The sequence below is a fragment of the Scleropages formosus genome, chromosome 13, assembly GCF_900964775.1.
Source record: "Scleropages formosus chromosome 13, fSclFor1.1, whole genome shotgun sequence".
Classification (NCBI taxonomy): domain Eukaryota; kingdom Metazoa; phylum Chordata; class Actinopteri; order Osteoglossiformes; family Osteoglossidae; genus Scleropages; species Scleropages formosus.
In genome coordinates this window covers 21,013,392-21,080,831 of record NC_041818.1, presented here as the reverse complement: position 1 = coordinate 21,080,831, position 67,440 = coordinate 21,013,392, and the positions used below count along the sequence as shown (strand labels likewise).

The 67,440-nt window shown below is 48.5% G+C and overlaps 5 protein-coding genes across 8 annotated transcripts in view; 2 read left to right on the top strand and 3 right to left on the bottom strand.

Annotated features, from left to right (window-relative positions):
- LOC108923214 (CXXC-type zinc finger protein 5-like) overlaps positions 1-1,700 on the bottom strand; it is a 14,121-nt gene extending 12,421 nt beyond the window's left edge. Inside the window, exon 1 of one of the 2 annotated variants that reach the window (XM_018733861.2) lies at positions 1,176-1,700. In XM_018733861.2, the coding sequence (XP_018589377.2) occupies positions 1,176-1,431 (256 nt within the window). In that variant the 5' untranslated portion in view covers positions 1,432-1,700. Of the gene's footprint in view, positions 1-944; positions 1,129-1,175 lie in introns of those variants that run through there. The other variant, XM_029257622.1, reaches the window with a different exon arrangement.
- Positions 1,701-10,635: 8,935 nt separating this feature from the next.
- LOC108922876 (CDGSH iron-sulfur domain-containing protein 1) lies at positions 10,636-15,225 on the bottom strand. Its single transcript, XM_018733284.2, has 3 exons — positions 15,065-15,225; positions 11,836-12,038; positions 10,636-11,314 (listed from the first exon to the last, which is right to left on the bottom strand). Exons 1-3 carry the CDS (start codon positions 15,123-15,125, stop codon positions 11,225-11,227), a joined length of 354 nt encoding a protein of 117 aa, XP_018588800.1. The 5' UTR covers positions 15,126-15,225; the 3' UTR covers positions 10,636-11,224.
- A 434-nt stretch (positions 15,226-15,659) lies between these two features.
- ube2d2 (ubiquitin-conjugating enzyme E2D 2 (UBC4/5 homolog, yeast)) lies at positions 15,660-21,456 on the bottom strand. Its single transcript, XM_018733793.2, has 7 exons — positions 21,118-21,456; positions 19,266-19,329; positions 17,960-17,991; positions 17,792-17,869; positions 17,306-17,411; positions 17,078-17,171; positions 15,660-16,976 (listed from the first exon to the last, which is right to left on the bottom strand). Exons 1-7 carry the CDS (start codon positions 21,139-21,141, stop codon positions 16,931-16,933), a joined length of 444 nt encoding a protein of 147 aa, XP_018589309.1. The 5' UTR covers positions 21,142-21,456; the 3' UTR covers positions 15,660-16,930.
- A 3,482-nt stretch (positions 21,457-24,938) lies between these two features.
- ppp3cb (protein phosphatase 3, catalytic subunit, beta isozyme) lies at positions 24,939-60,017 on the top strand. Of its 3 annotated transcripts, none has more exons than XM_018733189.2 (14): positions 24,939-25,177; positions 38,594-38,794; positions 43,708-43,832; positions 44,727-44,838; positions 46,794-46,939; positions 47,535-47,674; positions 51,259-51,336; positions 51,945-52,039; positions 54,762-54,887; positions 55,613-55,690; positions 56,029-56,113; positions 56,440-56,537; positions 56,773-56,820; positions 59,299-60,017. In XM_018733189.2, exons 1-14 carry the CDS (start codon positions 25,123-25,125, stop codon positions 59,475-59,477), a joined length of 1,566 nt encoding a protein of 521 aa, XP_018588705.1. In that variant the 5' UTR covers positions 24,939-25,122; the 3' UTR covers positions 59,478-60,017. The 3 variants fall into 3 exon arrangements, with proteins under 3 accessions (XP_018588705.1, XP_018588707.1, XP_018588706.1); XM_018733190.2 differs by lacking the exon at positions 24,939-25,177 and adding an exon at positions 25,759-25,862 and having other exon boundaries at positions 59,299-60,016; XM_018733191.2 differs by lacking the exon at positions 56,773-56,820 and having other exon boundaries at positions 59,299-60,016.
- A 2,937-nt stretch (positions 60,018-62,954) lies between these two features.
- The window catches only part of sting1 (stimulator of interferon response cGAMP interactor 1), a 12,601-nt gene continuing 8,115 nt past the window's right edge, over positions 62,955-67,440 (top strand). The window contains exon 1 of the mRNA XM_018733388.2: positions 62,955-63,103. The gene's annotated coding sequence lies outside the window, so the exon portion shown is untranslated. The remainder of the gene's footprint in view (positions 63,104-67,440) is intronic.

Below are 67,440 nucleotides of genomic sequence, written 5' to 3'. Positions count from 1 at the left end.
GCGCACAGACACACGTACTGCATACTGGTTTCATTGGACCCAGTTCAGCCCCGGCCATTAATAACGACTTTAACTACCTCAGCAATAAGTGTCACGCTTCAGCCAGAGTTCATCCTTTATATATCCTTAAAGAGCCGCGCGAGTTGACAAAGAGCACGGTAAATGTGTGTAAAATGTGTGTTTCGCGACGTTGCGCCGTCCGTCTCGAGTTGTGACACCGGGTAGGTTGCGCGCGAGCGCCGCGACCGGACGCGGATTGCTGCAGCGCTGAGGGGCTCGCGCCGAGGGCTCGCGGCGGTGAGTCGTCGGCACGCGGCGGTGGCGGCGGCTCGCGGTCCGGGGCGCGCGAGGCTTGGCTGCTCGCTTCTTTAGCAAAAGAGAGCTGCTGCTCAAGCTCGAAAATAAGAGTAGATAATAATTATCTTTAAAAACAGCGTTTAAATCCGCTAGGAAACACAATACGGACGTGTCGACTGAAAGACCGACCGGGTACATAACACATTTCTGTATTTTAAAACGCGTACTTCGAATGTTCTCACGAATATTAAGTGCTTCTCAAAAAGTTCTTTCGAGACTGACGAGAAAAGGGTCTTAAAAAAGAATTCTCTACCAATGAAACGCTTCACACAGTCATAAATATAATCGCTCAATGCCGACCGTGAAACACTTCAGCCTCTTGCGCTGTCATAACGAAAAACGAACACTTAGTATTTTAAATTTTTCCTTTAAGTGTTCAACACGAGAAATGAAAGCAGCGGTGCTACCGGTGCTCCGCTGGAATAACTCATTCCGAATAACAGAATATTGAAATACTCATACTGGAAATATTATATACGAGGAAGGCAGAATCCCCCCAAAAGTTACGCCGTGTAACACCTCGCGACGCAAGCATCAGGTACGACCGCGCGTGAAATAAAATTAACGTTAAAGTGACACAGAAATACCTTTTGTGTGGACGCGCTGATGTGAGAGCGGCGTGTGTGCGCTGCCTGCGCTCGCGCTGCTGCTCCCGCACCTTTCCGGGGGACACGGAACACGCATCCTCCCGGTGCGCGCGGTCGCCAGGAAGATCACGTCCCAACTTTGAATAGACTTCAACAAAGTATGATTCCCCCACCACATCCTTCAATGTATCTGCATATTTGCAAACACAGGCCCTTTTCATTCGCACCTACCAAAGCGGGTCCGAGCGGAGGGGCGCGATCCCGCAGTCCGAGGGGGTCCTTGTGCGCGCCTGCTGCGGGGACGGAGGACGAAAAAATATGGGGGGAAAAAATCAGAGCGGAACCCAGGAGAAAGAGCAGAAGCCCCCGGCGAACGGAGGGCGAGGGAGCCCGAGCGAGGAGCCGCTGTGAGACGCACTTTGTCGGAGGCGAGCGTGCGGGAGCGCGGCTGTCCCACCTCTACATCCCCGCTCGTGGAGGAGAACATGCAAACACAGCGCGTGGATCTCGGGAGCTCCACGCAAAAACCGAACTGGACTTTCCGAGCGACACGCTCACACGCAGAAAGAGAGAGGGAAAAAGAATAACGGGGGGGAGAAAACTAGGAAAACATCGCGTGCGCAGTATCCATTTTTCCAATATTTGTACTTTTTATTTCCTTGAGCAGATGTGCGTTATTATAAGTGCAATATCGTTCGTTTCGGGGAGGGTGTGCAGAAGAGGAGCGCCTCCTCCTCCCCTGCGCTGCGCTCTCTCTCCGTGATCCTCAGTGAAACCGCGCGGACTCCTTCCTCGTGCCTCTTTAAGAACCAACTTTGATTTAACACATTCATGCTTCCCAGGAACTTTACCTCGCCTGTCCTGCATAATAAATACGGTACCGCCGATAGGAAAAAAATATATTTTTTTTACAGAAAGAAAAAGGGGATGAATGAACGGCGCGTCGTTACGAAAACGCTCAGTTGCGCGCGTCACTGCGAGGATTAAATCCAATTTAATAACAAAGCAAACTGCACATTTCATTCGTGTACAGTGTCATAGACAGCAGGAATGCTAATATGAACATAAGGAGCGTCTGCAGTAATAAGAATTTAATAAGTGCTGTCAATATTACCGTGCTTTTTTTATTATTAGTCTATTGTTGCCGTTTTCATGGATACTTACTCTGCATTATTTAATATTGGTGATGTAATATGTATTGTCAACATGACGCGGAACATTTACCCAAATGTAGGCACGCTGATGAGGTTCTATACGTGATCTAAACAGTGTATGAGCTCAAAACTGGGCTGGAGGCCAGTACATCAACTTGAACACAAATATCCAGGGGCTGTCTTACACACTGTTATGCACTATTATACACTGGATTATGCACTGTGTTATCCTCTATATATTTTTTAATGTATACCGCGCTATATCCTGTATTATATGATGTAATTTATACTTTGTTATACACTGTGTTATAAACTGTTTTCCACACTGTGTACCCCAGAGAACATTTCCACTGTGTAATTCCCACTACCCCCCTAAATGACAGTTATCAGATTTTAATAGCACAATCCCTTCTTGGAATGCAGTCGCGCTGCTAATAATTAGCCAGTTTATTTAAACTTAATGTGTTTATGTAACTGCATCGGATGGGTTTTTTTTTTGCCGTTTTCACACCTCTAAAAATATTCTTCTGTTGTCATACAAAACAGAGCGCGTTGTAGCAAAGCACAAAAGTAATTTTAAGAGTGCACGTTTGCATTTCACAAGTGATTATAATGATTTTTGAAATGTATCGCTCTGTGTAAACAAAAACACCACTGTATCGGATCTTTAATGAATTAATCGGCTACGTATCCTTCTAATTATTTCAAATGAGAGAAGAGAGCAGGGTTAGGGTTAGAGCATTCCAAATTAATTAATCGCAGAGAAATAACGGCTCTCTAATGAATAACGAATGGTAAAAGCCGTAAATGCTGCGCATCAGAGGACATTATACAGTATAAATAGGGAGCAGGTAGTGAAGAAGACGCAGCGGGTCGTCAGTCAGATGTGTTATTTCGCACCTTGTGTGCGGTGCGGTGTGTGGTGTGTGTCGTTTGCAGCATTGCGCGCTGCATTGTTGAATGCAGTATTGTCGAGCGCGTTGTCACTGTGGTCAGCCGTGGTCAGTCCTGGTCCGTCCTGGTCAGTCCTGGTCAGTCCTGGTCAGCTCGGGGGTCTAGGCTCCTCTCCACTCCACTCCGCCTCTTGTGAGCGTCCTGTCTGCTGGCGGGCGGCCAGCCCGAGTGTGTGGAAATGACACCGCCAGGGCGGCAGAGATTTTCCTTCATTTCTCTCCTTCCCGATCGCAGACGGGCTGACATTGGCTGGAAAGTGGAGCAGCTCGTCAGGGACGATCAATGCGAATCGATCGAGCCACGCGGGCTGGGGCTCCGGGCTGGAAAATAACACAGCAGTCGGAGCGCGAGGAGGGAGGGGGCAGTGTGGCGGGTGTGTGTGTGTGTATGTGTGTGTGTGTGTGTGTGTGCGTGGTGGTGGTGGTGGTCGGGGGGGTGCTCCAACGCCACCCCCGGCAGTAGCCCAGCTCTCTCACTCCCGCAGATCCACGCACGCACGCACGCACGCACGCGCGCGCGCATTCGCGCGCTCACAAACTGGACCCCACTCTCCCCCTTATGGCCACCTCGGCGCGCACTGCTGCTAAGGACATTCATAAGAGCGGTTTCAAAAGCCTTTGAAACATTTTTGATTATTGCTCACGTTTTTTTCTATAATTTAATACGTAATTGTAATACAGTGCCGTGTAACAGTTACATTGAAATCACCGGGTTCATTTAAAATTTGAAAAGGTCAGCAGCGCACAACTGAGTTTGGACTTTGGATTTTTTCCCGAAAAAGTTAACGTTTAAAAGTTAACCACTTTAAATAGTGCCGGTTAGGCATATCTCGAAATGCCTTGAAATAGCCCCATACATCGAGGCTTCCGCTTCGCTAGATCTCGCCACAGGACCATGATGGGGCAGCTGGACCGGCGTCCCTAAACCTTCAGTACCTGTCACCTGCTGGCACGTGTTGCATATGTCAGCTCTTCACACTTTTATGTGATGAAGATAATATAAAAAGCCGAGAACAAATGTTCACACCGACAAGAATGAATGTGCGCGCATACAGTACGTACAGTGTATATATATATATATATATATATATATATAGAGAGAGAGAGAGAGAGAGAGAGAGATGGATTATGAATCTATTCTATGTGTGATGGTTTTTTTTAAGGGCAGAGAAAGACACTCCACACGAATTACACCTCTAATTTTTCCATCATATATTTAAACCGCTATACGGTACCCATTACATAATGGTGGCGGCGTGGCGTTCCGTGGAACACGCAATGAAATGACTGTATGTCCTAATAAATAAATATTAACCGGGCCTGTTAATGGTCACCCTCCGCTGCCTGTGGAGCGACGCGCTGGGGGGCACTGGAGCTCCGCGCAGCAGATAGCGCCTTATCTCCGGCCGTGAACTAAAGAAGTCACCTTTCTTTTCCTGGCCCGCTCCTTTTGTCTTCTTTTTTTATTTTATCTCTGACGTGCTCCGTGGCGGTGGGCGAGCAAACACGGGAGGAGGCTGGTGGGGGGTGGGCAGCGGGACAGATAAGCGGGACAATGGCGTGTTGAGGGCGGCAGACAGCGCGCCGCTGAGCGCGGGTTCGACACGCATCGCTCCCTAATCCCTCCGAGGGAAGAGCGCCTCTTTGGTCCTGGCCAAGTGCCTGGCTTCACCCTATCTTATGTTATCCAGACTGCATTCCCCCCCACCCCAGCCCCACCGCTCTCCGGTTTGGAAATGGCCCCCACGCCACCGTGCTGACCGCCTTCCTCCCGGTGACCCGCTCCTGCCAACCAGCTGGCAGCTCTAGGCACCAGGAGCAAATATATATATACGTTAAATAACATGCAAAAATACATAATATTCCAGCTCATATACAAACGTAAGCAAGATCTACAAACATGCATAAACATCTCAAATAATATCTCAACATTTTATATATACACACACATATCTGGTGCAGTACAATAATCAGTCTGACCGGGTGTATAGGGTTTATCTCCAGGCCGAAATATAACTGGCGAAATGATTTATGTAATTAGAGAGAAAAAAAGCAATTTTGGATGTCTCCTTAGTGTCGGCGTTCTTCACAGTGGCTGCCGGTATCTTTTTACACAGTCCAGACTGACCACATTCTTCCTGTGCCTGCGCAGCTTGTCTGCATTCCTGTTTTTTTACACAGTGACCCCCCAGCAACCTGACTGCTCCCCCCCCCCCTTCTCTCGTACCCTCACACACAGTCACACACAGCCCACCCACTCAACAACAGCTGAGGGTGTGAAGAGGAGGTTCTCTTCCTTTCTCCTTTGAATCTTGTCACTGATGACCCTGACTTCCTCTCCCGGGGATATTATAGAGGAAATAGGGTAAGGCAGTACACTTACCACAGGGCAGGGGTTTCGAACACTTGATGTCCCATGGAAGATCTCCATCCTATATCCCTTACGTTGTAAGTGAACTTCACTCTTATATGTCATGTGGTCTTAATGAATGTGGCTGTAAGTTAAGGGATATTTATATCTTATTCATGTTGTCCTTAGTTACACATGTTATACAATAATAAAGTTATCATTCATTCATTCATTCAAAAATTGGGTCTACTCACATTCCATGCCCCAGTCCTGTTTCATAGGTGGAATGTCCCCAACATCTGTGCATCTCTCAACCCAGCAACACCAAGGCCTACTTGTCCCGTCGCACCGCCTAACCGGCCATCTGTTTCCTATTTCTCTCTTGTCCAGGAACTGGACATTTCCCACCCACCACTAACTCATTAGCCAAGTCCACTCCATTTCTCCAGAACGCTGTTCCTGATATCCTCCTGTCCACTGAGCTGCTCTCCAAAATTTCCCTGTCCACTGGTGGTTTCCTGGATCCCCATCGCAAGACTCCACAGCTGAATTAGGAAATTCTCATCACTTCCAACTCCTGGGCTGTTCTTTGTCGTTCCGTGTCCCTTTCAATGTCTTTGTCATGTGTCACCAGCGCTCTACATTTCTACTACAGCGGAACCTTCTTGACCGTGAAACAGGGAAATAGCCAGTGTCTGTGATACACTGTCACCGGTCCAATAATTGAAACACTTATGTCCAATTAAATCATTTCTATCTCTTTGGGACCAGGGTTGCGGGTTCCCACTCTATCCCTGCGGATCAAAAAACACTATACGTGCTTTATCTTTAGCACCACTACAAAATCTCTCCCATAGTAATTTCAGAAAGGTGGTCAATCATCGACAGCTTCATCGTGCTTAATCGATTTCAACTGGAACAAAAATCTGCGTGCAGAGAGGTCCATCAGGGCCAGGCTGGGGAACCACTGGTCTGTGCAGGGTGGATTTCAGACTGAAGTGTTTATGACAGGGTGTGAAACTGCAGTCCTTGTGGGCCCCATGCTATTCCACCTCACCTCCTAGCAGCTTTACTGAAGTAATTACATGGATAGGAAGCCACATCATTTGTTGTTTTGGGTGTAAATCCAACGCTAATTTAAACTAATTCTGAGATATAGTCAAAAGATGAAGCCTCAAATCCAAAGGAATTGAAACCTGCTGGTGAAGAGCGGAATGTGAGTGCATCACATGTTGATGGTTTAAGATTTAGGTGAGATGGACCACTTGACCAGAGAGGAATTGTCTCATGACTGCAGTGTGGTAATTTTGGCAGTGAAGTTTGATGTCACACCGACTGCAGTGTCTCGAGGCGACACCGTAGAACCTCACTACTCCAAGCTGTCCTCACTCAAGACTCTCTCACTGAACTTGTAGACATTTTAATGGCATGAAATTCCTCCCTGTAACCTCTCCACACTCGAAACTCTTATATCATCTACTCCTGTGCTTTACTTTCTACAGCCAAGCCTTTCTAAACTGACCTCTACTTTCCATATCCAGACCTTTCTACAGCAAACTCTACTTTCAACATCCTGGCCTTCTGATACCAACCTCAACTACCAACATCACAGCCTTTCTACACCAAATTCTGCCTTCCGCATCCCAGCCTTTCTACACCAACCTCTACTTTCCATATCCAGACCTTTCTACACCAACCTCTTCTTTCTACATCTTGGCGTTTTGATACCAACTCCAACTATTGACATCCCAGTCTTTCTTCACCAGATTCTACCTTCTGCATCCCAGCCTTTCTAAACCGACCTCTACGATCCACATGCAGCCCTTTCTACACCAACCTCTACTTTCCATATCCAGACCTTTCTACACAACCTCTAGCTTCTGCATCCTGGCCTTTTGGTACCAACCTCAACTATTGACATCCCAGCCATTCTCCATCAAATTCTGCCTTCAACGTTCCAGCCTTTCTACATCATTTGTGTCTTCAGCTTTCTACTGGCTACCCAGTCTCCCTGTTGTCCCATCACAAACCCTGCCCTTTAATGCCCTTCTCCTTTATCACTCTGCACCACCAGGTCCTAAAAATCTCCGCCCCTCTGTGGTGTACCATCCATGCCCCGCCCCTCCATAATGCCCCCATACATTCAAAAGTGCACATAAAGCACCTCCACGCATAACCTGTCATTTCACACTCGCGTGCGCAGGTATGCACGGTAAAAGATGCTGAGAAGGCAGCGTTTGAACCTTCCGCGCCGCGGGGACGAGATGAAAGAGTCGCAGGACGGCAAACGCTCAGGTGGGCGTGCGGCAGCTCTGCGCCACAGCCACACTCGCGCCTTTGTTGTCCTCCCCCATGCGTGAGGCGAGCCAGCGAACAAGCGGGCCAGCGCCGCTCTTGGCCCTTGTGGGGGGGGGGGAGGGGCGGTTGGGGGGGGTGGATTAGTGTCACATGGCCTCACGCTCCAGCCAGACGCATGACCAGCACTGCAGGAGTGCCCAGAGCCAGACTGTACAAAAAGGCAGAGAGGGAGAGGGGATAGGAGCGAACGTCCGGTTTCTCAGACGCCGAGGAATGCTGTCATCCAGCTTCCCAAGCGAACGCAGCGTGTGACTCGTCCGTGACGGAGTCCTTCTCCTCCTTCCTCCACCCGTGCTCTTCCCAGATGTGCTGTCTGCCGTCCTCCTCACGTCGTGATAATCGGCTCTGGCGCAGGATGCCCAGCACGACTTCCTCACCGCTCCCCATCCTCTCGCGTCTCGTTTTTGAGGCCGCGGTCTTCAAAATGTCATCCCTTCGGTTTTCCATCACCATATTCCTTCGAAGAAAATGCCATGAGGTCATCAGCTCCTAAACCGCGCTGATTTCACTACTGCGTCACCTACCCATCGACGGGTGCGACCCCCCCCCCCTTCAGGCCCGGGTGTCAGAACCAGACTTTTGGACAGGGTGCAAGCGTACCTCTCTTACGATTCGAAAGGTACGCGACCGTTCTTTTAAAAGGTGTCGTGCGGCTGACCACCGACACCCTACTTCCACCTAAACGTTGTTATTTGTGCGAACACACTGCGACAAACGGGGGTATATTATCCCAGAGATCAATTATTCCGGCTGAAGGGGATGCAAAAATCCATGCAAGTGAAAGAAATCATTCGAGGAAATGGACATTTTTTCTCAGCACGATGCCCATACAAGTGCACCACTCATTCCGGGTGGGTTTTCATGGAAATTCCCTCATCTGCACTTTTTACCCAGGCCAAACTCAGGGCACAGAGCTCCATCTAGTGGCAGAGGCAGAGACATCATTGAGCTGTACAGCCTCTCTGTTGGGGGGGGCTCATCAGAGGAGCTGCGCTTTTTATCAGCAGCTCATTATACAATGTAACAAGTTTTATTAGGGCAGTTTTTTTTGCATTTCCCTTTTGTTTCGTTACATTAAACACACTTTTGCCATTAGTCTGTACTGTAGGTCACTTTTTAGAAGAATACTCCACATTTTTGAGATCAGCAAGTTTTGGCACCGGGTTCCAAGCACTGAATATTCCAGTACCTTTTAGGATCTGATGCTTTCTAGAATCTTCCAATGGCTGTAAAGTACCAAACTAAAACTGACAGTCTAGAAAAATTAGTGGTATTTTTGTAATCAGTAAACTTCAACAAATCAAAATCAACCCGAAAATCGACATAACTAAGAACTTTGAACAATTTTATTACATTGTGTTATTAGCAGGCGGCTGCCTTTAGCTCCGAAGGTTGCCGGTTCGATCTCCCCTCCGGCTGTAGTGCCCTCAAGCAAGGTGCTTGTGCTGCAATTGTTCCAGTACCTTCACCTACCTACGTGACTAGTTGTGGCCCTGTGAAGGGCTGGGGCCCCCCCACCCTTTAGCCTTGTGCCCACTGTCTCCAGAATAGGCTCCCCGCAACCCCCACTTGGGACAAGTGATTGTTGAAATTGGTTGGTTATATACCTAGCTCATTTTTTATTACAAATTCTAAGCTGGCAATGAATCTCAATATGTGATTTTTTTTTTTAAATTTTTTTGGTTGGATGAATGCTTCTCTTTGAAGCAGGAAATGCAGTAACTTTGTTAAAACTTCCTTCTGTAACTTCATAGTGGCTTTTCTAGTGCCACGGCGGCTCAGTGGGTAGATCTAGTGCTGCACAGGGCCTGACCTTTCTACTCGGACCTGGATTTGAATAAAGCTCTTGTGTGGAGAGTTTGCATGATCGCCGTGTTCACGAGGGTTTCCTCCCCCAGACTAAAGATAGGGGTTTAACGGCAGCACGGTATTGCAGCGAGTAGCGCCACCACCTCACAGAGCCCGGGTGACATGAAAGAGTGTGGGTTCAAACGGGGTAAAGCTGACAATGAAAAGTCGAGGTTGTTGCAATGAACAAACTGACCTGAGACCAATGCCTGGAGAGCCACCTGAACAAGCTGGCACATGCTGCGAGTGTGGCCATGTTTCGCCCAGTGAAGGCCCCACTGTCGGTGGCACAGTGAGTAGCGCTGATGCCTCCCAGTGCCTGGGTGGTGTGAGAGGACGTAGGTTCCATACCCACTCACTCTGTGTGGAGTTTGCATGTTCTCCCTGTGTCTGTGTGGGTTTCTTTCTGGGTGCTCTGGTTTCCTCCCACAGTCCAAAGACATGCTGTTCAGGTTCCCCCATAGTGTGAGTGACAGGGAGAGTGTGTTCTGCTGATGTATGGATGAGTGACCCAGTGTATGTAGTGTACCTAGCAGTGTAAATCACCTTGGTGAATAAGGTATGTGGGCTCATAACACTATATAGAGTTCATTGGAAGCTGCTTTGGAGAAAAGTGTCTCCTAAATAAATAAATGTAAGTGGTTAAGGTTGATGTCTATAAAGCCATCTGGTAGTAAAAAAATCTCTCCTCCAACCACACATCCCGGTGCTGTGGAACTTGAAGGTAAAACAAAAGCCAAATGTTGGTTCGCCTGGAAAACATGCTGGGGGGGGGGCGGAATATACCTAATAATAGCAGTACACCAAAGACAAGTGTTTCAGGTTGAATCTGTGACTCCAAATTACCCCTGATGTGGGTGTGTGTTACATTGCTTGATCATATTAATTTAAAAAAAAAAAAAAATTTAAAAGCATCTGCTAGATGAATAAACACAAGTTAAACACCTTGATGCACTTTGCGTGCGTTGAAGTGTCTACGTAGACACGTGTCACCCGTACGGCTGTAAACACCAACATTCACACATGAGGAGCTCAAACGCAGTTTATTCAAAATACATATATTCTGCTCGAACGTGAAAACACACAACACCGTGAACGCGGCCGCACTGGGTCGGAATTACAGACACGCAGCAGCGGTCTCAAGTTAGGTACAGCACCTCCCGTCTCACCGTGGCGGGGCACTTCACGAAGAGAACTGACGTCACGCAACACTAATAGCGTAAAGCGATTCTTAAATTACAGCGAGCGACTGCGGGGCACCAGATATTCCTCGTGGATTTGGATGGCTGGAGCTACAGAGCTGAAGCATAAATACGGACGACCTTAAGGTCTCGGAGGGCTCATGTATATGGAGGGCTTCCAGATCCCTTTAAACCCCTAACACTCTAAAGGTGGGGGGGGGGGGTGGTTAAAAAAGTTCAATAAGGGAAATATTTACTTCATCTGAGTACTTAAGTGCTTTGGCCGAGAGCGAAAGTGCTCACGCGGCCCTGGCGGGACCGCAGATGGGGAATCCTGCCCAAAACATTTCAGATGCAGTCAGCGGAGAGCGTGCGCGACCGTGTTGCGTCGCGAGTTTGAGTCGGCGACAGATGATGCTCTTCATCGCCGCGGCGATCAGGGACCCTTCCTCTTGATGATGAGCGGGCCCACGTTGTCTCCCGTCTCCTCGTTGTGCTTGGTGTGCGCCCCGTCACAGTAAGGGAACTGGCAGCGAGGGAACACACAAGCGCGACACCGAGTTACGCTCCGCTATGCGAACGCACCGGCAGTTCCGGACGCACGCTTTTGAAGCGAAAGATGCCGGTTCGTGTCCCAGAAGGACCCCACCGTCGCACCTTTGCCAGGGACACCTGAACTGGCCCGGCAAAATATCCAAAGCAATGCACGATTTAACGGATTGGAACCGCAACAGGCCAACAAGTACGTGTGCAGTGCTGAAAGTGGAGCGGTTAGATCTGCTGCTTTTGAACCCAATGGTTGCAGGTTCGAATCCCAGCCTCGAGCAAGGTATTTGCCCTAAATTGCTACAGCAAAATTGCCCAGCTGTATAAGTAGGTACATAACTGTAAGAAGCTTAATACTGCAAGTCTCTGGTGAAAAACATCAGCTACATGAATAAATGTAAAATGTCATCGCTAGCAGCTCCTACGCATTCCTTTCCTCGAACAGCTTCAATACATCACATGCGTCACGTTGCGCGCGCTGCGTGTTGGCGGGTCCCGCACCTTTTTGGATCTCCAGCACCTGCAGAAGACCGCCTTGGTGCCGATGTCCTCCATGTCGAAGCTGTGCGCCACCTTGGCGCTGTCCTTGCTGATCGCATGGTTCACCTTGCTTTTACCGCAGCTCTTCCCGCTGAAGAAGCGGCAGAGGACATAGGTTCCCACACCGGCGGCCAGCGCCAGAGGCCCGAGGGCGGTCAGGTGACCTGCAAGGCAAACACATCGCCGGGGGCCATTCGGCATTCTTTATTTGAGAGTCATTCGCTGTTATCAAAGGCGGTCCAGATACAACGGTAGCTCCGGGGTCTCACGGGGCCTGAACGGTGACGCTGGACATGGGTTCGATCCCCACCCATTCCGTGCGGAGCCTGTATGCTCTCCTCATGTTTCCTCCTAAAGACGTGCGTTTCGGGTGAACTGGTCCTTCTAAACTGTCTAATTGTGTGTGTGTGATACTGCTCTGCTGAGTTCAGAGCACTGTACATTAAGTTGCATAAAAGGTACCAGTACCACAGTAAATGTTGTACGTTGCTTTGGAACCAAGTGTAAATGGTAACCAAGAAGGATCTGGAAATGAGCCACATGTCCTTGCAGCTCCCAGAGATGTAGGATACGTGTGCGTTCCTTCGCCTTCGCTCTTCTCTCCAGTTTGTCTCATACAGCTGTTGTCCAGGTGCGGTCGTACTTCTCACAGGTGCCGCGTACACCGCGAGGCTCGCAGTAACCGCCTTCGGTTTCGCGCGTCAGTCAGCGGGATGCCGAGCTGCGCGTTCAGACCTTTCGCGCCGAACTCCTCTCAAAGACCTTCTCCCCCGGGTGGCTATGTCACGGGACAGATCACACACAGCTATGTGGCAGCAGAGAGAAGCAGTGATAAGAGGAGGAGAAAAACCCGCACCCCTCCAAAGCCCTTGAAAACACCACCTGAGAGATTTATTTCTTTAAAAACCGGCCTTTACGCAGCGGTGCGTTAAACGTCCGGATGGAATCACAGCGCCTCCGCGAACAGCGTCAAAATGCGAGCTCGGGCTGGTTTCTGCGTCGACGTGTGTGACACGAGAGGAAAAGCAGCGGCGAGGTCAAAATGCTGCCTTGCAACGCCGGCGATCGCACGCCTCGTTCCTCGCAGCTGGGCTTTTCGGCGTTCCACGAAGCGGAGTGGCGGAAACCACCATATCGCGCGCAGCCACGTCTGGAGAAGTTTCACTCCGTTCAGTTGTTTTGCCGATGCCTTAACCGCTGACTTGCACGGCATAAAAGCGTAGAAACTGCCACTGTGTATGGACTCTATACAGGCGCACTGGTGCCGCAGAGCTACTCAGCTCTGGGTTCAAATCCTGCTTACCAAATTGTCTAGCGTGCGTGTTTGCCCTGCAATGGAGTAGCAACTTCCCCAGGGTCTTCCCTGCCTTCTTCCTTCGTATTGCAACTGATTCTGCACCATAACTCTACATGACTGGATAAGCAGTAGGTGCTCCGAAATGTCTAATATAAAGCGGAAACACATCTTCGCATTTAACCTGTTTTTTTTTTTTTTTTTTTAAAAAAGTAAAGTATATTAATTAATGGTTCACGTACAGCCGAGCCAGAAGACACACTCGTAACATGCAGCGTTAACACCGCAAATGTTACAGAGGCGTATCGTTATCTGATCGGCTCAAACACACAAAAAGCAGACTTTGGTCTTAGCAGACATGTATGAAACCTTGTATTCTGACTGGCTAAAAATGTTTACGTTTTTTAATAAACATGTAGAGTAACCAACGTATAGTCAACAACCGGCGGTTTCCAGGGAGACGGCCAATAGTGACCTTCTACAATATGATTATTTTTCTGTGCACATCAGGTGGTTACATGATGCTGCAGGTCAATCAATTATAAAAACTAACATAAGCCACTGCTAATCTTTAAGAGTAAATTAAGATGATTGATGCTTCATGTGTCATTTTTTAAAGAGTCACATCTTTTCGGGCAGGATCTCCAGAGTATGTGGGACCCAACAAATACTGTACGTTCATTGCACCTGTAGTGTAACAGTGGAGACAAATTCTCAGATTCTTTCATCTTCAGTACTTTAAGTGCCATACTGCTCAGGTACGGGCAGCACAGCGAGTAGCGCTGCTGCCGCCTCACAGTGCCTGGGTGGTGCGAAAGAACGTGGGTTCGATCCCCGCTCAGTCCGTGTGGAGTTTGCTTGTTCTCCCTGCGTCTGCGTGGGTTTCCTCTGGATGCTCTGGTTTCCTCCCACAGTCCAAAGACGTGAATGTTCACGTTCCCCCATAGTGTGTGAGTGACAGAGAGCGTGTTCCACTGATGTATGGATGAGTGACCCAGTGTAAGTAGTGTATCTAGCAGTGTACGTCACCATGGTGAATAAGGTGTGTGGGCTGATAACACTACATAGAGTTCGTTGGAAGTTGCTTCGGAGAAAAGCACCTAAAATAAATAAATGTAAATATTGATGACTGAACGCTGGGCCAGGCAGCACAAGGGATAGAGCTGTTCCCTTGTCATCTGAACGTTGCTGGTTTGAATCCCACTTGTGCCCTAATATGTGGATCAGGATACTTAGAGCTAGAATACACCGCGGTATAAACGAGCAATGTCATTCACGGATTTCACACTTGGTGTTCTGGTACCGACACGTGAGGCTGAGCACCAAGTGTGAAACGCGTGAACTGTGACTGAGCGGTCACGTGGTGCTGCGCTCGCTCTCGCGGACCACCGACGAGCCCCGGGTTCTGCCGTGTTCTTACGTTATGGTTCAGGTACTGGAACGGGGTTCGAGTGGGCCATAGCAGAACCTGTCAGAGCCTGCTAAAACTGAGAGATCGGTCGGAACCGGAGAGCACGGCAGCCGCGCCCCGAACCTGGGCTGGGTCACTGACTGGGCTCCTTCCGTCCAGCGTATAAGACTTCTTTTATATAATAAGTTACACAGATCCGTGTAAGTCCGGAACCAGATTACGGCTCCGCGTGATGCAGCATGATCGTTGTCCTAAATCCCTGTTACTGCACGATCGTAAATAAAGTCGAGATGCAGCCGGAGTCTGCGTGCGTGTGACTGACTCACTCACTCACTCGCGCCGCGGTGCTACATCATGATGATCATCATGATGATTTTGCAGCTCGACGTTTCCAGATGAACGCATGATAATGCCATAACTAAGGAAGGCGGCGCCCAGCGACGCCCGCCCCGGACGCACTGCGCACAGAAACGCGGAGCCTGTACCTCTGGAGAGAGAGAAGCCGCCTCGGAGGCCCGGCTTCGGCAGCAGCCCCCGCGAAGACATGTCCCGGTGTTCCCGCGGACGAGCGCCGCACCTGCGCGGACGCGAGACAAGGTCACGCGCCGAGTGCAGGAAGCTCGCGCCTGCGAAGGAAACGAGCGAATGTCCAGGCCCCCTTTGCGTCACCAATGCAGCGACCAATTAGAAGGCGAAGGCGAAGCCCCTCCCCCGAGGCGCTGACGTCTTTTATTCATTCTAAATCGATGCCCTGAACTGTTCGAAGTCGATGGACTTAAAGTTCGTGAGCGAAACACGTTCTGAATGGGGCGAGTTAATCTCTAATCGCTCAACGAAAGAGATGTAGCTCTTAGTACTTCATTGGTATTTTACACTGATAAATCTCCGTATAATGAGGTCATATATTCACGTCAAACATGGAAGCGCAAATGAACCGGCTGTTAACACCTCTTTGGTTGGTGCCAATGTTCAGCGGACAAAAATGAAGGTCACTTAAGTTACTCCGATGTGTAACACGAAAAAATAATATCCCTTCAACGCACGTGATAATGCATTACAACTGTGACCTAGAAGCAGTAACACATCCTGGTTTTATTCAATTCAAAGGGCTGTGTTCATACAATGTAACTGCAACCGAAACAGTAATACTTCCAGTTATTCGAGGCAAGTTACTTAAAATTCTGCCATTATCTCATAATGTATACAATTACCTGGAATTATCATAAAACATGTAGAGGGCCATTTTCTCCTCAAAAATCAACATTTGCTACATTGCTTATAACATACTGCTTCCACATGCTTTGCAACATTTTATAGGAATTTACTTTGCAACAGTTCCACAAATCAGTAACATCTTTACTGTGAATTGAACTATAACGATCACCTTTAAATGCAAAATACTTAAATCTGCACATAATGTGGGGGGAAAGCTAAACATGGTTTCATTTCTTATAACAAAAACTTCTAAACATCAATTTGATCCTGTCCACAGAAGCCCACAGTTTCAATTATTTCAGTCATGCTTAAGTTCAGAATTCAGACTTTAGTAATTATTTTATTACAGTTTAATCAACACACAAGCTCCACGAGCTTTCAGGTAATTAAATATACAGAAGTTGTCTGTCAAATTTATATCCCTCGCACAACCCAAGATAGCACAAGTTGACTGGAGCTGTTAGCCTCTAATTCAAGGATGGCCAAATGCAACCTACAGGTGTTATGGTTGGGGGGTGGGCACTTATTAAATGAATGTTTAAATAACTGGTGCAAAATCTTCAAATCCTAATGTATATAGAAAGACAGAATCTTGGTCATGACAATGAAAAGACTGGCAGGGGGTGGAGTCCTTTACAATTTTCCAGCAGAACAAAAAAAAAGAAAAAAGATCCAAAAGGCCTTTCGTTTCCATTCATAACTTAGGGTTTGTTATGAATTTAAAAGAATTCCTTAGAGATATATTGAAAAAAATAGCCTCCAGCTCATATTACAGTTGGAAGCACAAGAGGAAGGGAGGGAAAAAAAAATAAAATCCTTTAATCTGTAACTAATACCCCAGTTCTTAAAATGGCAAGGAATGCTTTTAGAATCATAAGCAGGTCCAATATGGGCTCATCCTGTAACCAAACAGAAAGCAAGATGGGGAAGGAGGTGGACTACGATTGCTGTTTCAAATATGTACAACGGCCGCCGGGCAGGCTCATGGAACAGGTGCGGAGGTTAGGGGAGGCGTGGCTCAAAGAAAGCACTCCAATGGAAACCAACAAGATTTGTTTTTCTATTTTTTCATTTTCTTTCAAAGCTCCCCTAGCCATAGACGTAGAGGTTTTTTCCTCCGTAATTCTGCACCCGGACTACATTGCATACTTTTGCGTCCATTCCCGAGCTATTCTGTTGTACCTGAAAATAAGGGAAGAGAAGAATACCTTTGCTGAGCAAACATGTACACTAAACTGAAATAACTGTAGAAGATATTCATTACATTCAGCCACTTTACTTACTTTTCCCTATCTGTCTTGTAGATGCGGGCAATCTCAGGCACTAATGGATCATCTGGGTTTGGGTCACATAGCAGCGAGCAGATGGACAACAGAACTAAAGAAGAATACATTAAGACCTACTTTTAAACAAAATAAACACTGAGAAATTTCACACACAACAAACTATTCACTGAGAACACAGTGAAAAGGGGTGTCTGGATACTGGTATCTTTTTCAGTTCTAACATACCTTTGGAGATGGTAAGTGCTGGGGACCACTGTGACCTCAGGATGTCAAGGCAAATGCTGCCATTGCTGTTGATGTTCGGGTGGTAGATTCTCGTGGTAAATGCTACCTGAAGGTGGAAGTCAGGGCGATGCACATATTCAGAGAGGAGAATACAGAGAGCAGCCAAAAAACAAAAAAAGGTCTTTGTAGTTACAGCCAGAAGTTCTTCCTTCTCAGAGAGCTTCCCAATTTTCACTTTATCCCTGACAAGTTCTAAAAATAACTCAAAAAGAACAAAGGTGCCTGCAAAATAGACTACATTTACAAACGGAGGGAAAATGAGGATAGTTTTCTGAGATGGTGTCATTTCTAAAAGGAAAACATGGTGAACTCATGAATAGGTCCACTGCTGTGCTTTACATTTCTTTTCTCACGAAAACCTTACGACGCCTTAATGAATATATTGTTTCCTGAACAAGCTGAAGCATACGAGGAGAGGAAGCTCACCTTTGGCGGTTTGAAGGGGTAATCTGTGGGGAAGTGAATAGTCAAGAAGAAGACACCACCCTGGTAAGGACTGTCATTCTGTCAAACAAAACCAGAACCACATCTCAAATCAGCAAAGCACCACAGCATGGCTCTGTAACTGAAAGCTAGTGTAGAAGTTTTACTTACAGGTCCCATAATTGTGGCTTGCCAGTGAAACACTGCAAAATAAGGGGGAAACAAACAAATGAAGACCGAAGAAGAAATCAAAGCAGCTGTCACCAAAGTATGAATTAACAGCAAGTTTCAAAAGTGTATCATTTCAAGCCAAAGACAACAAATCAATTAGAATAAAAATGGATGTAAGGGTTTACACCTAGACTAAACATCCCACCAGGTGAACACATAAGAATCAAAGTTAAGCTATCACTACCATGACACACCAGCATCCGCCAACTTTCCCTCAACCATGTGAATCAATGCACCAAAAGGAGTGCTTTTGCAGTCAGCCTGGGAGGAATGCAATGAGGTGGACCTTTCAAGAATAGTGTCAGGAATACCAGACTGGAATTATCTTTCTCACTCTACAGTGATGCATTCAATGCAGGGCATAATATGCTCTATAGTGACAAATTCATTGATACTATGTGGTGCATCTGGATATTATGAGCAGCCAAATCCAACAGCTACCTGGTGTAGCATGATGGTTAGGGACATGGACTCAACTTTAAAGATTGTTGATTTCAATCTGAGAGGGGAGGAGCTTCTGTATTTTACTTGTTAAAGGAACATAACCTGAATTGTGTTGCATAACCATAAAATACCAAGCAGCAGGACTGAAGCTTTGGCTAAGCATAACAGTTATGTTATCGCTGCTTGTTATCAAAAAGCATGCATCCTTCAGTTTCGCCATGTGACATTACTTCTGTGTGGACTTTGCCATCCTGGATAGGATTTCAGAACCACCAAGTGGGGTGTCTAGCGCTCCAACCAGTTCCTACACACTACTGCTCCTGTCTATTGGATTCACAACAAGGAGGTGCCATGATTCATTCAAAGCTCTACTCTCCAGATGTCACAGTGCTGAAGCTGGCATGAACAGGCAGATCAGACTGTGGTGCCAAGTAACATGCCACCAGGCCTGCAGAAAACCAGCAGCACAGAACTGTCCAGCACTCCCTGCATGCATTTCTCAAAACCTTCAACAGCATCTCACCACTACTTATGCAAATGGAATTTCTTTGATCTTCAGGCCATTTCTACATTTAGCTTCCAGAGATTCAACTTCAGAGATCTGTATCTGTGACTACCACATGTACAACATCTAATTGATTTATCTAATAATAATGTAGCCAAAGCTATGAAGCAGTTCTTGAAATACAATACTTGCCTTTAATGTTGACAAAATTTTTTACATCTGCTTTTCTGCTAAAGTATACAAAGAAAAAAAAAGCATCTCATGTCAAAAGACTTTGTGAATGCAAAGCATACTTACTGTCATCACCGACTGGTCCGGCAGAGCACTGAGCTGGAGGGTCACGTGCCAAGTCATTCAACTCCTGAATATGGAAAGCACAGTAAAATACTGTCATATTGAAATACGATATTGTATAAACTAAATTAGTTACATTTAATTTTACATTCCACATAACTTGCAGGTTATAGCAATGCCACATACAGCATGAAAGGGAAAACAGGGCAAAGATAACTATTCATTCCTATACTTAGTGATCGCAGTTCAAATACTAGAAGGAAACCAATTTCTTAAGCCCTCCAACTGCATTAAAATAATTAAAAAAAAAAAAAAACCACTCATGAAAATTTTCTGTACTTATCAGAACACTCATGCCAAGACCACCACATGCATTTGGCTTTTCCAAGAGCAACTAATGAGGAAATGTGTTTTAATTGTATTTAAATCACAAAACACACATTTACTGGCATTCAGGTATTACACAGAACAGCTCCCATACCTGGAAATAACGTTGGTTAAACGCAAACGGCCTGTGAGAAGTAACTACATAGCTCTGAAATTCCGAGAACCACGACAAGAGCTTCACGGGACGACAGAGGACTGGAGCATCAACTCATACTGACACGCTAGGATGAAGACACCTGGACTGGTGGCCTAAGGCTCAACTATGTTCCGCAGCTTGTAAAACATGTGGGGGGGGAGGGGGAAAACACACACACACACACACACACACACACACACACACACACACACTCCACTCAATAACATAAACTATCACCAAGTGATGGTAGCTTGTAGTTTTGGGTTTAGATCCAAGTCATCTACTTTAGCAGAAAAGGACAGAGAAATGATTGATTCTGTGTGTGTGTGTGTGTGTGAGAGGAGCGTGTTAGGAAGGCATCGACCCGTCCATTTCGGAAAAGGCACCTGGACGGGGGACGGTGGCTGTGCTCCCGTTTACACTGGTACACGGAGAGATTACCTTGCCTGGATCATGCCATGGGTGTCACTTCCCACTTCACCTTAAGCGTCACACAGAGGAACGTGACAGGTATCTGACAGACAGATCACCGCTCCACCCGAGGCGGAAGACAAAAGCAGTTTCATCGCCAGCAGCCCATGATCGTGATGATGAGGGTGGAGGAACGGAACAGAAGCGACCCCGTTTCTGGGTGTCGGGCCACACTGTCCATCACACTTCCCAGCCAGGCCAGTGGTGGCAGATCAGGCCCATGATCTACTATCTAGCCGCTCCGTCCGTGCTGCAGGCTGGGGTGTGGGCCGGCCGGGGAATCATGGACGAGGGTGCGAATATTAAAATTTAAATTTCCGTGTCTCTTTCTTAAAAGCTCACCTTACCGACCGACTCCTTCAACGAGGACTCCCGGCGTTACCTCCGCTTCGGCCCCACCGCTAGCTAACTTTAGCTAAGCGGCTACTCTCTCTCTGCTGCTTTCGGCACAGCCTGGTCGACGCTACAAAAGGGCTATGGTGGTGTTAGACACAGCTAGGCGCGAAAAGAGGCCGAGTGTCGATAATGTGAGGAATGAAGGCACCGTAGATTGACGTGCGCCGCGGACTTTCTTCGTGGAGATGTCACGCAGCTAGCTAGCGAGTTAGCCGCCGAAGCGGAGCCGAAGGGCCCGGGCCGAAGCCCGGAGCGGAGGAGGCGCGCGCTGCCCGCACGCTCACTCTGTCACCGGCCGCACTGGCTGCTCGCGACACGGAAGCCCCGGCTTCCGAAAATAAGCCCTCGCTCACCTGTTAATATCCCCCCAGAGATTATGTAACAGGGAAGAAACGGGGCTTTGCGGAGGGTAGAGCGCGGCGGCGGAGTATTTCCGACGCGGAGGCCCGCCGTTCACTTCCTTACCTTGTGAATTCTTTTCAGAGCCATTGTTGTGCTCGTGCCGCTGTCACTGGAAACGTGTTTTATTCGGCTAAAATGGCGGTTTACTTCCCCCCTCGCCGCTTAGCGCTGCGCTCTCTGGCCTCGAGACAGAAAAGCAAGCCCCTCTCTCACGGGAACGTCGCCGCTAACTCGCTGAAACGAGACGGGGCCGGTCGACGTATAAAAAAAAATGTAAAGGCGAAACTGAAAGACACCGGAGTTGGAACCGCGGTCCTTCCTTCCTCCCGCAGCAGCCGCTACCGCATCACTCCCTTCGGTGGCGCTCTAATAGAAGCCTTCCGCAGAGGCTCGCGCGACCGCCAACGCGTCGGACGCATGAGCACTCGCCCAACGTGCTCTGCGCGCGCCGACTCAGAAAGGGTTTTGTGTTGGGAACCCACTGTAGTCAGCGCCATTTTGAATCTCCAACACAGAAGGAGCCTAGCAGCAGCGAAATAGCCCTTTGAGCCAAAATGGTTTACCCTCATGCTATAGTTTACGCGAGCATAACAATGCAGAGGATTAAGACTTTTCGTCGTAGTATAGAATTGCATGATTTGGCTAAAAATGATTCTACAACGAATGTATTTAGTTGTAGCAACTTTTCAACATTGTTCGAGAGCGGGATTATATTTTTTAGCAGGTTCGCTGACGTCACAAGCCTCATCGAGGAGAGGAAGTTTTAAACGTGAAAATAAGCGGAGGGATATACCGCAAATTCACCTCCGTCGCAGTTTGAAGTTATCGCGAGAGTTGAGATGTTACGCAAAGTGTGATACAAAGTATCAAGGAAGTTTGACTTGTTCAAAGGACAAGTAGAATAATTACATTTTTTTTCCATTAGCTCACGCTTTTCTTCAAAAAGGACAGTGTTAAGGTACATACAACTACTGATAGAACTGGGTAATTTTTTTTACTGGAACATTTGGGGTAAGTACCTGGCTCGAGTCAAGGTAGTGGATTGGAACGGCTTACGTCCCGAGGCAGCAGCAGCTGTCCCTAGAAAACACATCATAAACGTTTTAGTTATTATTATGATTATTAACATGTACTGTCAGAATAAAACGCAAAAAACGAATAGCAGTCGGCAGTGGTTTTTGATTAGAAACGAACATGAAGTAAAGGCATCGGCTGCTGTCAGTCAGTTGCGTTGCTAATATAATAATAATATTGAAAATCCTGAACAGTTCAGTTTATCATCCGGATATCGCTTTTATTCATGTATGTACCAGAAAGGTAGGGGGATCGATGATCATGGCAAAAAGCATCCATTTCTTCTTGTATGTGCTTGATAATTGATGCGATAATTGATTGAGAATTATTATCACTGCAAAACGGGCATCAACCCACTTTGAAATTTATTATAAAGCCTTAAAGGTCTCTAACACTTCAAGCCATTTTACCAGCTCACATGATGGGAGTTGTTACTATCAACATACTCTGAGGCTAATCCACATCCAGAGTAACAGATGAAGGTTTTACATTGTTTAATCATTATAAGTTACGTGTGAAGAGCAAAGTTTAAATAAGAAAGTTTAACATGGCAAGGCCACTGATCCAGATTACTGAGTTTTCTTCATGATGACTTCGGTGTGCATGAGTGAAAAATATATTACATTAACATTTCTTCATTTAGCAGATGCTTTTCTCCTATGCGACATCTCAGAGGACAGTGGAAAGAGTGCATTACATCAGCAGAAGGAGAGATTGGGATGCAGTGCTTCTAGAGTACAGTCCTGGTGCATTTGTCATATTCCTCCATATCAATCAGTGCACTTTGAATGAGTGGCTGCATATAGGTTTATCAATCATTAAACTAATTATTATTAAAATTATTAAGCAAAAACATATATGTTTTGTTGAGCCCTTAGTCTGGGGAGAAGTGAGTTCAAAAGAGATGAGTTTTGAGACCTTTTGTAAATGTATAGAAAGAGATTCAGCAGTTCTGAGCCTGTGTGGGGGGGGGGGGATCACTCCACCACACCGGAACCAGAACTTGTTGATTTTGGACTTCTTGTGCGTGGAACCGCTAAGTGGGCAGAGCTGGAGGAGTGTAGCAGTCTGGTTGGGGTGTAGTAAGTGAGCAAATAAAAGTTATAGCGATATTAAAAGCAATGTTGGAAATGCTTTTTCAGATTTGATCAATCCAGTGTTAGTGTTAATGCCATTAGTCACATTGCATTCTACACAATTTGGAGGTTCAGACAGTGCTGACAACTTTTCTCTGGTGTCAAGAAACAACTTAAGTAAAACAATATTTATTTTGCAGTAAATTTTGTTCATACCCAGTAACGGGTACCAAAGGGGCAGCGGGTAGTGTGGTGCTTAGAGATGTTGGCTTGCAGTCAGTTCTTGATACAAATTCCACTCCTGCCGTAGAACCCTTGAGCAAGGTACTTATTCTGTATTGTCTCAGCAAAGAACATCCAGCTGTGTCTTTGGGTAAATCATTGAAAGCAGTTTACCATACAAGATGTAACATGTCTCATTGGGCAAAATCTTCAGCTAAATAAATATAGTGCCAGTCAAAAGTTTGGGTACACCTGCTGGAAACTAGTCTTTCTCCACAAGGCATTTGGTTAGAATTTATCAACTGCCATGTCCTCCCAGCTCTTCTGCAGCACCTTCCAGAGATGTAGGACAGCTGTGTGTTGCTTTGCTTTAACTCTTCTGATCAGTTTGTCCCATACAAGGATAGTGCTTGTCCACCGGTTGTGCTCAAACTTTTTACCGGTACTGTATAGTGACAGCAGTAGATAACTGTCATAACCAGAAAATCTACAAAATGCATTTCAGTTTTTTATAATACAACATTTAAAAAGTAACCAATTTAAAGTTAATACTGTATTTGACAGATCATGTAGGCTACAATGCAAAGCAGTTAATAAGGTGGGAATGTGTCTTCTTTGATGACCAGTGTTCTGAAGAAGTAAAAGATAACTTTTGCAACAGTAAGAGAAAATGGTAAAACACATAAACAATAAAGTTTTCAGTGTATGCACAAAAATATATAATCAGGTTTTAATTCTTGCCTTTGTAATAATGTCTCTGTCCATTATCTCATAAAAATTCATAAAAAAAAAGGATTTGTGCACAATCACTGCTTTCAGAAATATGTTTACTCCCATTGGTTTCCACTGTTTTGTATCTTCACATTCATCATCCTTTCAGTGCAGGTTTCTTGAATGTGTGTGTGTGTGTGTGTGGGGGGGGGGGGGGGTGATGGAATTGTTGTCCCGTGCACCCTTTGAAGACGGGGCGAGAAAGGGTTGTGGGTTCAAAAAGAATGCTACACAGTCTTTGTCTTTCACTTGAATGAATGGAAGCCTGACATCAGAAATGCGCAAGGTGTGCAGTCCAGAGATACTGTATGTGTGTTTTTACAGCACATTAAAGGATGCCGACGCAGCTTGAGCGAGGCGCATCCTACGAGGACTCTCATCTGTTTATTATCTCAAAACAACCAAAATGCTTGCCGATGCTGGGTAGGAAATACGGCGCCCCTCGATCAGCCTCCGCTGCTCGGCCGTCCACGTTGCGAGCAGCAAATCGGCGTGGAACAGGGAAAACATGGCGCATCGTGTGTTTGGGAAACCCCGGCTTTGCCTCCACCTGATGGCGGTATCAGGCAGTCCCTGGAAGCGATTGCGTGGGAGTTCCCTCCTTCGCCATGTCGGGGTGGTGCAGCGCATGAGGATCTCCTCAAATGAGTAGCATCTCTCCCAACACCCCCCCCCCCCTCCCCACCAACACCGCTCTCTCTCCATCCTCCCCCACACGGCATCCCAGTACAATATAGCAGCCCAGCATCCACCCTCCCCGGGTAGCAGCAGCACACCTCCCCAGTGCAGGCAGCGGTCCACGGAGGGGCGCATCGAGTGATGCTCGAGCGGCCAGTGCTTCACGCAGCAGTGCCCACGACCCGCGAATAGACAGTGCGCGCCACACGAGGAATAGACCCCGCACGCGTCTGGACAGCAACTGCCCATGAAGATGTCCAGCACTGACATGGTCTTAAATGCCACTGACCGGGTGGTCAAATGTAGGTGCAGCCTGCTGCTTTATTTTGCTGCATGTATGTTTCACCACTTTATCAGCTTCTTTTTTTTTGTTGCTGTTTTTATTACAAAGCGCATGCATAAGATATCCATTACGTGTTCGTGTTTCCACTCCTGCGTCTCATTTTGACGTCCAGATTTGGAAGGATCAGTTCATCACCACACACACACACATCGATCATGTTCTGCTTTTCGTAAGACGTTGATGAGCCCGGAGTGACTCTGCGCTGCGTTTCGCTCCAGCGCTAGAGGTGGGTCGGGTCTCCGGTTCGAGGGGCATTCCGCCCTCACGGTTTCCCAAAGGTTGGCCAAGTGTTCCGGATGCGCCGTGGACCGCTGCGCGAGGCGGTGATGCTGCGGGACTTCCGTAACATAAGTGTGGGGAATGTGCGCGTGGCGAATACGTGTGGAGTTACAGGACACCGTGGAGCGCGGGGGGGGGGGGGGGGGGGGGGGGGGGGGGGGGGGGGGGGGGGGGGGGGAGGGGGACCGGGGGAGGGGGACCGGGGGAGGGGGACCGGGCGAGGGAGAGGCAGAGAGAGAGAGAGAGAGAGAGAGAGGGGGAGGGGGTAAGAGAGAGAGAGAGAGCGGGAGAGAGAGATGCAATTAGCATCTCGCTCCGATGAGACATTTCCCCACTGACAATGACAGCAAAAGGAAGACTTAAAGGTAGGCGAAATCGTGGTGACTTTTAACCGTCCTGCACGCGCACACGCATGCACGCGTACACTCGCTGCATGCATGCGTCCGTGAGCGCGCTGTACTGACGCTCGCTTGGCTTCGGCGCGGTGAGTCTGCCAAGGTGAAACCCCGTAATGTCGCGGGGAGATGCTCGTTTTTGCTAGGAGAAGAAGGAGGGCGCCGAGGATGCGGCGGAACCCGCGAAAGCGCTGCGTTGTGGATTGCGGGTGGATGCGGGAGGACGCGGGAGGACCGTCGCGAACGAACGTTTGCCGCACGACTCTCCGTCCCGTCCGGCCGAGATACCGGTTACCGCTCGTGAATGACGCTCGGCTCGGCGGGCTGTGTGCGCGCGCTGCTTCTCATCTCTTTCTTTCTCTTCGGGATGATATAGCCACACTGTTGTTTGTTTACCCTACTGCTATATGATCGTGCCCTGTCTCCGCCTGATGGAGCACAGCGCGGTGAGCCCAGTTTTTATTCCCAATGATGCGCAGCGGCCTCTGAGCGCTTCGATGACGCCCCGTCCATCCGGCCATCCGGCCATCCGGCACCGCGTCAGTTCCCCGAACACGGACAGCCAGTCGCCTTTTCGCGAGTTCCGAGTCATTCGCTCTTCGCTCGTGTTTCCAGAAGCGTCGCATCCGCGCGACGATCCGACCGAGCGAAGCCGGGCGCGGAGGGCGTGTATGAGCCGCCTTCGCTGCCCGCGTCGTGTCGGGGCCCAGATGTTACAGCTGTTGGCAGCGCGACGGTCATGTACAGTAATGTACAGTAACGCACGGTGTCCGAGGGCGTGCGCGTGTTTGCGTGCTGGAATGTGTCTGGGCATTATTGTGTGGGTGTGGTGACTTGAAGGGAGGAATCGGGGGGGTTGGGGGGGGGGGTCACAAGATTCAAAACAGTAGTATGTGTGCTGTACTGGAGTGGGATGTGTGTAATAATGCTAGATGGACAGTTCCTGTGGGGCTTTCAGTGGGGAAGGAGACAGAGGAGCTATGGGAGTTGGGTTGGGAATTGGAGCACTTGTCTGTGGTGTGTGTGTGTGTGTGTGTGTGTGTGTGTGTGGTAGAGATCTCTAGAGGAAGACTGTACCTGATATCCATAAACTCAAGTGTGCTCCCATTACCTAAGTCCAGAACAGCACCCCCCAAAAATATTACACCTTGAAATGACATCAAACTGCGGAAATCCACCGGTGGAACCCAAGAGTCTGTAGTGTCATTCTTCATGGGGTGCCGGCCCACAAGCACAACACATGTAACGCAACAAGAAGGTGCTCTCCAGAGCTGGAGAGGTCACAGTGAGGTGTAAAGAGCACTTTGCTTCAACACATGGTTTCCAGGTCATGAACATACGTTAAAACTTGATTCATGGAGTTCCGGAATCGGAAATGCGTGAAGGAAGTCGAGCTGCGAGAGAAGTCCTTTGGAAAGCGCTTGCCAAACTCGCAATTTAACTTCTGGTGCTTAGAATACATCCAGTTTGGGCACCAGCTGTTCTCGGCACCATGTCGTCATGCTCGGTTCCACATGCGGGAGGAGAGGAGCGCTTGAAGGCATGCCTGAATTGAGTCAAGAGATCTGAAGATCACCGCAGGAGTACGATCAGGGAGAATTTAAGTTTGGAAAGGTGGAACGAGGGCACCGAAGAAACAGAGAGGTGTGTGGAGAAGTGGAATCAGTGGATGGGGAAGACAGTGAGTTGAAGGATGTGAAGAATCATGCGGTGTCATCTGAGGAGAAAGCAGTGAGGAATTAGGTGAAGGACACAGAACCTGCTAGACGGGTCGCATTTGGCGCAGCTCCTTGCTGTAGGTGCTGTACAGCACCATGTTTTGTACCAGTGTGGAGTGCGTCTTGCGTGGTTTTCATTCAAGGACCGTGTGCGTTTCATGTCAGGGGCTTGTGCCATGTACCGTGCACAGTTTGGCTTTGTTTGTATTATATATACACGGAAAAAGTTATGTGGCACACAGTAAGGTGCGAACATTTAGTGCGATGCAGAGATTTCGTACTGTGTCCTATATATCTTGGCTATCATAAAGACAAAAAGCCTTATGATCTGTTAAGCGTAATATGAAATAGAGTGTGTGCTGTATATCTTTGCGGGATGCATCCAAAGTCATGGCATAAAAAAAGTTCTGTAAAGCGCTGAACTAAAAGAGCGCCGGCCTTTCCGTTTATTTTCGGTAAAAGGTCAGTGCTAACAGATTAATTTTGATATTTAAAAAAAAAAATCACAAGCTCTTTTTTTTTTTTTGCGATTACAGCAAGAGATTTCATCATGATAATGTTTGCATAATTGCTCGAATACAGAATATGAAATGAAGACAAAAATCTGGTCTTGATGCACCGAGCGTGTGTGTGTGTGTGTGTGTGTGTGTGTGTGTGTGTGTGTGTGTGTGTGTTCCCTTTGCACAGTACAGACAGTAAAGGTTTCAGCAAGTCCATTTGTGGAATAAATTACGGCACTAATTGCAGACGGCGCGATGCTCGTGGCAGAGCACTCATTCCTAAGGCACTTCTCCTTCATCCCAGGTGTTAAGGCAGGCAGGGCTGGACGAACAGCTGCTCTCTCTTCGCCGCAGACACACGGTGTTCTGGCACAAACATGCCAGCGCCGCTCACCGGGATGACGAGCCGTCTTGCGCGCACAATGGATGCGGCCTCATTAAGCCTCCCCCGGCGCTGCTTTCGTTCTGCGCTCCGAACTCCGCTTCTGTCTGCAGATTGCAGCCCGCAGGGGAGAGCCACGCCGAGCGCGGACTTTTGGATCGTGGCGCGGCGCTCCAGATGCGGTGGATTCCCTTGTAGCGCGCTGGGTGTCGGCGATGAGGTCGAAAAAATGGCCACAACGTGGGGGCGAGAGCTGCCAACTTAATTCCCGGAGCGGACTTGCGACTTTCTGATCTCTTTGCCTTCTTTGGGTTGGAATTCCGAAGCCCTCGGAGAGAGACTTGGGCTCTGGAAGAGTCTGTTGTCGATGACGCCATGGCAACATGTCAGTGGGGACAGCATGAACGTTACACATGATGAAGTAATGATACGGCAAGGGGGCGGCGGGGGAGTGGGGGGAGGTTGTTGCCCAGCAGAGAGGCTCACATTATCGTAAGCACAATGATGTCAGAACGGGGTCAGAACGGGCCAGTTTGTGCGCTGCGCACTCCTGCGTCTCGTCGCGCAGCTGGCAACTCGGGTCTGCGAGCTGTGAAAACGCGATGCGGTGACAAGCGCTCGTCTCGCTGTCATCGCGCCCTAACCTTCCCTTCACGCCTGACCATCGTCAGATCCACCCCGGCTCCGTGCTACCGCTGCCGCCAATGAGGCGGAAACAGAGTAAATATGTTCCGTTCCTCATTTTTAACACATTAAAATAACATGTAGGCCAAACCTAACGCACAGACAGTGCCCAGTAAGTTGGTTAAGGGTACTCTGATATTTTTTCCTTTCATCTGAGGCAGAGAGACTCACGCTCCAGCATCCAAGCCAAGCATCCAAGATCAGTTTATTGGCAGGTTTGGAAAGGTGGGAATAATGAAAATGGAAGTCGTTCGGTAGCAAGGAGCGTGTGCCAGAGCCGCAAGCCAGCGCCACCAGCAGGAAAGGCGCACCTTTATTTACATCCTTTCCGCAGGGTGTCGGGGTGGGCAGCAGAGTATTTTTAGGCCCTCCTGAGAAAGTTCTTGGCAAGTGGTGCGAGATGGACAGGCGAGAGGGATGGAGGTTGTGCTCATCAAGGCGGACCAGCGGTGGCAATGGTGCTCCGCTGTTCCTGGCACCCGGGTAATAGGGATGAGTTCCCACGAAGGCGGTGTGTTTTAATTACACCACTCGGAGCAGCTCTTCGCAGGCCTCCTTCGGAGACGCGGCAAGCTGTTCGGCCGATCTGGGTCAGCAGCGGCGGCGGAGCTGGAGCTCGTACGTGGGTGTATAATTGGGTTGAGTGATGGACCCCCGTCACTTGGGGAAAGGTTCCGTCTCCCCCTCCTTCACTGGCCTTCCTTGGCAAACGGATGACCAGTGACCCCATGCTGTCCGCTACGTGTGTGCGAGGGTTCCAGGGATCACGCTCGCCTGCCCCTTCGCTCGTCCTCACGGATTCGTCGCTCTTCGCTCCCCCCCAGTCCGCTTTGCTCTGCTCTCCTGTTGTGGGCAGCAGCCGTCAAGGAGGAAGACGGGAATGCAGGGAGCGGTGCTTAAATGTGTCTCCTTGTCGAGCATCTCCTGTGAAACGTGTGTAAAGCGTGTGTGTGCGTTTGACTCTGCCTGAATCGTGTTTGGTGAGAGTTTGCTGCGTGAGGCGGGTGACCCCTGAGGCTCGGGTTCTCGTAAGCGTGTGTATGAACGCTGAGGTCGGTGTCGCCCCAGGGGCCCTCGGGCCGGACCCCGGCTTTTGTCCCGCGTCGTGAGCCAGCGTCTCCGAAGGGGATTTGCTGCGGTTAAGCCGCGCCGACCCGGCACCGGGTGGTTGATCGCATGGGCCACGTGAACGGGTCACGGAGGATTGTGGTGGCCAGCAGGAGGCGCCATTGCAAGCTGGATGAGTCCCCCGGCTGACACCTCTGGGGTCTGGGAACAAGTGAGGCTTTGAGTGGCCTACTTTCCAAAGTGTGATTCTAGGGCATTATCTGTGTTAGTACTGGTGGGGCCCAGCGAGGCGCTGTGGACCCTGCAGAACAATCGGACCCACTTAGGGGGGGTCGGTGGGAGGGGTTCTCTTTAAGGTTATGTTGGAGAAGTGGTACCTCGAGTTAAGTGAAGGTGCTGTATGGAGGAGGCCAGATGCCACAAGTGCTGCGAGTGTTTTGATGCTTCAGCCTGAGATGCGGACAGTCTGTTGTGTCTCCGTGGCCTGGGGGGGTGGGGACTAGGGATTGTCCCTTGACTCCGTGCCGCACGACGTTAACGGCGAGGACTGTGCTCCTTAGAAGGAGCACGGGGGTGTAAACACAGTGTTTGCGGATTCCTCGGCCAGTAACCCCCCCCCGTCGCCAACGGCGCCACTCAGCGCGGCGAGGCCTGTCTGGAGGAACGCAGCCGTGTCAGCAGGCAGCATGGAGAACAGCTGCTCGGACCACACAGGGAGGCAGAGAGTTCAGCTCCGAACACAGGAGAATCCCTCTCGCCAGCCCTCCTCCTGGCTGTCCTGCCTCCAGGATGCCCCGTCCCCCCTCCCCCTTGCCACAGTCCACAGTGGCTGTACCGTGGTGCCGGTGATCTTGTGTCCGTTACCTTACCCAGCTACTGACACAGCTGCACTGCAACGTAACGTTTCATCCCAGTTACCTGATGTGCTCGATTAATTCCGGAGGGCATAAACGTACATACCGCCTTGCACTCGAAGGACCCGGGTTCGATTCCCCACTCCTGCACAAGTAGCCTTGAGCAAGATGCTTATCCTAAATTTCTCCAGTAGAAATGACCCAAGTCTCCGAATGGGCAATTCATGGTCAATAGTTTATCATTGGAAGTCACTTTGGAGGAAGGTGTCAGATGAATTAATGGAAATAAGAAGATATTAGCGGTTTTGGGTGTGTTTGTGTGTTTGTGGGTGTGTGAAGGCCAGTTTTGCAGTTGTCTGCCTCTGCGCATGCCAGCCAGCGTCACCATATGTGTGCTCCACCGTGCATGTGCAGTTGCGCACATGCATACGCCGAAAGCAGGGACGGATGCCGGCGTGCACACACGAACACGTGTCCATCGTGTGCAATAACTGCTGGAAAGATGGCCCCCCGCCCTCGGACAGGCCCCGGCCGGACGGTAGCGACGCAGTCCGCGGAGCAGGGCGAGCGGCTGCTTTGCACGCCGGCGACCCGCATGTTTGATACGCTCTTATGGGCTTTATTTAGCATTGCGGGTGAATTATTAAAGCGTTGGTTTGCAGCACTGTTTTAGAGCACAGAGGAATCTTACATAATGAAGCCTCCCTGGGGTCTGGTGATGAGATGGGGGAGAGAGAGCGAAAGAGGGAGTGAGACACAGGGAGTGCGAGGGAGAGAGAGAGACACCAGGACACTCATACACACCCACATACGCGCACACACACTCGCCTGGGCTTGGTCACGCAGGACGAAACGCCCGAAAAGGCAGTAAAAACCGTTGCGTGTGCGTGCTCCCGAGAGATGAAGGAAGAACGCGTTGTCTCCCCTTACATGGAGGACACTACGTGTGCCGGCCGTCTTCCTGGCAGCGCCTTATTATATTATCCTCACGCTTCCTAGAGTTCATCACATTAGGCTCAAGATGGACCAACTGGTGCTGGGAGCTGCATGCTGTCGGGGGGGTGGGCGCTGTGTCTATGGCTCTTTCCCTCTGTGGAATGATGGAGAGTGAGGGCAGGTGGGCGTGGTCCGATCGCATGTCCCCCTTTCCGTGTGTCACCTCGGTGGAGGATGACGGTCCGGGCACCACCTGGCGCCAGGCGGAGGGTACGGTCGGGGATCTCGGGTGCGCCCGCAGGGGTCGCCCGGCTGAAGCGCGCCGGCTTTGCTTGCAAGGGCTGGCTGTCAGCTGATGCGTGCCGTGCCGGTCGAAAGTTTGAGCACACCAGGACGTTGCTGGAGAGAAGAGCGAAAGCAAAGCAACCCATACGTGTCCTACGTGAGTGGGAACTTCTGCAGAAGAGCTGGGAGAACATGGTGGCTCATTTCCGGATCAAACTCCTTCGTAGTTTCCAGCAAGCGTACTCATGCTTTGCGCCGGTACTCTACCTGGAGAGAGCTTTCGTGGTTTGGTTCAATGTGCCTGACTCTGAGATTGTGGGAAAATGCTGCAGCTCAGTTCACTGCACATTGAGCTCTTGCCACAGGGTAGTGAAGAGAAGGTGAGTGTTTGTGGGAAAACACACCTCTGATCCCCTGCCATCCTTACCGCTCCGCTCAAATGGTGTTTAGTGTGGAGCCGAGGAGACTCATCCAGACTGCTGGCCGGCTTGGAATGAGAATATCCCTTCGCAGAGTCGTGATCTCATCATTTTAATCCAGCTGTGGTCAATGTGGCAGAGCAGGTAGCTGTGGTTTCGGATCAGGGTTCGAATCCAGCTCTGTCCTTCTGAAATTTGCGCGTTCACGCTGTGTGTGGGGTTCCTCCAAGTCCAAAGACGTGCATGGAAGAGGGCAAATGTCAACTACTTCCGCACCCCCCCTTTCGTGGACGGTCGCTAGGAGTCAACCTTGACTGGATGGCACTTCCCCTTGCCGTGGTAGATTTGTGCCACGAGGAGGGATTCTCTACTGCAGAGAGAAGTCACATGGTGAGGTGAGGAGCAGCTCCTCATCCTGGAAGGCTATGAGGGTGGGAGCAGGGGCTTCACCATGAATGGGGCTCCACGCAAAACACAAAGGAGGAGCGGGAAAACGTAAGAGAAAAACATGTCCGCTAAATGAAGTGGAAAGCCGGAACGTGTAGCGAACGGTTGAGCGCACAGTGTGGCTGATCTCTACGCGCGTAGAGAGAGCAGCATGCAAAGAGAGAGCGTGTACTGCGTAGAACTGGGGGAAGTGTTAGCAGGCGAGGGACGGGAAGCGTGTCGACAGTGGATGGGGCCTGTCGCCATGACGAAGGGACGCCTGTACCAAAGTCGATGGAGATTGCAGGGTCTTCAATTACACCGAAAAACATCATTGTCAGTTTGTGTTTAGCTGATCACTTTGTACGAGTTGACTTAGGATGCTTGGTGCACTACAGATATGTATCGATCGACACAACAAAACACAAACACGCAATTTAGAGTCTGCGATTGACCCGAAGCGCGTTCGAACAGCGAGAGGAAACCAGAGCGTCCGGAGTAGCCGTGCACGAACTCTCGGAAAACCAAGCTGGGCTCGCACCCGGGTCCGAACCCGCGGCCCCAGACAACGCGAGGCCCCGGCGCCGCCTGCCGCGCCGCACGGAGACGGCCGATGCGTCACGATGCGTGCGGCACCTCGAGAAGGCTACGTTAGAGCCTCCCAAGGAGTTAATCGTACAGCACGGGCTCACATGGTGCTCAGAAAGCTTACTATTTGGAATGGGTGCAGGACCACCTTGGCTCTGTCTCATTCGTCTCAGGCATGATCATTTAAAAGGAGAACACCTACAAGACCACTGTGAGCGATGGGCCAGTCCTTTTACCACGATTCACTCAGCTCGACCCCAGAGATTTCGGCCGGGCCTTTGCTTTACTGTACATATCCGTGTACATAATCAAATCGTATTTACCGTACGTGTCCCTCGTCCCGCTCTCCGCTTTCCTCCTGCACGGAACTCCTCTCTTCCTTCGCCCGTGGCTCACTCTCTTCGAGGCTCTCCCTTGAAGAGAGCATGCTCCCCATGACAAGAGCAAGCCTTCCCCAGCGTCTCGTACCCTGCGACAGCTCGTGGAGCGCTCCAGTGACGGGGTACACTTATTGAGGGTGCTTTGTCACACCGGAAGAGAAAAAACAAGGGGGACAGCTGGGAATAGTGGCTAGAGCTGCTGCTTTTGGACCCGAAGGTTGCAGTTTCAAATCCCACCTCCGGCTATAGGACCCTAGAGCATGATCCTTACCCTAACGTTGCTCCTGTAAAAAACTACTTAGCTGTATAAATAGGCGAATAATTATAAGTTACTTTGGAGGAAAGTGTCAGATAAATGGAAATGTAAAACTGATAACTAACGATTCGAAGAAGCAGGACATTCGGTTTGATTGACGCAGCTGAGGTTCGTTTTCATATTTCTCTTCGTCCAGATCCGCCCGTGCGCGTTAATGTATGCTTGAGCACGTGTGCGTTATCTTAGTGTCGCGAGGAGAGAGCGCGCAGGTGTGTGTGCGTTAATGCACGCTCGAGCATCTGTGTTTCTGACACAGCGGAGGAGCGCGTGTTAGCGCACGATCGAGCGCGTGCGTCCGTGTGTGCGTGCGAGAGAGAGAGAGCGCGGCGGCACGTGCGCGCTAACGTCTGCGTGTGCGCGCACTTCTGTGTTTGCTGGGAGCAAGAATGCCGTGGCTTTGCCGCGCTGGCTGCATTCCATCGGTTGCTGCCGTTGCCCGGCAACATCCGGCACGGCTCCTCTCTGCCCAAGTGAACGCAGGGCTCCCTCCTGCTCCCCCCGCTGTCTCCGTTCCCATCTGCTCCTCCGTTGATCTCCACTTAAACAGGCACCCCCTCCCGTTCGGCTGCCGTGCGCCGGCGCTGCGATGCCAGCGTTTCACGTAATGCCAAGACAAAGTGTGTCACGTACTCCAAGCTTCGTAGTTACACTTGGCAGTTGTCAGAGGGACACGGCACCAGGTTCGTTTGTGATCCTGATTTGCTGTCATCGTGAAACGCTGCGATGACGAGCGGCGAACCCCCGTCGCCCCGGCCAGCCAGAGCAGAGGGAGAATGAGGGAGAATGAGGCACACCTTCTGTCTTGCCCTAGAGCCTCGGGCTACATCGATCTCCCCATCGCATGATCAAGTACATCACCTCCACCTCAAGAAATAAATCGCTCAGCCCTTTCTGTGCACGGCACCATATATGTCACATGGAGGAATCTCCTGAGAATTTCTGGGGAGGAGGTGCTCTGCTGGTCCGGGGGGCGAGTTGGCGGGAGCAGGAGAGGAGTGCGGTGCTGATGTGCGGCGAGCGGCGCCCGCAGCGGTGCAGCTGCTAAGGATCCGCCCACTCTCCCCCCGGTGTGCCGCCAGAGAGCGATGGATCTCAGCCCCCGCATGCCAGAAAACACGCTCCGGAGACAAGCCCCATCACAGAGGTCCACGGAGCACAGTGTCAGAGAACGCGGCATGGCGGTGCGCACGATCGCAGAGAACGTGATCGCGCTGCGCAGTGTCACAAAACACAGTAACGGAGCACAAGCACCAGAAGTGAGCCCCCCCCCACGCACCCACCTCCGTGGGAGAGAGTGCGATCGGTGCCTTTGAGCGATACACGCTGATATGTGTATACGTACATAATGAGCAGGGGGCAGCAGGTGGCGCAGTGCTTAGAGGTACTTACCCTGAATGGCTCCAGGTAAAAATTACCCAGCTGCGTAAATGAGCAAACGATAATTCGTCTCTCTCTCATGGTTACAACCCGAAAAAAACAGCGTTAACGGCGTAAGTTGTTTTTGGGGGACGGCTGTCGTGTCGGCGAGATGAATAAATAAAAATAACGTGGAAATTTTCACTGGAAGGAGCACACGTGACAGAAGAGGTGTCACACGCGCACCCAGGCGCGTTCGCCAGCGTTCTCATTAACGCGTGCAGCTTCGCGCCGCATGCACTGCGCCTGCGTTTTCTCGCGCTCTCCTCCGAGGCACATACCCCGATACCTCCACACACGCACGCACGCACGCACGCACGCTCGCGCGCGCAGAACACACACGGCAACCGCACGCAGTCTGGTTAAACTGGATTGGTTCTGTTCGAGCTGTAATCGCACGCCGCGCCGGGGTCTGTCGTCCCTCTCGGGGCCTGAGATCTCTCCCTCTCTCCCCTCGAGTCACACATCTATTATTTACCGGTTGCTGAGGCCGGAACGCCGAATGCGAAGCCTCCTCTCCCTGTGCTGCGTGATTCCTTTTGTGTCGTTCTGCGGCCCTGTGTGCCCCCTGCCTGTGCGTGGGGAGTGTATGCACACACACACGTGGTTGTGTACACCTGCTGAGCGCACACTTCTGGCTAGAGCGGGGTCCTCTGTTGAAACCAGCAAGGAAGTCGGTAAAAAACCACCACGAAGGGACTTTGGCCGTGCAGGCGTTCCCCGGGTTACGAACGTCCCACTTACATACAACCCGTAGTTACGAACCGCCCCTTTACCGACCATAAGTTCATTCTTTTTGTCACCGTTAAGTCATAATCAAATGAAAACTTCATAATTAAGCTTATTATATTAAAAATTTGAGTTACCGTACATACAATGATTCGTAATGGCAAACGGACACTATCTTGCACGTCTACAGCGGTTCGTCGGTTCATAGGCGGGAGCGTGAGCCCGAGGTAGGACAGACTTCCCTCTTTTCCCGTTAACAGTGTCCCGTGTGTTGCTGTATTTGGCTTTAATTCTTTCGTTTTTACCCTTCTAACCATGGCACCGAAGCGTAAATGTGATGCAAGTGATGGTGATGCGGCCAAGAAAAAGGAAGCGATCACGATTGAAACTAAAGAGTAAACAATAAAGCGAAAGATGAAACGAAGATGGAAAACTGAACATTAAAGTTTCTTTAATATTTTGCACACACACACATACACACACTCTCTCTCTCTGAGAGCACTCGGCTGTAAAAGACACATCTCAACCTCTTCCTAATTGCGGAATCTCACTCGACACCCCCCGCCACCCCGCGTCCTTGCTTTACTCTTCCAAGTCCTGTCCCTCATTGTTCCCCAGTTCCGTTCCATGTCTCTTTCCTAATGAATGCTCGCCTTGTCCTTCGACCACGATTTCAGATGCTTGCCTCTGTTCCGTTTGCCCATCCCCGACCAGGAGAACACGTCTAGTACTTTCATCAACAATCCTGCACTTGGGTCTTCTGTTCATCATCACAGTAGTAACATTTATTATCATCTCTTTCTATGTCTCTCTCTATTATAAATACTGTAGTTACATTTATTATCCTTCTTATTATTATTATTATTGTTACATTGTATTATTATTAATGTATTGTTATGTTAGAGGGGGGCGCAGTGGGTTGGACCGGGTCCTGCTCTCCAGTGGGTCTGGGGTTCGAGTCCCACTTGGAGTGCCTTGCGACGGACTGGCGTCCCGTCCTGGGTGTGTCCCCTCCCACTGCAGCCTTACACCCTGAGTTGCTGGGTTAGGCTCCGGTTCCCCGCGACCCCGTATGGGACAAGCGGTTCAGAAAGTGTGTGCGTGTGTGTGTGTGTGTGTGTGTATTGTTATATTAAAGATGCTTTAGTGTATCCAGAAGTGTTTCGTTAACATTTTTTATGCATAGAAAGGTACACGATATACTAAGACTAACATTTGACTGACTTCGATACCCACCATACCTAACTGTCCCGACTTGTGCACAAATACGACTTAAAGACACACAGAGGAACAGAAGTCATTCATAATCCGAGGACTGCCTGTATTTGTATAACTTGCTGGCGAAGATGGGCAGCATGGCGGTGCAGCAGGGAGTGTTGGTGCCTCACTTTTCCTGAACTGTGGATCTGCATGTAGGTTTGAATCTGGTTCAGTCCGTGTGTGGGTTGCATGTTCTCCCCGTGTGGGTTTCCATCAGGTGCTCTGGTTTCCACCCACACTCCAAAGACACGTTTCAGGTGAATTAGTCACTCTGAATTGCCCTTAGTGTGTGTGAACAGATGAGCGTGTGTGTGATTGCCCTGTGATGGACTGGTGCCCTGTCCTCATACCTGTGCTCCCAGGCTAGGCTGTGGACCACCTACACCCTAAGCTGGATAAGAGGCTTTCAATAAGTGATGGATGAAAAAATTGTTGGTAGAGCAGATGCTTTTACCAGGAAGACCTTCCAGAAGTTAAAATTTTACACCAAAAAATTGCAAAGCACTTTGCTGAGGACATTTTGGTATCTAGCTCACAGGGACAAAAAAAAAACATAGGGACATAGGGACTCTTTAAAAAAAAAAGAGTTGTTCATGGTTCTTCATGTCACATGTTTTACTGCAGCTGCTGTTCTCCTGTCATGCCTTTGCTTCAGGTCCATTCCCAACCCCAGTCAGAGCTCAGCTCCTCTCGGCGTCCGCTGAGGAGTCTCACTCTTCGCTGTGTTTGTGTGCCCCTAGCCGTTCCCTTCCCCCTGAGCCACCGGCTCACCATGAAGGAGGTGTTTGACTGCGAGGGGAAGCCCCGCGTGGACCTGCTCAAGGCGCACCTCACCAAGGAGGGCCGCGTGGAGGAGGCCGTGGCGCTGCGCATCATCAACGAGGGCGCCTCCATCCTGCGGCAGGAGAAGACCATGCTGGACATCGAGGCGCCCGTCACAGGTGGGGGGGTGCGAGGTCATACTTGGTCATGACACCTTGAGCACAGGTGAGGTCAAGGTGTGCACACGGGGCACGTGCTGCATTCCACACGCCGTACCGCACCTCCTCCGGGCACAGGGCACCGGTATCTGGATGGAGACTGCAGGGCATCAGGAATGGAGACGCGATGGTGGTGGGGCAGGGCGGGAGGGAACTACCGGAATGTGGAGAAGCAATGAAACTAGCAGACGGAGGGAGAGCCACATGGTTCTGTAAGGAGTGTGTGACTTCAGAGGCAGGAACCCAGGAAACAAATATTAACAGTAGAAAACAGCAAAGGGAAGAAGAATAAGAACGTCAGACGCATCGGGGGGGGGGGGGGGGGAGAGTCAGGATGCAGTGAGAGCACGGCGCCACCCGGGAATATGTGTCACGCCACTTTGTGCCTTCGTTTCTGTTGCGTGAGGTGACATCAACGGATAGGATGCTGGATTGCGCCTAAGACGGGGGGTAGGGGTGGTGCTGCCGCTCAGGTGCTCGCACCCATCCCTTCGTTCGCATTCAGGCGTGGCTGTCATATTCTGCAAAGACGAGCGTCTCCAGTCTCTCGTCGCCGTCTCAATTTGTCACCCGTAATCCAGCTCCGGGCGGTGCAGGTACGGCACGGAGAGTCCAGATCGCGCCTGTGGACCCAACACGTTCCAGAAGTTCTCGGCTGAAGACCGACCTGCTGCTGAAAGACCAATAAGGACCATTTTCTCGCTGACCTTCTTAACCGCTTTCTGGCCTCCGCAGGGGTTTAAGTCCTTCAGATGAAACATTAAAGTCTCCTTCGTACCCACTGCGCCTGTTAAAACGGCCCATTTTGAAGTAATGGTGACCCCTGCTGTGATGGGAACAGACTAAAATGTTCTTTACAAAGTCACTTGTGTGCAGCCACTCAGCTGCATGAACACAGATATTTGAACTGTGGTAAACTGCAGTGTACGGTATCTGTTCTGGGGGGGTGGCACGGTAGGTAATTTCGGTTCCCGCGGAACCTGGGCCGTGGATTCGGACGCGGGTTTGAATCCGCCTCGGTGCGCTTGGAGTTCGCCCGTTCTCTCCGTGCTTGCGTGGGTTTCCTCCTGCAGCCCAAAGGTGTGTGTTTCAGGTGAATTGCTGACTCTAAACCGTTCATAATGTACGAATGTGTGTACAGGTGGTCCCTGATTTACGATGGAGTTGCGTTCCCCGAAACCCATCATATGTCGAAAATATCCCAAGTCGCAAATGCATTTAATACACTTAATACACACCTCTGCGTGACAGACTGGGAGATGCGGATCGTTGCCGCTGCCCAGCATCGTGAGAGAGTATCGCTCCGCTTATCGCTTGCCCAGGAGAAAGTAAAAATTAAAAATTCAAAGTGCACCTTGGTTCATGCCCTGTGCTTCCAGGGTAGACTGTGGACCTCTATGGTCCTGCATTAGACAAGTGCTTAGTGACAAAGTCGTGGCTAGATGGATAGATGGATGGATGGATGGATGGATGGATGGATGGATGTACGGATGGATAGACGGATGGACGGACGGATGTACGGATGGATAAACAGATGGACGGATGGATGGACGGACAGATGTACGGATGGATAGATGGATGGATAGACGGATGCATGGATGGATAGACGGATGGATGGACGGACGGATATACGAATGGATGGACGGATGGATAGACGGATGGACGGACAGATGTACGGATGGATGGATGGATGGATGGATGGACGGATGGATGGATGGATGGACAGATGTACAGATGGATGGATGGATGGACGGACGGACGGATGTACGGATGGATGGATGGATAGATGGACGGCTTGACAGATGGATGGACGGATAGGCGGACGGATGGATGGCAGGATGGACAGATGGGTGGATTGACAGGAGGATGTATGGATGGATAGATGGATGGACGGGTAGACGGATGGATGGATGGATGGATGGATGTACAGACGGATGGATGTACGGATGGATGGATGGATGGACGAATGTACGGATGGATAGACAGATGGATGTATGGACGGATGGATGGCCGGATGGACAGATGGATGGATGTACGGACGGATGTATGGATGGATAGACGGATGGACGGACGGATGGATGGATGGACGGACGGATGTACGGATAGATGGATGGACAGATGGATGGATGGACGGACGGGTAGACGGATGGATGGATGGACGGGCGGACGGACATCTATTATAGTTCACAACTGTAGGAGTAACACCGAAAATGATGATGACCTCATTCCTTCAAATCCTGCCTTCGCTTGCGCAGTTTGCAGTTGCAGATGAACTTCCTACCGGATGTTGCATCTGTGTTACTTGCGTGTGTTTCGGTGAGCGAGTGGCTGAAGGACGGAGGGTCACGAACACAGAGAGAAATGGAGGGAAAGGGACAGAGGCGCCTTCGTCCAGCAGCTTCTGGGACGGCTTGTAACCGTTCTGTCGAAAGTAGGACAGCGTGCGTTTGTGCGCGTGGCTATCGCTTATTAATAATTAAAAGCCTTGATATGGATCCAGCCTGTCCAATATGGTAATGTTAAATTTGTGTTTTCCGTTGTGCAAACTGGAGCAGGAAGGAGCCCGCGCGTTCCGTCGCCAGGGGACGGACTCGATCACGTCTCAGCTGACCGAAAGAACGCAGCCGGCCTTGGCGCATGCTGAGGAAAGGCGCCGTTGCCCGGGGAGGGCGATAAATCTGTTAATCTGCACCCCCCTGCCTTTTGCTTTGCCCCTTTCTCTTCCTTCTCCCGTTATTTAATCTGCATATGTAGGCTCAGCGGAACGTGTAAAAGATCCGACCGAGCGGTTCATTCATGTATGCGCCGCTCGCTCTTGTTTCTCCTCGGCCCTCGCGCCCAGCGTCGACAGGACGCCCACCGCACACGAGCTTACATAATGTAGCCTCGGAGAAAAAGGGAACGAGGCAGAAAAAAATGGCGACGCTCGACACGAGTTACTGTCAGCGGGTCCGTTGGGTGCCCCCCGTCGTGGGGGCGAGGGGACTCGAGGGCTTGCGTGCCTGGGGTGGCAGTCAGGGGTTACTTAGGGATAACCTGTGTAATGTAATGTAGGGAATGTAGTGTACAGTGTGTTATGGAGGTGGGGTTTGTGCGTGCGTGTGTGTGTTTGCGTGTGTGTGCGTGCTGTCGGAATGCATTCCCCGGTTCGTGCGGCAGGGAGTTCAAAGTGCGTTCAGGCTACTGTGCGTCACATGAGAGGAGTGCGCTGCGGTAAATAGCATTTGACGGATTGATTGAGATGGAGAGGAGGAAAGACAGAGCTCGCAGGGGGGGAAAAGGGCGAGAAAGGGCGCGGAGCAGGAGATGGACGCAGTCGAATCGGCTCACATCGCTTCGCACGCGAATAGTCTCATTCAGGTGGCTGCAGTTGGCCCAAACACACACACACGCACACACACCTATAACGCGGACGGATACAGGAGAACCACTGACATTTCGGAAGGATTAACTAGGCATCGCAACGGAGATTGCGTTACGGTGTTTCTGAAGTTCAAGATGGTTCATTGGCCCAAACGTTTACAGGGAGAAAACTGATGTATCCCTATTAACTTGTGGTCAGTGCTGATACTGTTATTATTAATAATAAAAATGGTTATCATTTTCTTGTGGCAGTGAGCATGTTCCATCACTACTCAGCCAAAAGGTCATTGACATTTACCTGTTGTCTTTCCACAAGGCAACTTGCAATATGAGGTTTGTGCACTGAGCCGCTTGCACTGATTTACCCATTTATATAGCTGGGTAATTTTTACTCTGTCAATTCACGGTAAGGGTCTTGCTCGTGATAGCGGGAGCCGGGATTTGAACCCAGGCTCTTCTGATGGGAAGACAACACCGCTAACCGCTGCACCACCTGCTGCCGTGAAAAAGCAACTAACCTGCTTATACAGCAGGGTATTATTACTGTATTAACTCACGGTAAAGTACCTTGATGAATGGTACTACAGCAGCAGTAGGAAGCTTCAAGTGACAAGACAAGTGCTCTAACCATTGCACTACTTGCTACTTCTTTACACTAACATGTACCTCATAAGGTTTTACTTCCTCTTACTGCGGACATGGTACCTGCAACATAGTCAGTAATATATGGTGGTGGTGCAGATGTTTTTTTTTTTTTTTTTCTCCTCCTTGCCGTATCCTGAGAGTTCCTTTTCAAAAACATAAAATTTTCTCTGTCATCCATCCTGGTCAAGAGTGCTGTATAAAAGAAGTATTGATGCAGTGGGCATCCCTAGCATGGCAGTCAGTCCATGTGCTTAAATTCAGGACTCATGTCTGAAATAGTGGAAAATGATATTTTCATTCAAATCAGCAGCCTAAATTCCTAAGTTTGGCGGGTCGACGTTCAGAGGCTCTGCTTTCGATAGGCGTCAAGTAGCTCCTTGAGCCACCTTAGCTCCTTTCAGGATGAACGCACCAGGCGAGATGCTGGCGACAACACGGACTGAAGAAAAGCCACATGCAGCGCACTCGTTTAATTATTTATTTATTTCCCTTTTTTTTCTTTTTAAAGTGTCTCCATGGCAACAGGAGTTTGCAACTCATCTCTCTAGGGGGTAGAACCAGTGATCCGGGAAGAGCTGCAGGGATGTTCAATTGACTCGCACACTTACACTCAGCAAATATGTGCGAACACACACACACACACACACACACACACACACACACACACACACACACACACACACACACACACACATATATATAACACAGGCAGGTCTGCACACGCAGAGGCACGTGTAGCGATGCACCTGTGCGCACGCAGACCGACATGAAAACCGAGGCACATCCACGCGCAAGCAAAAACACGGCACACGCTTAGAGCAGACGGTGATGGTGATGCGGTGATGATTGTGGACTGTGTTTCGCAGTGTGTGGAGACATTCACGGCCAGTTCTTCGACCTGATGAAGCTGTTCGAAGTAGGCGGCTCCCCTGCCACGACACGCTACCTCTTCCTGGGAGACTACGTAGACCGAGGCTACTTCAGCATTGAGGTGAACGAGGCACCTCTCTCTGTAGGTTCGAGCGTGTGCGAGGGTGTGTATCCATTGTTTAAACCCCTTCATCCAGACAGACATGCAGACATGCAGGCAGGTCATAGCATCCGTCTTCCATCCGAGCTGGTCCGCTCAGGACGCTGTCCTCAGATGCCCCCTTTCAGCGAAGGCAGGTGGTCTTGCTGAGTCCTCCTGAAATTCATCATTACGCCCAGCGTACAAATGCATCCTTGAGCCACATGGAGGTGGAGGTGTGTCCATATGCGTGTGGTCCAACCAACAGAGCTTCTGGCAGCGTTACTGTACACAGCAGCCAAGTACAGACACCCACAGTAAACACCTTAAAGCCCAGGAGTGCCACCTGCTTTGGGTTTCCTGCATGTGTGTGTTTGTGTGTGCCTGCAGAAAGGGTATGCTTAAGTCTCACTCGTTCCCTACGCCCTTCCTCTCGGCCTCCATCATCAGGCTTACCAGACTCTGTACCTTACGTCCAGCTTCCAGGGGTTGATGTCTTCTCACTGTCTTGACAAAATCCCTGCTGAAAGAGTCTCCAAAAATTGCTCAGAAGGGTCTCAGATAGGGGGTCTAGGGCACCAGAGCATCAACGCTGCGGCCCTCCGCCCAAATGAAAGTGGCCACTTCTAATCCCCACCCATGTCGCCAAGCGGCACCTACTCCACGATGAGTATGAGTGGACGCATCGCTGGTGGGCTTCAGCCTTCTGGGATGGGAAATAGACTACCTATGGGACATAGACTGAAACTTTGTATGTGTATGTGTGTGTGGGTGTGAGACAGAGGAGGTTTAAGGCTACATATGCATGCAGGATTTTATGAAGCACAGGTGAGCGTGTGGTGCAAGTTAACCTTCTCGTTTTGCCTCTTTTCACAGTGTGTTTTGTACCTCTGGTCACTGAAAATCCTCTACCCAAAGACGCTCTTTCTGCTGCGGGGAAACCACGAATGTAGACACTTGACAGAATATTTCACTTTCAAACAAGAATGTGAGTATCGCCGAACGCGAGCACGTCCAGCCTGGCTCTTCTGTACTACGTGCTCTATTTGGTGGACTTTTTTTTTTTTTTTTTTTTTCTGGAAATTCTGTTTGGATTGCTGAGACGGCGAAGGCCACATCTGCTGAGAGCCGAAGAGCAGATTTATTATTGCCATTTCGGTGTAGGCTGCATTACGGGAAATTTTCATAATTGTTCTCAAAAATCACACACGCTTTAAAATAACAAAGGGTGTACTCTTCCGATGGTTACGTTATTGGGTAATTATGTAAATCAAAGGAATTCGCTGTTCCAGAAGCTTTAGAGATTCTTTAAGTAGTCAAAGCTTTAAAAAAAAAAGAAAAAAAAAAAGAAGAGGTTTCATAAATTTACCCCTGGGACAGAGAACGTTCATCTTCACAATCTGACTGTATAATCTAATAAAAACACTCAGTGTTTACTTCTTTTTTTCTTTGTGCTAGAGATCCATCATCATCCACAGTCGTTCCGTTTTACATTGTCTTACACCTAGTCCTTTGGCCCTTTCCATCGATATCCCCGCTCTACACACACACACACACACACACATATATATATGTACAGCCCTGGTCTCTATCGTTGCCTTGCATGATCCTGTGCTAAGTTACTATAGAGTTTCTAGAACATTGGCCTGTCAGATACGGAGCAGGTGATTAGCCGGAAATTAATTTTCATGTTAATAACTGGCCCTGCGACGACGATGCTGATTTCCCTGACGGGAGAGTCAAGCACTGGGCGCCCTCAATTACCACCTGCTGTGTGTCACCAAGACTTTGCTCAGAAGGGAGGGGTCTTTATTTAGGGCCAGGATGGTCCCAGTGTGCATGAAGTCAGAAGACAAAGGAATGTTAGAACAGAATGTGGGAATGTGGGCATGCGTGTGTGTGTGTGTTTACCGACAGGGAAGCAGTGATGGAAAGTGGAGGAGACTGCACCATCCGTTGCAGAATAGCTCAGAGTGATGCAGAACTTCATGTGCTAATGAGCTCATTCCACACCAAACAGACGGATGTACTGGCATTCGAGAAGGTGACACAGTACGGATTGGCACGTCCTCTCTACCGAGCGTACCCACAATTCACTGGTAGTCCTGCTGTGCGCATGGGATTCTGGGATAGAATAATGGACTCTCATTTCAAGATGCACTTCAGAAAATGATGGTGATCTGGAGAGGGGTTCGGATGTGTTTCCTTCATTAGTCAGGCAACAGGGCAGGGAAAGTGTTCGGCCTTTTAGGACCAGGAGTCATCTACTGGGGAGGAGCAGAAGAGGAAGAGTGGAAAGAAAGACTCAGGCTTCTTAGCTGCTCAAGGTAAAGTGCAAAATGAGTAGTCTGGTTGGGTTTTGTGAAGAAGAGGTCAAGGTGAGCTTCATGATGGAGATGCCACGATGGGTTATGCAGTGGAATGATTAGTTTGATCTCCAACGTCAGGTGGGCACTGGTGTAGAGTGGATATTTTGGGCTCCACTGTGGGTAGTTAGTATTGGCTCCAGTGTAGAGTACTTAGTATGGTTTCCAATGTGGAGTGGTTAATATAGGCTCAACTGTAGAGTGGCAAGTTTGGGCTCCAGTCCGAATGAGCTCCATGGTGCAGCGTTGAGCATGGCTTCCACTGCAGACCCGTAGCGTGGACTCCATGTGGAGGTCAGTAGGCACCTAAACGCTTCAGAGTGATCTTCATGGCGTAAAAACTAGCATAGAATTAATTTTCAATCTGCTCCGATGAAGACAGCAGTGGCGGTTTGTATGGACTTTTTGGTGAAGATGGGGCAGCAGATAGCATAGTGGTTAGAGCTTCTGACTTCCATGACAGGTCAGTATGAACTCTACAATAGCGGGCACCGAGTGGTGGTTTTCTCAAAGACGTTGTTCTGCATCAGCCAAATTTTCCTACATTTTCTCATGTCGGCCTCTTGTCTCCGTTCAGGTAAAATCAAGTATTCGGAGCAGGTGTACGACTCATGTATGGACGCATTCGACTGCCTTCCTCTCGCCGCACTCATGAACCAGCAGTTCCTGTGTGTTCATGGTGGACTCTCTCCAGAAATACACACGTTAGACGACATAAAAAAGGTAAATTTACTTGACGCCCAGATATCCCGAGATATGTAAGTAGCCTGGTCATTTGACCGCAGTGCCGTAACCCTACTGCTCAGTGGCCTTTAGATTAGAATATTAGTAAAATGTTGAGCAGAAAGGCGGTCATTTAAGATTAAGTCCCCTTCATGCCACCGTAGTCATCTGTGCCACCGAGCCCCAGGAAAACCGACAGACCCATGTTCCTCAGGGCAGGTCGGGCGACCGGGCATCAACCTGCCCTCGTTGCTCACACAGACACCTGCGGTCGGGGCTGTTTTCTTCTCTAGATGTTTACAGCAACACCTACAGTCACATGGACTCCTTCAAAGTTTCAGATGGAGTAGCGTTCCCTTCCAAGTGTGTTGCACTACCCAGTGAAGCCTGCAGCCCATAGACTGAAAAGAAACAGGAGGTTCACAGCAGGCACCCTAGAGCAGGTGTGTGCCTGCGATCAGCTCTTCTGAGCTGGCATTGATGTTGCGCTTTGAGGAGGAGACGAAAGAAAACAGGGTAACCGGCCACTGCCAATGTTAGAGAAAGAAGGAGATTCATAAAGACCTGCTCCTCAGCTTTCTCCTCCCTGCCCCAGCTGGACCGGTTCAAGGAGCCTCCGGCATTCGGACCCATGTGTGACCTGCTGTGGTCAGACCCCCTTGAGGACTTTGGCAATGAGAAGACCCAGGAGTACTTCTGCCACAACACAGTCAGAGGCTGTTCTTACTTCTACAGGTGAGCTTGCCGGCGTCAGTCGTCCTGCCTCTCCTGCGGGTCCCGAACTGGAGAACAGAAAGCCTCCCAGCGGGGCCGTTGAGAGGCCTTGCATAAGCGCTGTAGGATTTCTGAACCTCTTATATAACGTCTTTGCTTTTGAAGATGCTGTTGAAGCCCTTTGTATATTTCCACATCTCACAGAGTGCGCATGGAGAGAAATCAGTTTACCAGCCAGCACCGAATCCACAGAACTGCTTATCCCAGGCGACTGAGGTGTATTTCGAGGCGGTGTTATTTTACACATTCGGTACCTGTCGATCGCAGTGGGTCTTTGAATGACGCCGTGAGTTGCTTTAAGATTTTGCAGCTCTCTCAATGAGACACTGAAGACCATGGTGGTGCCAGAAAGGATGACGGGATAGGGTTCACCACAGCTGGGGCGATGGGTTTGCTTCCACGGTTACCCTTCTTCTGGGTGCCCTGATGAAAGGAAGTTTCACGCTGTTGAAAGTGAATGGATGTGAGTCAATGAATAGTCGGAAGATGGAGTACTTCAGAGGCCGTTCCGCGATGTCAAGAGGAGAGCAATTGCAGAGGTGGAGAGATGCCTTAAATCAGGTCTTATTCAAGATGTGGTGTCAGTACAAACTGCACCAGTGATGTGCTGTGTAAGGTTCAGCCTGTTCTGGTCATATGGGGAGGGGCAGACTGGGATCATGACCCCTGTCAAAAAATCTTGGATCGGTCCATCATGAGACTTCCGACTGCAGCGTAGTTCTCGCTCTGACTCGTTCCACCTTATGCCAGTGGACATTTTTCCACATTTAAATGTTGAGTTAACCTACATCCTGCGTTGCTGGGTCTCTTCACACTTTGTGCCATTTTGACAGCACTGGGCCTATTGTTCTGTGTATGCTTTGAGTTGCTGAAATATTCAACGTTGCGTTGAAAATTTGATGGCCCCATGCATGCTGTGGTGGAAGGGTTCGTCACATGGCTCCTGAGAATAGTGTGAGGTTGCAGGGCCCTCGGTGGGTGAGATGCATCAAGGCTTTGAGTCCGAAGTTCCCGTTCCACCTTGCCATACTAGCTGAACGTGTTTGTGGAGATTTGGTCGTCTTTGTCGTCACTGGGTCACGCCAAGGAAGGGTGCGCCTTCTGATTTTTACGTTCAAGGAGCTGTACGTTGCATGTGAGATCCCAACGCACGCGATCTGCGTATTCCCTCCAGCGTGCGCTGTCTGACGGGCATTGTGCTTCGCTCCCTCCGTCCTGCAGCCACACACTCCTACTGAGCTGAAGCTAATGATAGACATTTGGCTCCGAAAGGAGTCGATTGCCTCCAGAGTGGTGCTGGTGGGTGGGGTGGCTGCGGGGTGGCTGCGGGGTGGCTGCGGGGTGCACAGGGCAACAAGCAGCCCACTCAGCTGCTACCTGAGAACCTCACAGGGAACGAGCTAGGCAGGAAAGTGATGCCTGGCTAGGGACGACAGAGTGGAGGCAGCGGAGACGGCTAAAGACAGGGACTGTGTCAGAGTGAAAAAGGGGAAAGGAGATGGAATACATAAAGAAGGCAAAAAAGCCTTTTGTGGTTTTTACAACTCTTAAGTGGGTAGAAATATGTCCCCCAGCTCTACGGAACAAGAGCAACTATAAATCGGAGAGAAGCCCGAATTTATGGTCATTTTCAGCTCAGCATTAAGAGGCATCCCACAATCCTGAGCGGCTCGCAGTGTGCTGTTTCCATGGCAACTACCTACTCCAATCTGATTCGGAGAGAGCGATATTGAAATAAGAGTTTTACAGAGGAAACAGAAAGAAAAAGAAATGGAGGCTTTTTGCGAAAAGTGAGCGCTTTCGGAAGAGCCGCCGTTACGTCCCGGCGCGTCCCTCTGGGACGAAAGGTCCGAGGACGTGTCGAGAAGAAAGTAACAAAAGGTTAAGGCTATCGCTTCGCAATCTGGAGGTTCTGGGTTCGAATCCTGCGCCCGCTGTCGTACTTTTTATCAAGGGACTTACTCTGAAATGACGCGGTAAGAATACCCTGTTGTATAAATGAGTGAATCATTGTAAAACTGGTCATCTAACATTGTACGTCATGTTGGACGCAGGTGTTAGATAAATACAAAATAACAATAAACAACATATTTACACATATTCACATATTTGAAGCGCATGTTTGTTGTGCGCTGAAGCAACGTGTGAAAATAATCGTTAAAGTACCCAGCTGTATGCAAACTGAAGAATTATGTCCTGTATATGAGACTCTATAGCAGCATCTTCTCACCAGCTAAATATTGTAATGATAATGTCATTGATACCAGCATGACAAATAGTGTAAAACAGTGTCAGAAGAGGCATAAACTGAATTTGTACCGGTTATCGTTTATAACTCCAGGTCCTAAACAGAGCTGGGGTCTACACACTGTCTAAATATTGCTCCGGCACGTGAGCAGCTAAATGCAGATGGTCACGAGCAAGTGAGCATCGTTGAGAGAGCTGACCCAGAAACGGTCACATCCACCAGTGAGCTCTGCTGTGCCGATGCAGTAAAACTGTGCTGTCAAACAAAGGAGCTGTTTTGTGACCCCCCCCCCAAAAAAAAAAAAAAAAAACGGGACTGAAGCTGAAGACCCAGCGGAAGACCCGGGAACCGACCCCCTAGCCACTCAGACCAGGAGTGCGGGAGCACAGACTGCCCTCTCTCCTCCGAGACAAATCAGGCCACGAATGACCGTCGTCTCTTTATCGTTTACGATAATTGATATTGATATTTGAGCTGCTGCGTTAACTGCAGAATAGCACATTTTGAAATGAATGAAAATGTTACAACGCATAATGTGATTGCTATTTTTGACCCTAGAGCTGTCTTTCAATACAGTACATTATGAGCTTAGGCAATATGACATGGATGCCAGTAGAGACATTTGATTATTATTAAACAGAGTCATATTTAGAATGAGGATGAGCTCTGGAAACATGACCTTAGTCTGAATGGAAGGGCAGCAGTCCTTTCTACCTGGGGGTTGTAGGTTCCAAACCAATGTGGGGAGACACTAAGAAGGGGTACGCTGCCAAACCGTTTAGGGTTTAAATCCCATGTGCTGGACATTTTGTCCGGAGTAAATTCTTCTTCATGCGCGCCGCCGGGTTGCCCGCCGAAGAGGTGCAGTGAGTAAAAAGAGAAATCCGAAAAGACGAGACTGAGAAAACGTAACGTGACGGATTTTCACTGCCGAGCAGATGTTAAATGAGGGCAGATGTGTTTTTTTGTCAGGGTTTCTAGGAAGGAGGGGTTGCAGAAACCCACAGTGAAGCTGTGCTGCGGAAGGAGGAAGCCATAGCATTATGTGCGTCGTGTCATGAGAAGAGTGTGTCTTCACCCTCGTGTCCTCATGGCGTGTCGCTCTGCGTTGGTCCTTTCAGATCTCGAACCGGGAATTCGGGGCTGTTTTTCGATGTAGTGTAAAACACGGTGTTTGCTCTGGGTCAGGTGTCGCTGTCACTGTGCTGCACCTGTGCTGCGTGAATCCAGCAATAACAGCGATTTTATTATATCACCCCAACCCACCCCCAACCCTACCGTCCTCCCTGTCCTGCAGTTACCCGGCTGTGTGCGAATTCCTACAGAACAACAACCTGTTATCGGTGATCCGAGCCCACGAGGCACAAGACGCCGGGTAGGTACCGTTGCTCGACCTCGTCTCACCCCGGCAGCTCCGTTCGCCACGCTCAGCTGTGCCGTAGAGCCTGTGCCGTAGAGCCTGTGCCGTACGGTGCGCGATGGCACCGTCGAGTCTAGTGCAGGCTCCTGAATGAGCACAGGTAAGGTGCTCAGAAACTGTGCTCAGATGTACTGCATTTGGGAGTTGCAGGTGGTGTAGTGGGAAGTGCTGAGACCTTGCAGTTGAAGGATCCACGTTGGAATCCTCCCTCTGCTTACTTGGAGTACATAGAGTAAATATTGCTATAAAAATGTGTAAAAACTGTAAGTAGCTTCTAGGAAAAGCAGGTTTTCTGGGTTTGAATCCCATTCCCTGCAAGAGTACCATTCTGCAACATACTTATCCTGAGTTGAGACAGTAAAAGTTACCTTGCTGTTTAAATGGGGAAATCACTGCAAGCAGCTCTATGTGCAAACCTCGCATTTTAAGTCGTTTTGGGAAAAAGTGTTTGATAAATGAGTGATATAATAATGAAGGATTTTAACCAGACAGAACATTTGTGGGCGAGGCTCACGCCTTGCAGAAAGCATTGCATCACCAGTCTCGTTTCTCCCCTCGTACAGGTACAGAATGTACCGGAAGAGTCAGACCACAGGCTTTCCGTCACTAATTACCATCTTCTCGGCGCCAAACTACCTTGATGTTTACAACAACAAAGGTGGGTCTCGGGTCGCCAGAGCTGCATCCGTTTGTTCCATCCCTCAGTTTCTCCTCACTTCATCATTGTGGAGCAAGGTAAATGTGCAAAGTGTCACTGGAGGGAGAGTGGCAGCTTGTCGTCAGGGAGACGGTTGCCATAGCGATGCCCGGGCTTCCTCTGTGAGCAGAGGGCACCCTCGATGGCTGAGGCCCTCCAGCGGTGGGAGTGTGAAGGTGACGGGGAAGAGGGCAGTCCCGCGAAGGTGTAACCGTGTTCAGCGGAACAGCAAGGGTAGCGTAGAGGAGCAGCGGATGCTGTAAAACTTCTTCTTCCGAATCTTCTCAGCTCTTCATTCTTGACGACCTTCAAACGGCAAAGACAAAATAGAGCGACCTCGCGTCACTTAGCTGAGCTGTGGCACAGGATTGTGTCCATCTCCAGGGGGCAGTGGCTTTCCGCAGGTGAGGACAGCAGGAGTGCAGGGAGTGGGACAGCACTGATGGCAAGTCCTGGTTACTGGTTACTACAGCAGGCTCTGGTTAGTAGTTACTACTGAAGGTCCTCGTTACTGGCTACAACAGCAGGTCCTGGTTACTAGTTAATACAGAAGGTCCTCGTTACTAGTTACTACAGCAGGTTCTGGTTACTAGTTACTACAGCAGGTCCTTGTTACTAGTTAATATAGCAGGTTCTGGTTACTAGTTAATACAGAAGGTCCTGGTTAGTTGTTACTACAGCAGGTCCTGGTTACTAGTTAATACAGAAGGTCCTCGTTACTAGTTACTACAGCAGGTTCTGGTTACTAGTTACTACAGCAGGTCCTTGTTACTAGTTAATATAGCAGGTTCTGGTTACTAGTTAATACAGAAGGTCCTGGTTAGTTGTTACTACAGCAGGTCCTGGTTACTAGTTAATACAGAAGGTCCTCGTTACTAGTTACTACAGCAGGTTCTGGTTACTAGTTACTACAGCAGGTCCTTGTTACTAGTTAATATAGCAGGTTCTTGTTACTAGTTAATACAGAAGGTCCTGGTTAGTTGTTACTACAGCAGGTCCTCGTTACTAGTTAATACAGAAGGTCCTCGTTACTAGTTACTACAGCAGGTTCTGGTTACTAGTTACTACAGCAGGTCCTTGTTACTAGTTAATATAGCAGGTTCTTGTTACTAGTTAATACAGAAGGTCCTGGTTAGTTGTTACTACAGCAGGTCCTCGTTACTAGTTAATACAGCGGGTTCTGGTAACTAGTTACTACAGCAGGTCTTGGTTACTAGTTACTACAGCAGGTTCGTGTTACTAGTTAATACAGAAGGTCCTCATTACTGGTTACTACAGCAGCTCCTGGTTACGAATTAATACAGCAGGTTCTGGTTACTGGTTACTACAGCAGGTCCTGGTTACTAGTTAATATAGCAGGTTCTGGTTACTAGTTAATACAGAAGGTCCTGGTTAGTTGTTACTACAGCAGGTCCTGGTTACTAGTTAATATAGCAGGTTCTGGTTACTAGTTAATACAGAAGGTCCTGGTTAGTTGTTACTACAGCAGGTCCTGGTTACTAGTTAATATAGCAGGTTCTGGTTACTAGTTAATACAGAAGGTCCTGGTTAGTTGTTACTACAGCAGCTCCTGGTTACGAATTAATACAGCAGGTTCTGGTTACTGGTTACTACAGAAGGTCCCTGGTTACTAGTTACTACAGCAGGTTCTGGTTACTTGTTACTACAGCAGGCTCTGGTTAGTAGTTACTACTGAAGGTCCTCGTTACTAGTTACTACAGCAGGTCCTGGTTACTAGTTAATACAGCAGGTCCTGGTAACTAGTTACTACAGCAGGTCTTGGTTACTAGTTACTACAGCAGGTTCGTGTTACTAGTTAATACAGAAGGTCCTCATTACTGGTTACTACTGCAGCTCCTGGTTACGAATTAATACAGCAGGTTCTGGTTACTGGTTACTACTGAAGGTCCTCGTTACTGGTTACTACAGCAGACTCTGGTTACTGTTAATTACAACAGGCCCTGGTTAGCGTTTACTGTAGGAGGCCCTGGTTACTCCTGCCACCGCATTTTGTCCAGTTTAGTGTGGAAAAAGGGAGAACGAGTGTTTGCTCCCGTGAGTCTCCCCTTGAAGCCAAGGTGCTGATGCTGGCTATGTGGGCGTCTCATTGTTATTCCTCTCGTCCCTCTGATGCTTTAGTTGTCCGGGAAATTATAATCATGCTTCCCCCATATTCCCCCAGCACCACTTTGTGTGTCTGAGTCGAAGTGTGTGTACGTCTGGGTTTCTCTATGTATCTGAGCGTGTGCATGTTTGTGTTTGGGTTTATGCTTGTGTATTTATTTGTATTTATTATATTCTTTGTGTATGCATACACGAGATCGACTAGCAGTGAACCACATTTCGATAACTTTGCACTTTCATTTGCACCTGTTTGCTGACACATCTTTTTCTGTAATGACAGTCCCAATGAACAGTCCACAATGCTATAAACCATAAAAAAATAGGCCTTTGGGGAGGTCCCTCTGGTAATTAAACCTTTTTTCAAGTGATCTTAAAAAACCTTTGGGTTTGTTATGAATTTTCATATATTTTCACTTTCGTTGGGAAGGTGAGAGAGTGAATGTGAAATCCCAGAACGGCAGGAAGACAAAGGAGTACAGTGATGTGTGTGTGTGTGTGTGTGTATGTGCGAGTGCATATTGTGAGCGTGTGTAACAAGATGCTGCCTCGTTCCCCACAGCTGCTGTACTCAAGTATGAGAACAACGTCATGAACATCCGACAGTTCAACTGCTCCCCGCACCCATACTGGTTGCCCAACTTCATGGATGTGTTCACTTGGTCCCTGCCCTTCGTCGGAGAGAAAGGTGCATCCGGGTTGGGCTGCTCGTCAAGTGTTCATGCTTCTGCAATACCAACGCAGTAAATATACCCGCTGGCATTAAATCAGCCAAAATAAGCTGTGGCCAAGCAGCATTCTGCAGAGTATTTCTATAGAGAGCGGCGAAAGGCCTGCTGAACCATCTGTGGTTTGAGGAGAAGAGCTTCAGGCAGAAATGGGCCCATTCTGTCGTGGTACGAGGGAACGCTTCAGAAAGGGACGGTTATGGGATAGGTGGCAGTATACTAGTTAGAATGGCTGCCTTTGGACCCAAAAGTTGCAGGTTCAAATCCCACTTCCAGCTGTAGTATCCTTGAGCAAGGCACTTAACCTGAATTGAACCAGGAAAATTGCCCACCTGTATAAAAACGTAAAAAACCATAAATGGTTTAACATTGTAAGTCGCTTTGGAAGAGTATCAGCTAAACAAGTAATTCGAGTACAAATGTACATCTGTACTCTGTTCAGCAGTTTCACCTGAGCTGATGTGACTAAACAGAACAGTAGCTTATAATATATTCTGTGAAAAATACATGCTGGGAATATATAATATGAATGGTAATCTTTGAAATCAGTGCATACATACATGTACTTACAAAGCCATCACACTGCAAGTTAGTGTATAAGTGCCTTTAAATGCAATAACAGACCTACCTGTTGCACTCTTGCGATGCCTAAGCTGTGGCCTCTCACCCTGTGACCCCTCTGCAGTTACAGAAATGCTTGTCAACGTGCTGAGCATTTGCTCTGACGATGAACTCATGAATGATGGGGATGAAATCTTTGATGGTAAGAAACATTTTGACTCCTCCTTATGGTTTTTATTATTTTAATTTTCCCTTCATTTTGATGTCATTGTTTTACTTTTTAGTAATTCTGATTGAATTTGCTTGTTTTTTATTTATTTTTTTACCATAATTTTAAAAAACATGTCAGGGAATGCATCTTACATTTGAGCTAGGCTTAGGGTTAGGGTGTGGATTAGGGGTGGACAGCTGGTCTCTTTCAGTGGTTTGTTTCATAAAAAAATCCTACAGCATTACCAGGAAATATTACACCTACCTCAATATTGCAATATTACAATATTACCCTCATTCTCTCGGGGTCCTTTTTCATTCTCTGTCCAGCCAGTGCAGCCGCTGCTCGGAAGGAGGTGATCAGGAACAAAATCCGCGCCATCGGGAAGATGGCCAAGATGTTCTCAGTCCTTAGGTGAGTGTGTCTTCCAGTGGGCCCAAGCAGCTGCTTTCCAGGTGCTCTCTCAGTTTCGCCTGTCCCGCAACGGGACCGGAGGCGGCTGGACCGGCGTGTTGTTCCTTGGATCGGCCCACACCGCAACCGCAGGTCGGAGTCTCCCGCAACTGCTCACAGAGCAGAGCTTGGACTATGTGAGCCACCATGGCCCGCCACTGTATGTTCATATGTATGCGTACATGCCTGCGTAGATGTGGGTTTTCTGTGACCGTGCGCTTGTAGAAGTGCGCGTCCTGCACTCGGGATGCTCCGCTAAGCCCGTGCCGTCTTCTCCTGGTCCGCAGGGAGGAGAGCGAGAACGTGCTGACCCTAAAGGGATTGACACCCACTGGCATGCTGCCCAGCGGCGTGCTCTCGGGGGGCAAGCAGACTTTGCAGAGCGGTGAGGCCCGGGGCCTGGCCTGCATCTGGGCCCCCTACCCGTCCCCCACCTGTACCCCTGTGCCTGTCTCCCGCTGCTCGCTTGCCGATCAACCCTGGCGTGCTGGGTCCTGGCTGTTTGCGTGTGCGCGCGTGTGGTTTGTGTCTGTATTGCTCGCAGCCGAGGTGGCCCTGCTCCGGACCGTGCATGGCTTCGGGGGAGTAACCTGCACCCTCCTCTCTCTGTGCCCCCTCAGCTACCATCGAGGCGATAGAAGCCATCGAGACGGTTGAGAACAGAGAAGGTAAACTTCCGCTCACTCGATCGAGGGGCCCTCGCTATAGGGGTTCTCTCTGCCAGGGGCCCTCGCTACGCCCCCCCGCCCGCCCACCCTGGCGTCCTCCTAGTCGGTGCTGTACCAAGATCCAAAATCCCCAGCCATATTGCAGTTGCATATTGCATACCATTGAGATGCTTCCCGCACAGATCCGTGCTGAGCGTGACTGTTGACCGGGGGTGACAGACCACCCCCTCACTGTTCCCCTGTATTCTGCCCCGCTTGCAGCACAGTCATCTTCGGTCTCGTCGACTGGGACCGGGGCTCAGGACATGTGGTCCTGTGATCAGTGGGGCATATATGATGTTTCAGTGACAGGAGGAGCAGCTGTACAGAGACACACCTCATCAGCTCTTGTTCTGTCAGGGGTCGCGTTTCCGTTGGCGTGGGGTTCGAACCCCTGAAGAAATAGAACGTGACAGATTGAAACTGCATCCTCTTTATTTTCAAATGGTTCACTTTGCCCCTGGCATATGGATTATACAGTAAAGATCTAGGAAAAGGGTAAGGTAGTAGCTTCACCTTGCAATCAGATGGACCCAGGTTTGGATCCCTTTAGTAAGGTATTTTCCCTGAATTGATCCAGTAAAAATTACCCAGCTGTATAAACGGGTAAATAACTGTAATGTCCCCAGCGTAAATACTAGACATTGTAAATCACAGTGGAGAAAATTCAACAAATAATATTTTCAGTCAGATCTACCGTACCTCGAAACTGGAGACTTTCTTGTCCAAGATCTCAAAAGTCAGCGAAAAGAAATATTACCTTTGGTCAGGTTTAGAGATGTACAGGCTGTAGTGGACATGTTATTTTTAATACTCTAAAATCGTTCGCCAAAACAGCCTGCTCTTTATAATACTACAGCTGCACTCGGAGAATCTGAAATTAGTCGGACTACATGTATAATTCATCAGTCACCACAAAATATACACAACTTTCCGTAGTCAGATTTAGAAAATTACGGGGAATTACAGAAAATCAGTGGGAGGTTTTAGTATTACTGCTGCTGGCATCGTAAGTACATTTGTCAAGCATGTTCACTCAGCATAACTTAACAGACATTACAAAAGTAGGCAAATTTGGCATTGGGGTCGGGGTTAGGTTTGGGTTAGGGTTAGGGTTAGGGTTAGGATGGGGGGGCGAGGTGGCACACTGGGTTTGACTGGGTCCTGCTCTCCGGTGGGTCTGGGGTTTGAGTCCCGCTTGGGGTGCCTTGCAATGGACTGGTGTCCCATCCTGGGTGTGTCCCCTCCCCCTCCAGCCCTTCGCCCTCTGTTACTGGGTTAGGCCCCAGCTCCCTGCAACCCCGCTTGGGACAAGCGGTTTCAGACAGCGTGAGGGTTAGTTTTAGCATTAGGGTTAGAGTTGCAAGAGCTTTCATCCCGGTTGAAGTTAGGCCTGCCTTGATAGAAGGGAATGACTATTTTACATGACCTCATGTAGTTGTTTGCATGGGAATTTGCGTTTCTTGCCTTTTGTCTATCCTGTGGATGCTGATTCCTTTTTTCCTCTGCTGAGCGACGCAGTTTCCCGAAGGCTCCCAATGATATCGCAGAGCATCCTTGCGCGTATGCTGCATCTCTGTATGAGTAACGGGGTCATGAGGTTGTCACGGATGCTCCGAAGGGTCGCGTTGCATGGCATTGCACTGCCACTCTCAGGCCACGGCATGCGGATGGCATGACAGGTTCATCCCAAGGGTTCGGTCCAGCCGAGCTCAAACAAAAAATAAGTACGCCTTGCAGTCTGCATTGCGGCAAGTCTAACAAAGACATAATTTGAAGCAAATAAACATCATTAAAATGATTGATGTGATTTATAAATGACAATGCGCAACTGCTGTAATGTCGAGAAATAAACACTTTTTTGTCATTCGTCATTTTACATTTCCATTAGTCTTAAATTAATGATGCTTTCGCTCCTTAATCACATTTTTAATGCTTTTGCTAAAGCGCTTATTCTAAATCAATTTAATACATGCATTGTCAGAAATAAGATAAGCAGTGCGATGCATGTGATTATATTCGATTGAAAAAAGCGAAAGGACGGGTCCCTGTGCGCAGTGCCATTTGTAAATCACATGTTCCAATAAAATGGGTCAGAGAATAATATTTAAGGCATGAGACCATTGCAAAGAGAAATGAAGTCAAAATGACAGTAAAATGAGTGTAGCTGCCACCAGGAAAGAGGGTATTAGATTAACACTTTGGGTCCTGGTGTTAAGCACTTTGTGGGTCTACATGGGGGTGGAGCATGAGATGGGAGGGACTTGGACCCAGATTTGTGATTATTCAGTTTGCAGTTTGATGAGAAGAAAATCCTAGAACCTCCCCCCCCCCCCTCCCCGAAATGGCATAAATGCAAAAAGCTCAGGTTTCATATATTTACTTCTGGCCAACATTTTAACACGGTTTTTCCTCCCTCCCCATCCTTCCCTGCGACAGCGATCCGCGGGTTCTCTCCACAGCACAAGATCAGCAGCTTCGAGGAGGCTAAGGGCCTGGACCGCATCAACGAGCGGATGCCCCCCCGCCGGGACGCCGTCAACAACGTGGGCCACTCCATGGGCAAGATGAACATGGCGGAGTCCAACGGCACGGACGATAACAGCAATATACAGTGATTCCCGTGACCCGCCGACTTCCACTGCTACCCTCTGGGGCAGGCCTTTGCAAAGTATACTTCAGGCCTCTGCTTTTTGGAAAATAATATTATTAATAATAATGATAATAATAATAATAATAACTATGAGCATAAACAAACATTTAAAAAAAAACTACAAAAACAACATCCACATGAAGACGATTTAAGTTCCGCTTAAATTTAAATTAGAGATGCATGGGGAAGAGTGAGTGCTCTGCAGACCGGAAAGGCGGTTTTCTTTCGGCCCCGCGATGCCAGACGGACCCTCCGACAAGGAAGCGCTTCCCGGCTCCGCCGCGGGGGGGGGGGGAGCGGCGACATGGGCGGGCTCGAGGTAGGTGGGTGGTGGGGCGGAGTTTGCGGGGATGTGCAGAGGGGGCTGCTGTTGGTGTACAGCACTGGTGTGACTTGCAAGGTCACCCTGGTAAGAATGCAGACTTAGAGCACAGTCCTGCAGATCATAGGTCAGGCAGATGAGCGGTACAGGGTTTGAGTGTCCTAACCCTCTGTCTTCTTTATTTATGGTGCACTGGAGAGTGTGTTACAAGTTTGCATATATATATATATATATATACATATATATATATATATATGCAATGTCATTATAAATATATACATATAAAATTTTGATTAAAGGTTTTATTCATAAACATCTTATATAAGATTATCTTGCTACTGAATATTGAACATGTTTTGCTACTAGTATTAAATTGTTCAAACGAGATGAGATAGGTATTATTTATACAGAAAAAGGATATTTGAGTAAAAAAAAAAACACGTGTAATATTTACAGCTATTTGCAATACACTCTTATCTGAAAACTCTCGTTTTATTTTGTTCTTTTCCTTCCTTTTCTCGACCGACGTCACGAGGCCCTACGCGCGTAGGGGGGTGGCGGGGTGGTCGCTCGTGCCCGCGCATCGCAGTTATGAAGAAAAGAACGGACCGGCTACCGACAAGGGTTTTTGTACAGCATCTGTAGAGCGCATCAGTGCATGAGATCGAGCTCCTTATTGACATGTGAAACTCTACTCGTGCTGTGTTTCAATATAGTAGGTCTCAATTATTTCCTGCTTCATATAATATTTGTACAATTTAAATTTGTTTTATATATATTTATATATAGATATTATTTTTCTTTGGTTAATTTAATGTTTTTTCATGATTTTACATTCTACTTTTATTTTATATTTATTTGAGAATGATTGTTCTTTGTTTTCTTTTCTGCCTGTACAGACCCGAGCTCTTTTTAAGACGTGCGCGTGTGTGTTTTCTGTTCTGTTGATGTACAGAGTTTGTTGACTCGTGTGAATGAAGATATTATTCAGTGATAAGCACCAGGCTGCCAAAGCATGATCGCATGGTTTATTCAGACGTAAAGCAAATTAAGACACAGATCCCGTGTTTCACTTTTAAAAAGCAAAGATATATTCTCATTATAATTCTTGATAATACTCTTCTTCGTATTATTATTATTAAGCTTACTGTTGATTTTTTTTTTTTTTTTTTTTTTTCCCCCCCACTATTTTCTGATCCTTGTTTGGTCTCAATGTGGTTTTACTTTTCAAAAAAAAAAAAAAAAAAAAAGAAAAGAAAATTTCTTGGAATATAACTTGTGATAATTTTTTCTTGTATTTTTCTCTGGAACTAAGTTTTCGCATATGGACTTCCTGAACAACACAGACATTGTAAGCATGCCCTATGGGACAAACAACTTTTTTTACTCTTGAATAAAATATGCATGATTCATTGGCATTGCTCCAGTTCCTTCAGTGGTTCATGGTCACGGTCACAGTCACGCACCTTTTCCGATGGCCTCCCCCAAACACATCTGCTGAAAAACACCGTTGTACCCACAGTGACACACCCACTCAAACGGCCCACACAAACACAATCGTTGAAACACACACCCTTACTCGCTCAAGGACACAGAGAGCTATCACACACACATTGACTGAAAGCACTTGTCCCAGGCGGGGTCGCGGCGAGCCGGAGCCTAACCTGACAACAGTCCATCGCAGGGCACCTCAAGCAGGACTCGAACCCCAGACCCACCGAAGAGCAGGACCCGGCCAAAGCCGCTGCACCACTGCGCCCCCCTCCAAAGAGTCATGAGTCTCATCATATTTTTTTTTTTTTTTTTTTTACTGCTGGTCTCTGATGCCCTTTTGCCTGTTTATTTCACATGTTATTACATCTGTGAGAAAGTGAGTTTCACACACTTCCATTCATGGACTGTGTTTTGGATGACAGAAAAACTTGTGTGTCTGACCATGTGGGATCCTTTTGGTGCCCCATGGAATGAGATGACCAAACAGAGGGAATTCCATTCCTATATGACCACCACCCTGGACTGGGGTCCAAGCATCCCTCCAATATCTCTGTGTTCATATATTACATTTATTTATTTAGCTGATGCTTTTCTCCAAAGTAACTGATAGCATTAAGGTTACAATTATTTACCTATTTATACTGCTGGATTTTTTTTTTTTTTTTTTTCCCCAGTGCAATTTTAGGGTAAGTACATTGCTCAAAGGTGCTACAGGTGGAGGTGGGATTCAGACCTGCAACCTTTGGATCTACAGGCATAAGCTCTAACCACTATGCTAACAGCTGCCCCATAAAGCACACACCTTGGCATTTATATTTATTTGAGAATTATTGTTTCAGCTTCTCCACTACCTGTATCAATAACTTCTATCCTAAGGGGTAAACAAAGTGTTCGCACCTTTTATTTCTCATTCCTGTTGTTCCAGAAGGCTCCTCTCGGAGTTCCTGTGCACTTTACGCCAGCTCGGTGATAGATTGATGATTGATAAAAATAAAAAAAAAAAACCACATTAATGGTTTGTCACCACTGCTGTGATTTTACACAGTCAGCAGGGAGGCAAATTATTTGAGGAAGACCTTCAAAAAAAAAAAAAAAAAAAGGAAGCAATAATTTCAAAGTAATCAAAGTTCATGCAAAGTGAAAGTTGTGTCTGTTAGGTAAATTAGTTAAAACTGATTTAAATATCAGTCTGCGGTACAGACATTCTTGTAGTTTTAACATGGGGGGATGGGGGGTGGGGGGCGTCCTGCCGTTGTTCAGTGTGTCCTCCCCAGTACTTATATATAACTCAGTCCCAGATAATATTCCTGATGTTTTTCGACACCCAAGATCCAACAAAATGTTATTCCACTGGATGTTTTTAGTTTTCTCTGGGACAGCAGAACAAAGTTCCTCATGGAGAGGGTAAACCAGAGGTTGAAGAGCCACTGGTGTGGCTGTAGTTTCACGTCCTGCATGCTTGTCCGCAGGTTGGTATGACTCACACGTTCAAGCAGCCATACAAGACACATCCGTTTTTTTCTAGTGAAACCTTCTCTATGGAGAACGAAACTGAAAGTTCTTTCTCGCTTCTTCGGCACCTGTGTTCGGAGGCGCCTCCCTCAGCTCTTTCTCTGCACTCTCGAGGCTCTTCTGGCGAGTGGCGTTCGCGTTCGCATCTCAGTAGGCAGACGGAGAATCGGACGACCTCTCGAACCCGCGTCCGAACTGCCGATCCCGGGCAAAAAGCGAAGCAGTCGCATCTGGAGCTGGGATTCGGACTCCTTGTAAAGAAGGTGAGCTTTCAGCATCTCTTATCGGTCGCTGCGTGCACACCTGGATGTGCTGGGAACAGCAAGTGTGTTTGTGCGATGCGATGTGTGTTTTAAGGAAGGATCTCAGGACACTGATGTCCAGCTGAAGGAAAGCGCTGTTTTCAGTATGATGCCATGAAGTGCAGAAGACAGCCTGAAGGTTCTCAGATCGCAATTTTTCACACATACAACCTGTTAGTGAGAATTTTTTTGTACCAGTGGATTCCAAACCCAGGAAGTCCCACTCACGCTGTGTGTGACTTAGACAACGCGTTTTGCAATAGAAAGGGTTTGGCAGCAACAGGACACGTTTCAGCAAACCGCAACAAACATGGTTTTAAACAATTATGTACGCAAGGACTGGGCGGTAGCAGCAAATCTCTGCAGCCTTTAATGAAATCCTCACAGGTGGAGATTCAGCCACTGCTTTAAAGTCTTCTTCCAAGAATTCGTGGCCACACACGCAGACCAGATTAAAAGCTGTTCAAGTTAGAACAGCGGCAGCAATTCCCTGCAGAACAGGCGGCGTGGGTTTGGCAAAAAATAGAGACGATGTTCATTGACGAGACTGAGCGCTGCTTCACGGAGTTTGTTTTTTAAAGTAATATTAAGGTAAAGAGCCAGATGATTTAGATGATACCCCAGCTTGTCCAGTTTCCGTTTTGCATTCATATTTTGAGCACGCTGGACGAGCGACTAAATAATTACTGCCATGTGAGTTCATGCGTTGTGCTGTGTTGCTCACCTGCGTCGCCTCCTGGAGGATTCTGGGATGCCCATGTGGAGCTGACGGTGAGGGAGGGTGGATGCAGAGCCAAGACTGAGCAGGGATCGAACCTGCTGCCCCCCCATCTTTCTGTTTTATCTACTGTTAGTCCTTTTATAAGCTTTTTCTACACAGGGAGGCTTATAACATCTTTAGCCCAGGCATCATTCGCAAAATGTTAGAAAACTTAGAAAAAATGTCTATTCTGAGTTTTGTGCTCTGAGTATATTGTTTAGCAACTGTATATTATGCATTCTGTGATACAGTAGTTGCATAATGAATGTGTGGCCATGGTTACTATATTGCAGCTTATTGTTACATCATGAGTGTTTGTGTATGTTAAATAATTTGTATATATTGTAAATATATATTACAAAGGTAAATTCTGTGTGTTTTTACTGTTCTTGGCTTAAAAAAAAAAGTGATTCTGATTATAGCATACAGGTCCAGGCAGCACAAAGACACATTATTTGAAACCGCTTGTCCCATACGGGGTCGCGGGGAGCCGGAGCCTAACCCGGCAACACGGGGCAAAAGGCTGGAGGGAGATGGGACACCAGTCTGTCACAAGGCAATCCAAGGGGGAGTTGAACCCCCAACCCACTGCAGAGCTGGACCCGATCCGCGCCACCGCACCCACCCCGGCAACAGATAATGTTAAACAGAACATGTGCACAAACTCACTCGACACGTATAGTCATCTAAGAGACTGAATGTATATGCTGAGGTTTGAAGTTCTCCACGTGATTCAAAACCGGGAACATTTGATTCAGAGGAATAGCTGATCCCACTTGTGAAACTTAATCATCTTGCCGCAAGTTCCAGAAGAAGCAGAAGCGGTGGATGAGCCCTTGGGACGTTGTTTACTGCTCAAAATTAGAGGCGTCTGTCAATCACTGGCTTCATCTTCCTTCTGGAGTAAATGAGCTGTTTTCCAAGAAACTTCACTTTCAGTATTGCGTAAACGCCATGTGAGTGAGAGGACAATGAGTTTAAGAATGATCACTTTCAGTGCATTCATGAGTCATGAGCGGTGCGGGCCAGAAACAAGAAGAAATAATGCTGTCCTGGGACACGCTGTTTAAGGTGGTCCCCCGGCGAAGCCAAAGTTGTTTGGAAGAGAACGTGATTTTGCAAGCCGTGCCGGCGCGTTGGGTGTGGACTGATTCCTGTATGGTAATGACAGGGCCCCCCTGGGGTGTTCTACAGAGCAACAAAGTGGTTAATAAATGAAGGAGTGGTTCATGACTTCATGCCCGGTCAACTCAGACATATTTGGTGTAGTGAGACACAGAAGTGCAGTGACCCTCCCAGCATATTCCCAGGGGCATCGGAGCTGTGCATTCAACATAAGGCCACTTTGATACATTAATTTTGGTAATGTTGCCAGATAGCGGCTTACCAGAGCAGCGTTCGTTGGACTGTTGAAAGCATCTTTAGTAAGACGTTCGATTTTCCCCCTCCTCATTCCTATTAGATCACAACCCAGATTCAGTTTTGGATAAAGACAGAACACATGTCAGTAACACACACACCATCTGAAACCGCTTGTCCCATGCGTGGTCGTGGGGAGCCGGAGCCTAACCCGGCAACACAGGGTGCACGCCCGAGGGGGGAGGGGACACACCCAGGATGGGACGCCAGGCCTTCGCAATGCACCCCAAGCGGGACTCGAACCCAGACCCACCGGAGAGCAGGACCCGGTCCAACCCGCTGCGCCCCCCGACATGTCAATAATTCTCATGTATTTTCTACAGTCCACACCAGAAGCTCCCTCTACAAATATGCGGTTGACTCGTGTTTTAACATTGTTCCTCTATAAAATTGAAAACACTCAACCGTCACCGTTTTGGATCTAGCAGTACATCCTCATGATCATGAGTCATGACATCATGACAACAAACTCTGTTAAATTTGGTCACTTTGCGCCCTTCCTTGCCATCTACTGTCTGTACGCACTGGAATATTCTTGATACTGTAGAGTACACCAATTCCGACTCCATGTGGTTGCGACCCAGTTCTGCTCTGCTGTTAATAGAATATAAAAAGTGCACTGCTTGCAAAAGCGTATCAGGCACCCCGGTATTTGCTACTATTTCCTAAATACCGTAAAATCCCTATTTAACGCCGCGGGGAGCGTCACAATTTTTCAAAAGGGGGGCGTTTATTAGAGGTCATATTGTAGTGAAATCGATCATCATTTCTCTCCGCAAAAAGTTCATGCAATTTGCCACAGTACATCGGGTACTATTACCCCCTAGAATCCTGTCAACAAATGACACATTTTGATCTTCGCCGCCGCTGTCGATTTTTGTGTCGGAAGTTTGACGTTATCACATACTAGTTATTATTGTGTTTGTGGATTGTTTCATGTTACGGACTACCGAAGAGAATGGGATTTATTTAAAACTTGGCACCGGCAAGTTTTTTTTTTCTTCTTTCTTTTCTGATTACTCGAAAAAAACATACCGGGTATTTTCAAAAATGTGTGGGGGCGTTAAATAGGGATTTTACGGTACGTAGAATTTGCCCCATGTTTGCTATACGCTGCGTGTGTAAAAAGTGTGCAGTATTTTGTCAGCGCAACCCGACCCCGTATGTTCTTGCGTCTTTCAATCAATCAATGACCCTTTGTTAGATTAGAAATTATTTTAATTTATATCTCAGCCTTCTACCGCCTCAGAGCCGTCCGGACACCAGAGAGCAGTGATCACTGGGAGGAGGAGCAGGACAAGAAGAAGAAGTTCAACAAGCAGCGTTTCGTTCCAAATTCTCCTCAAGTTTATTGTATCATGTTCACAAAGATTATATACTATTTTGCAGAACAAAAAAATAAGTTCTCATTGGTTTAGAAACGTGAGTCGAGGTTTAGGGACAAGACTAAAGGATATTAAACAACAGAATTGGTTGTACACTTGGATGGAGGATATATGTGATATTTCAGTCGCCTCCGTTTGCCTTGAGCGTAAACAAAGAGAGAAAAGTTAAAAGAAGAACTACATTCTTAACAGGTCTGAGAGAGAGAGACCAGAATAACAGGAAGGACAGAGAGACCGAGGTAGATAAGACACAGAGCCATTTTTTTCTCAGTCACACCCTTCCTTCCAGCACTACAGGTGTTTTTATTTCAAAATCAAAAGCAGATTGCCCTTTAATTACAAGCTAATGACACCTGATATGAAATAGAAGTGAAAGTTTTTAGGAGTCATAGAAAATTTCTTAGGCAGAAAAAGATCATATCTTATTTCCTCCGGATGCCATCAAACAATATGAGTATCAAGAGATCCTTTGTTGACACTATGTGGCATCTGGGACTGTATCTCTCCCATCACCTTCGACCAAAGAACCTCGACCTTAATTAATCACAGCTGGAGGACTATATATATATATATATATTTCTGTGAAATACACTGTGAGCTCAAGGCCAAAAGGTTACCATCTTTTACAGGTGTGATCATGAAGCACTTCCTCATAACTCCCAGAAGTGTGTCCAGACATCCCAGAGTTCATTTGGATTACCATGCAAATCAAGTGTGAGAAATTTAAACACTTC

Excerpts from the sequence above, each read along its gene's own strand:
- LOC108922876 (XM_018733284.2), bottom strand. The coding sequence starts at position 15,125 with ATGTCTTCGCGGGGGCTGCTGCCGAAGCCGGGCCTCCGAGGCGGCTTC. Across the intron at positions 12,039-15,064 it reads CGGCTTCTCTCTCTCCAGAG|GTCACCTGACCGCCCTCGGG; the intron begins GTACAGGCTCCG and ends TTTGCCTTGCAG. Across the intron at positions 11,315-11,835 it reads GGTGCTGGAGATCCAAAAAG|TTCCCTTACTGTGACGGGGC; the intron begins GTGCGGGACCCG and ends CCTCGCTGCCAG.
- ube2d2 (XM_018733793.2), bottom strand. The coding sequence starts at position 21,141 with ATGGCTCTGAAAAGAATTCACAAG. Across the intron at positions 17,412-17,791 it reads ACCCCTTCAAACCGCCAAAG|GTAGCATTTACCACGAGAAT; the intron begins GTGAGCTTCCTC and ends TTCCACCTTCAG. Across the intron at positions 17,172-17,305 it reads AGCACTTACCATCTCCAAAG|TTCTGTTGTCCATCTGCTCG; the intron begins GTATGTTAGAAC and ends ATTCTTCTTTAG.
- ppp3cb (XM_018733189.2), top strand. The coding sequence starts at position 25,123 with ATGAAGATGTCCAGCACTGACATGGTCTTAAATGCCACTGACCGGGTG. Across the intron at positions 43,833-44,726 it reads GAGGCTACTTCAGCATTGAG|TGTGTTTTGTACCTCTGGTC; the intron begins GTGAACGAGGCA and ends CTCTTTTCACAG. Across the intron at positions 56,538-56,772 it reads CAAGCAGACTTTGCAGAGCG|CTACCATCGAGGCGATAGAA; the intron begins GTGAGGCCCGGG and ends GTGCCCCCTCAG.